A 60,291-nucleotide genomic window follows, 5' to 3' on the forward strand; every position below is an offset into this window, starting at 1 on the left:
TAAGAGTAGTGTGCTTCGGTGAAACCGGGAGATCTTCACGCACCGGGCTTCTCGCGGACAGGGCTTCGGCTCGAAAACTCTTTTCTTTTTGGGATCTTCGGTGCTTCGGGACTCGCTTCGGGTCTCGGGATGATACCGGGGCTTCGGGGGGGGGGGGGGGGGGGGTTAAAATAGGGCTTAGAGAGAGTATTGGGAGTGAGAGAGAAGATATTGAGCAACCAAACTCGGCTGCCCCTTGAATTCTATTTATAGGGCCAACATTCTGTACTCACGTCGTGAGTTTAAAGTGTTCACGTCGTGAGCACAGTAGGTCACTGTGTTCGTCATTCGTCCACTTGCTCTGGAGGACGTCCAGTCTGTTCTCACGTCGTGAGCACTGTGCTCACCTCGTGAGTTCTGACACAGCCTCGAATAATGTGTTCCGAACTTCAGAAATTCATATCTTTCGCATACGAACTCCGTTTTCGACGTTCTTTATATCCACACGTAGGTGAGATCATGCTCTACAACTTTCGTTTAGACTCCATCGCCTAATTTTGAATTTATTTTTATTATATTATTTTTAGTAGGCCGGGACAGGAAAACTCCGTTATAAATCCATAACTTCTTCATCCGACATCCGTTTTCGTCTGTCTTTTTAGCGTTGGACTACTATCGATGAGATCTTCAATTCTCATTTAGAAAGTTTTGGCTAAATATCACTCGATCTCAATCTCGAGTTTCGGGCTGCATACTGCTAAGCTGAAACTTAGAAAAATCATAACCTCCTCATACGAAGTCAGATTTGGGCATTCTTTTTATGCACGCTCTCGGTTTAACGTATTCTACGACTTTCGTGTAGATTACTAAGGCTAGATATCGCTCTATCTTAAATTCATATTTTACGTCATTCAGCGTCGTGCCGGTTCTGTCGCGAAACTTCGACAGGTCATAACTTCTTCGTTATAACTCGGATTTCGGCATTCTTTATATATTCGGAAACCTCGTCACGACCACTACGTCTTCATGTATCGATATCGGTTCTATATAACATTTTATTTTTACGCTTATCTTTATTATTAATTCAATTAAGTCACACAATTAAGCACAAAACACATAATACTCAAATAATACATTCTTATTATTTCAAAATGAGTTACAAAGGTTAACCTAGACTATTACATCAACATTAATGCCTAGCCCAGAAACACGGGCGTTACATATAGACTATGCGGCAACCTTCTTGCTTGTTTCTTGCTATGAACTTCTTGCATGCTATTTCTTGTGACAAACCCACAACCCCTTCAACCGAGCCTTGTGCTCTGATACCAAGTGTTGGAAATCAGCCCTTCCTTTAAACCCACATACAAACCCGCAACCATCGACTCTCATGTATTGCTCAACGTTATTTGGGTTTTCTTTATGTTTCTATTTACTTGCAAATAGAAATTGATTACATCTATTACAGAAAATATCATACACTATTTATAGACTAACCAATTAAGCTGCTACACCACTACCACTACGCCACATATTGTAAACAAATTAAAGAAAATAAACATTCAACTATTTCCTCCTTATTCTCCATAATACTAGGTCAATCACAAGACTTGGTAACACCTACTTTCTGAATACTTAGTCCAATATGGACTATTCAACTGTGATCCACTTCATGATTACTGACTCTTGGATTACCCACTGACCCGCAACTCACCAGTGACCCATAACCCATCAAGATTACCCAACATAGTGTAGTGGGAACAAATTAAGTTGCCGTCAAATCCCTCTTTCCTCCCCACACGCACTGTGAACCACTCCCATTGTGAACCATCTTCCAGTATAGTGTAGTAGGAAGAGCATAGCTAGGGATTTGTTCTGTCATTGGTGTCTCCTTTTCTAGTAGTGTGCTCCCTAATAAAAAGTTATCAACGATTATAGTGTAGTTATTATTATAATGTTTCTTTTTGTAAACAACACTAGTTTCATGAAACTCTAGTCAAGTAACATGATTGGGATTAACTACATCCTCAAATCCCTTTGGTTAGTTCATGTAGATCTCCCGGTCCAATTCTCCATGCAAGAAAGCATTCTTCACATCCGTCTACCATAACTTCCAATCTTTACTAGTTGCAAGAGCTAGCAACACCCGTAGAATAGTTATCTTCGCCACTAGACTAAATGTTTCATCATAGTCCAATCCATATTGATGTGAGAACCCTTGAGCTACCAAACAAGCCTTGTATCTTTCAATTGATCCATCTGGTCGACTCTTTATTTTATAAACCCACTTGCATGAAATGGATTTTATATCTCTTGGTCTTGGTACCAGTTCCTAAGTTTGATTCTGCTCTAAGATTGTAACTTTTTCTTCCATTGCCTTCTGCCAAGCTTTATTCTTAAATCCTTCTTCATATGCCTCCGACTCTTTAACACCGTGTTCTAAAATGGCTGAATTATCATACTCGGGATTTGGCTTTCGGATTCTTTCTATCCTTCGAAGTTGTGGAGGTGGCGTCTCCCTTTCACCAGCGTTACTTGTGTGAGTTACTTCTTGCTCAATGACATCAATGTCACTTGGATCTTCAAGTATATCAACACTTGACCAAATGTGTGAAGTTTGTTCTCCCATCTTTTGTTTTAGAACTTCTTCAATATTTTCCGAGTATGGTAATACTTTATTATTTGAGGACCACCATGAAGATGCTTTATCGAACACTACATCTCTTGAAGTGTAACATCTTCCACTTGTTGGATCACAACACATCCACCCTTTTCTTTGACTGACATATCCAACAAATATACACCTGACTGCTTTCTTGACAAACTTGCTACGTAAATGGCTAGACACAAATACGTAACAGACACAACCAAATACTCGGAAGTAGATAACAGTAGGTTTCATGTTCCATAGTGTCTCAAATGGTGAGATGAAACCTAACCTTGGTTGGGGAAGTTTATTGATCACATGGGCAGCAGTTCGCATTGCAAAATCTTCCTGGGATATTCTTCGCGTGTAGCATGCTTCAACAAATTTCTGCGAGATGACGATTCTTTCTCTCAGCTACACCATTTTGTTGAGGTATGTTGGCACATGAAGAAAACCAACACATATCTCGAATAATCATCGATGAATGTCACCATGTTGGACTAAGTATTCAGAAAGTGGGTATTACGAAGTCTTGTGATTCACCGAGTATTATGGAGAATAAGGAGGAAATGGTTGCATATTTATTTTCTTTCTTTTGTTTACAATACGTGGCATAGTGGTAGTGGTGTAGCAACTTAATTGTTTAGTCTATAAATAGTGTAAGATATTTTCTTTAATAGATGTAATCAGTTTCCATTTGCAAGTAAATATAAACATACAAAAAACCCAAATAACGTTGACCAATACGTGAGAGTCGATAGTTGCGGGTTTGCAGGTGGGTTTAAAGGAATGGCTTATTTCCAACACACTGTGGTTCATTTAATCTCTCAAACCCCTTCCCAAAAATTATTTATAAAACTTGCATTATAAATCATCTGTTGTTCAGCTTAATCATATCTTCATCAATTTATCATTGGTTTCTATCACTATGTCCAAGATTTAACCGGAGCTGCTTCTGTTTTCTGCCTATAGACGTGACTAACGGGATAGACTACGACGATCATAAAGGATTAACGACGGTGTGATTTTGATCAAATGGACTGCCACAATTCTTATTTTGCCACTGGTGATGAAAGGGTGAGTGGGGAGAGAGGGAGGGGGAATTAGTGTAACAGAATGCAACTACAAGTTAACAAAACATGAATATTGCTTATGGTTTGAAATTGAAAGTTGGACCGAAGTTTATAATCAACTTTAAAAAATTTATCTTAAAAACGTTATTGATTTCGGGAAATGATTTTTGTCATAAAATTGTTTTATTACTTGCTCGCTCATATCATAGAAACCTTAGGAAAAAAAAAAGTCAAGAATGTTTTTATATAATTTTTGTTGTGAGGATCACTTATATAGCAATTTTACAAGAAAATATGTTACATGAAATTGATAATTAACTTGTGATACATATTTGAAAGTTAGTCACTTCATCATATAATATGTTTTCTTAAGCATTTTAGTTATTAAACACATTAAATGAGGAAAAAGTTAATCGATCTTATCAAAAAATTTGTCGCCTACTTGTAACTTAATCACGTCAACTACGTGTTGCATGCTCATAAAGTCAATCCTGTCACAACTTATACAATCTCACTATAACATCTTTCTAATTACATCCAAAACACTAGCGATCCACTCTTGCTCATTTCAATTCTGATTTTTCATCATGTCTAAAGAAGTAATTTATCACACCGCACCCACAACCTACGCCGCAACAACCACTGTCGTGGAGGTGGGGCATGAGACCGTCGAGCAGTCAGATCGTGGAATGTTTTATATTTTCGGGAAGAAGGAAGAAGAGACAAAATTTGATGACGAACAGCAAGTTCTGAAGGTTAAATCGGAGAAGTTAAAGCAGGATTTGCTCGACTTTATACAGGGTCATACGAATTCCAGTGGTGTAAGTTTTCAGTCTCCATTACAGATTTAAATACCGTTGTAAGATGAATGTACGCGGGAGTATTTATGAATGAAGTACAACCAGTGATGATAGAGCCTTTGATCAATTATGTTCTTTAATTTTCCACATAATAACTATAACTTTTGAATCATTCAGTTCATTAAAATGGATTATTTGATCAAATGGTAAACTAGAATTGTTTGTTTCCTTTTTGACATAATCCGTGTGAATGTCTGATTATGATGATATAACTAAAAATATGTTTTCTTTGGTGAAATTTCTTTACAGTCAAATGTGATCCAGGACAAGACATCTGTACCAATCCAGAAATACAAAGAAGAAACTCATGTTGTCCAATCAATGGAGAAAAAAGGTTTCATCGAAAAGATCAAAAGTGATCACCAGGACAAGACGTCTGTACCAATCCAGAAAGGCGAAGAAACTCATGTTGTCCAATCAAAGGAGAAAAAGGGTATCATCGAAAAGATCAAAGACAAACTCCACGACAGCCCAATCGAAAAGATCAAGGAGAAACTCCCCGGCCACCACAAGAAGACGGAGGAGGTGCATGGTGCTCATCCACCAACACCTGCGGTGGTGGCACACGCCCATGAAGGTGAGCATAAGGAGAAAAAGGGTATTTTTGAGAAAATAAAAGATAAAATCCCAGGGCATCATCCAAAGAGTGAGGAAGAAAAGAAAGGAAAATGAAACGGAAGAGCATTTGTTACTTGATTGCGAGGTCGCGGCTCAGGTATGAGTGTGATTACTTATATCATATGCAAATGCAAATGGAAAAGGTTAAGCAAATGGGTTTGTGGGTTTATATAACGTTTTCTTTCTTTTGGCTTTTTGTTTGTTGTTTTTTTGGTGCTTCAAAATAAGTGTTGTTTCATGTAATTTTTAGTTTGGTGTTTATTTATTTGGGTTAATTATAGATGTGTATTGTATTATAGAATGTTATATAATGTACGTATCGGTGCTACATGATCTTTATATCTTTATATAAATACTAGTTTATAAGATGTGGGAACCACGAGTTATAAAATTAATTAAACTTTCATAATAAAAATTTATAATGGTTAATTAATTATTTTAAATAAGTCATTTTAAATAAATTATTAATTAAGACATATATCAAAATTTTAAAGTTATTATAACTTCAAATTTAAAATGTAATTAGAAAATATAAATTTGAATTTTGAAATGAGTTGCCTAATATATCTACATGACACATGACATAATATTAATGAAGAGTTGTATGAGAGTGACACTTGGCAAAAGGAGATTAAAACTATTCATTTATTAGAATAGGGATTATATAACGTATGTATCCGTGCTACATGATCTTTATATCTTTATATAGGTTGGGGTCTCATGTCATTTCTTATTAAAAACTTTTTTGAAAAAACAATATTAGATTCCACATATATCTTATATTACCCTTCAACTATCTGATTAAGTTAGAGTTTTTTTTAAACTTATCTTTGCATTGTGAAATAAGCATGAATCAAGCAAGAGGTGGGTACATATTTGCTTTTACTTAATTTTGGTAGTGAACCCCCTTTTTCGTGGACTCTAGTCTTCTACTTAAAAATAGAGAAAAAAATGATTTTGATGCGGAGGAATGAGAGTACGGAAGAAAGAAATAAAAGAATCTTATTAAACACAAGTAAACAGTACTGTGGACGCAGAACAAAATTTCAAGAGTAACACACATGATTTTAGGGACAACATACCGAAAAATTTACATTATGTCGGAAAATTTCTCAAAAAATTTACATTATGCTACAAAAATTAGATGGGTTGCACCGGTCACTCCGAGAACCCCCTAAATTTGTCCATGCGGGTAAGTCGCTTATTTAATGGTATTATCATAAAACTTTTACTTAATATTTTTATTTGTATACTAGAATGGATTTATTGTACCTCAACGGTATAGATGTAATGAGAATATTGTGTTTATTTTCCAAGTGGTAGAGGTTTAACTCTCGTTGTGGCCAAATATATAGATTTAAGAGTATGATTAGTAGATGTGAGTTAGTCGTTCTAAAAAAATTATATTATATATGATTCGTTTATTCGTATAAACATAATTATGAACAAGATAAGAACTTAGCGGTTAATGATCCATGTTGATGTGGTGCCATATAAAATTAGTTGATTCACCAAGATGATATGTTACTTATGTGTGTTCATCAAACCGCCCTTACCGCATAACACGTTTTAGAACTTTCATGGCGTGGTTTATAATTTTGTTAAACCGCACAATAAGGTACTGTTTGTGTGTGTTTTGATTACCAAGGACCTCACTCAATCCATCACTGATGACCCGACATGTTAACCTCCATACCCTTTTTCCATCAAGCAATACATGCAGACCGTCTAAAGAGTTCATTCGGGAGGTCGATGGTCCAAGCCTTTCCACCACTAGGCCACAAAGGTGATTGTTTTGTATGTTGCTTTTAGCTACAAAACCATAGTTTAAACCACACCAACATTAACTTTTAAAGACAATATACATTCATCCTTCATTGTACATTACACGTTAGACACAGAGTGATGCCATTCCAAGACATAATGGACAAATAAAGTCAAATGTATGTTGTTTGACAAGTTGTCTGTCACACCCCTAACCGGCGGCAGAAACGTTGGGTGGTGAGACGACATCATGAATCACAGTCATTTACATACACAGAACAAGCACAACAAATAACCTAATATCAGAAATATTATTACTGATAAAGGGTTTACATTGCTACTTTTCACAGTTACATCAACTGAAATACATAAGTAACCCTCCAATGGGAGGCTACTGTGACAACCTGAAATTTCTAACTTGTGTAAACATTCAAATTTATCTGTGTTAGACTCATTTTTGTTTCCAGTTATCACTGTTTGGAGCCTGTTTTGAGTATTCTAACCCTAGTGAAACAAAGGAATCAATATTTGGAAGTATCAGTTTAAGTTCTAAACTACCTAGCAACCGTAAACCTCCTCAAAAAGGAGTTTATGGTCGAGACCTTGAGTATACGGTCAGGGTAACCGTAAGCTCGCTTACGGTCAGGAGAAACCCCCCCCCCTTTGACCGAGAACTCTACCCTATATATAGGGTATTCAACCTTCATTTCACACTTTAAACACTTCAAAGGCTTTCTCTCTCTACTCTCTCTCTTCAATTTTCGAGTTTTGCTCAAGAGATCCTCAAGAACACGGTTGTGTTTTTGACCAAAACACCTTCTTTGCCTTCAAAAACCGTAAGCATCATCTTCCCCTTCATGAATCGAGTTAAAATCCTTCATTTTGGACTTAAGATCATCACTCTTTGCCTGAACAAAAGAATTTACGGTCCTATGAATCTTCATAGACCGTCAACCCTTATAAAGAGTGTTCTTTTAGCCTTTACCCTTCCTAAGGCTAAGCATGGTCCCTAGAATCCGATGCCTTTGAATGAAGCCCTTGAAAACCATCATTTGTACAAGATTGATGAGTTTACGGTCTAGTGTATCTCCTTAGACCGTACACCCTTTAGTGACCGTAAACTCATGGACCGTACACCCTTCAATGACCATGAACCCATGGAACCGTAAACCCATGGAACCGTGAACTCCATGACCGTAAGGTCATTGGACCGTAAACACAAGGACCGTGAACACTGGACCGTGAACTCCAATGGTCATACCTTTTTTACTGTAAACTCTATAGGGTGGCCATATACCCTAGTTATGCAATCATATGTGATTGTATCCAATAAATCTTAGAGTTTCCTAGCCTATAAGGGTGTTACCCTTCTTATTTAGTCGTCCATGCACTAAAATTCATACACATACTTGTCTACATGTGTCTGTTAGGATCATTGTGTGCTCAAGGTTACACCTGACACTCTGCACTTCCAACTGCACATCAGAACCACTCACAGAAGGTGAGTTCATACCCCTACATTTTTCATGTTTTTAATGTTTTCATGGGGAGAATAAAAGCTAAACTTAAATGCTTTCAATAATATAAAACTCATGAAATTCTCATACTTTAACCCCTTTTGTACTGTGTTGAGCATAAGGGACTTTTTCACTAAAATTGCATAGTTTTCCGGACTCGCTATTCACTACGTATTCATGCAAACTATAATCGGTATAGTTTGGGATTTTCTAAACATAACAAGTACAGAAACTTTCACTACTAAACATATAAACTAAGGCAGAAACAGTTTACAATTTATATCACTACTTCATCATGGTATTCATAACTGTAATTATCACTACATACGGTATACATACGGATTTTCACTATGGTAGAACGCTACTACACTACATGTAAACTAGTTTGTACGATACTGTGAGGCGCTACTTCAATGTTGTACCCTTAGGTGTACATGGATAAATCCTATCATAGTATAACCAGAGTCTCCTGGAGGGAGAGCGTGAGATTTGTGAATAGATCTATTCGGGACTGACAATCCCACACCTGAACTGCTAGCTACAGTTAGGCGGGCACGCCTGGGGTGTACAAATGTCATTTAACTTGATGCCTGAAGAACGTTGGAAAGGTATCTAGTCATATCAAGCATGGTTATACGACTCACATTATGTATAAATCACCTTTAGTTTACAACCTGGCACTCTTCAACAGTTTTATTTATACTAAATAGAACTAACGCACGCTACGTATACTAGCTAAAGCCAGGGTTTTCAAACATAACCGATTATGCAATGGTTTCACATACAAAATACTTATACTTCATGATTAGCCTTAGCTAGTAACATGAGGTAGTATTTTCGCATATCACTACAGTTTTCAGTAACGAACATTCATGGTTTTATTACAAAACTGATAACACTACATTCTCACTAAAGAAAATATCGGATTTTCTTGAAACTATACAAACACTTTTACAAGCTCATCAACAAGTTTTCATTACAAACTACTGCTTATGAACTCACCAGCTTTATGTTGATATTTTCAAACTGCTTGTATTCTCAGGAAATCAGTAGACAGGTACCTGCTGGATTTTTGAGGAGTTGGAGTAATAAGAGTTTATGCTTATATTCATGCAAACTATTGATGTAATTCAAACAAGCTTCAGACAATTACAAATTGATGTAAACATTTTTATCTAAGTATTCACTGTAATAGTTGTGTTACTATGATTGCTATTATACATTGGTTGTGATGCTACACATGACGTCCTCCACCTCAGAACGTTTCCGCCATCTCAGTTTTGGGGTGTGACAGCTACTAAAACTAATCTATAGAAGACTGTGACTCCATGACTTTATTCCATAATTGAAATCATCATGCTCTTATTTCATGAGAATACATGCATCCTGTCACACCCCCAAACCGGAACGGCGGAACCGTTCGGGGGCGGAGGACGTCATGTTTAGTATCACAACACATGCATCATAGTAATCAAAGTAACAACGACCTTTGTATAAATATTAAAGTGTTTACAATGTATTAGATTCACAAAAGACTGACTCCAAAGTAAATAACAAAACAAGACATGAAGCTATATGCTCCGTCTTCTGAATCCCAGTGCGCGTACCTGTCTACTAGTTTCCTGAGAATACAAGTTATTTTGAAAGAGTAGATCAGCATTTAAGCTGGTGAGTTCATAAGTATTTTAGTGATGAAAAGTAAACTGTAAGTTATTTTAGAAAAGTTTGCATGTTCCTCCAGAAAATCCTATATCTTCTGATGTGATGAAAGATAAGTAAAAATGACTCTAGAATTCCTTCTATGAGTACTAAATGGATACAAGTTATATACAACCCAGAGTAAATAGACAATCTATTGTGTGAATCTTACCTAAGCCCACAACCAAACAAGGAACATGAAATGAGGCGGAAGTCACACATCTCATTGTTTGTTAGATCTTCATTGTATATAACCCTGGCGTATTCATTTGGTACTTACGGAGTTAACTGTAATAGTTCTTTTATATTTGATGAAAACATTCTTTAAGAAAATAATATATTTCCTTTAGTAAAAATGGTAACCACAATAGTTCCTTCTATAATCACTTAGTTTATACTAGCTATATATAATCTAATATCGAACGAACAGTTAATTGTGTGAATCTACCCTAAGCCCACAACCAAACAAGGAACAGGAAATGAGGCGGAAAACACACATTCAACTGCCTATCGGATATTAATTATATATAACCCTGATGTATAAACTAAGGTATTATAGACTTAACCATTTAAGGTCCTTTTTAGTTATACTGGTTTAATAATGCGTATCAAACCTTTTATAGATAAGTTTCTAGTTACATCTACTTAATGTTCTATCTGAAAAGTATGTTTTTGTACTAGAAAGCGGTGTACTGAATTTGTATGTTATGACCTGACCCATACCTGTTACTCCCTATGATTACTTGGTGTATACAGGATATATATACATCAAGATCGAATGGATAGTAGGCTGTGTGTATCTGCTCTAAGCCCACAAACAAACAAGGAACAGGAAATAAGGCGGAAAGCACACATCCTACTGCCTGTCGGATCTGATTAATATATACCCCTAATGTATCCATCAAGGAATCATAGATTTAGCATTATAGGCCCCCTTTTAACTGAATGTTCATGTTACTAGTAAGTTATGTGGCGTTGTTCTATTGTTTAGGAAGACTACTAGAAGTAATGTAATCCTGTACTCTAAACGCCTCAGTCGATACTGCTGTGAGTTTTATATATCGCTATTTACTATTGTCCGGTACTTTGTAGATGTACCCTTTTTAAGTAAACTCTGGTACTTTGTAGATGTACCCCATATATCACTCGATACTTTGTAGATGTACCCCATATATATAACTTGGAACTTTGTAGATGCACCACATATATATAACCTTATACCATGTTTATTATCATATTTTGTTTAGAACAATAAGTTAATGATACGTTCCCTTCCTAGGTTACTGGGAGTGTAAAGTATAAGTATGTAAATCATGATTTGTTCTTTTGTTCTAGAATATAGTATGTTCCTTCCTGTTCTAGTTATAGTATGTTCCTCCATGTTCTAGTTATAGTATGTAGTAACCCTCTAAACTATACCTATTATAGTTTACTAGTATGTTATGTTTGAACTGTCACTGGCCTGTAGAAAAGACTCAACTAGCTACTGAGTTAAACATGTACTTTAAAATGGATTTTTATAAACAACAAACTAATATCTCTTAAAAAGAGTTTTTTGAATTGTTTTGATCACTTACAAAAGCATAAGAAATCTTTTAATGTGATGGTTATTATAGGTAAATATTTACACAATATTTATTGTGTTCAAATTGTATCCCCCCCCCCCCCTTAAAAGAATTTAAAAACATTTAAAAGATAGATTATAGGGGTATGAACTCACCTTATGTGGGTGATTCAATTGAAGATTCAAGTAAGGATGAGAAGTTCCACGAATGAAGTCTCGAATCACAAACGAGTCTTAACTGACATATATTGATACATATATGTATATTATTAGTGTTTAAAACAACTAACATGTAAGGGAAACAACCTTAGGAACTAGGAAACACTCTCAATGGAGTGTTAGAATCACATATGATTGATCACAAGGAGTTCACGGCCAAACTCTAGGAGTTCACGGCCTTGGGAGGGTTCACGGCCCAGGATCCTATGAAGGGTTTACGACCCTTATGAAGGGTTCACGACCGTGAACCCTTGAAGATCTTGAATATGGTGACAAAGAGTGGTGAATCAAGGGTAGAACAAAAGGTGTTCCTAAGCATGAACAAGTAAGGGATGAGTTGCTTACGTTTTGGAGTGAAAAGTGAGCCTTCACTTGATGATAGTTGAGAGAGAATGGGTAGTTCACGACCAATAGGAGAAGAAGTGAAGGAAAAATGGCAAAAATTCATCCTTATAGGAGGGGTTCACGGCCTAACAAGGGTTCACGGCCGTGAACATGGACCTTGGCCGTGAACCTCACTTGTTGAGGTTTTATGGCTCATTTGATGTTCTAGGCTCTTGGTTCTTACGTGGTTCACTTCCTAACGCACAATCCTTGAGTGCACTAGGCTTAAAACTCATTAAAATGACCCTTAACAAAGCTAAAAGGCAATAGAAACAAGTCTGACTTTTGGTTGATTGGATTGACTTACAAGATAGAAATTTACGAGTTGTCACACATCCTGAAAGAGTGTCAACTAAAAAGTTGGTGAGTTCACACGTTTGTAATAACTTAAACCAAAAGTACTTCTATACTAAAAGTTTGTCTACTGAACGTGTACTTTTATCGAAAAAGTATGTTTACTGAAAGTGTACTCTATATACAAATGGTATGTTGTTGAAAGTGTACTTTTCTACCAAAAAGTATGTTACTAAAAGTGTAATTTTCTACCAAAAGTATGATACTGAAAGTGCACCTTCTACCAAAAAGTATGTTACTGAAAGTGTACTTTTCTACCAAAAGTATGTTACTGAAAGTGTATTTTTATACCAAAAAGTATGTTACTGAAAGTGTAATTTTCTACCAAAAGGTATGTTACTGAAAGTGTAATTTTCTACCAAAAGGTATGTTACTAAAAGTTTACTTTTCTACCAAAAAGTATGTTATTGAAAGTTTACTTTTCTACCAAAACTTATGTTACCGAAAGTGTACTTTTCTACCAAAAAGTATGTTACTGCTAGTGTGAATTATTATTAGAAGTATGTCACTGAAAGTGTAGTTTCCCACCAAAAGTATGTTACTGAAAGTGTACTTTCCTACGAAAAGTATGTTACTAAAAGTGTACTTTTCTACCAAAAAGCGTGTTACTAAAAGTGTATTTTTCTACCAAAGAGTATGTCTGTTATAGCGTTGATAAATACTTTTCGAGGCCGAAAAGCATTATTTGCATATATAGATTGTTTTCTATCTTATATATAATGTATCTTTTTTATCCTGAGTTTTCATAACTGAGTTCCGGATAAAAATATAATCCTTGCATGTCTATAGGTTTTGCAAGTTTCCTATATATTTTATAATGTATATTTCTTACCCTAAGTTCCTGATAAAAAGATATTCCTTATATGTCTATAGGTTTTTCAAGTTTCATATATATATATATATATATATATATATATATATATATATATATATATATTATTCACTATGAGTGCCATAACCGAGCTATTTCAGATAGATATGTCTCTCTCGATGCTTCATTTGGGTGCCAATGTAGTAAAAGAAAATTATCACCCGGTGTCACTCGACCGTCAAAGTTGTAGCTAGCAACCACATATGGGGATGTCAACCCGTATAGATTTATATATATTTCTCCCGCTCTTAAGAATTAACGGTATAAGCCCAAGGTCTTTCTAAGTATAGTGATAATTAGTTTGATGAATAAGATGCTCACATGAATTTGAAACATATTAATAACCCTAACTTTAATAACAAGTTTTTGGTTGTTATTCACTCAGTAATACACAATATTTCAACATTCCTTAATTCGAAGTTCCACAGTTGTAACACTCCAAAAATCAAAGAAATTTTAAAATTTTAAAATCAAGCATCAACCAATCATTGTTTACAAAAAGAGTCATTGTTTCAAAAGTATTATTCAAAATCAGAGTTTTCCCAAGATCCAATAACACAAAACAGGAAGATGTGCACGATCGCACCTTCGTTTTCCCTCGATCATCAGAAATACCTGAAACAATAAACTGAAACTGTAATCCAAAGCTTAGTGTGTTCCCCCAAAGTACCATCACACAACATATCAAATACATAGATTAGCATGTTGGATTGCCATGCATACCCCATACTGGGTCCACAACCTCCCGGGTGGAATACCCTTGGCCCACAACCTCCCGGTTGGAATCCCCTAGCCACAACCTCCCGGTTGGAATCCCCCGGTCTATTGACTGACATCACAAAGCAGTAGTCTCAACCCCAACATAACATGTCGACATATAACAAGTAATATACATAATCAACAGACAGATAATTATACAGCCAGTAATCACAGGTAGTCCTACAGATCTACCAGTTTAATGCATATCAGTAACTACAGATAATCAAACATGTTTATCATATGCTCAACATATCATAACTCAGTATCTAATAGGATATCAATCTAGTGGGCCGGCTTTGGTGCCTTCGACCCGTAACTATAGTGACGGAAACTCACATCTTAGTCTGCAAAGATATCTGACAGAACACAGCTCTGAATGACAACTCAACCGGTCACCTAAACACCAAATAATGACAGATCTCAAGTACCACTCAATTTACCTAAAATACCCTTAGGTTAAAGTTGGTCGAAGGTCAAAGTCAACAAACCAGTCGAGTCAACCCAGCCGAGGCGGCCTGACTGAGTACGCTGGGAGTACTCATCTGTATGCGGGGCGTACGATGGTTGACACACGTACGCCCCACGTATGCTAGGTACACCCTGCGTATGTGAGCCCGCCACAACAATTACAAAAATGCCACTATACGCCATTTTGCAAGCTTTCTCATGCATAAGGGCTAAATTTTAATAACTCAACATAATTAGGGTTAAAATTAAAAATACCTCATCATTAGGATGTTACAATAATATTACTACTGAATTTTGTATTGAGATAGAGTTTCTACAATACAATTCTACTATATTAGTTTATTGATATTTAATCAATTTGATGGCTCTAATTTTATATTATAAGTTTTCGGACAAAATATCTACAATATTATTCACTATTATAATCCTTGTTTATTTAAATGTTGCAAACTGTTTTCTCTTAATTCTACCTGCAGTGATACTGATCCAACCACATGACTTGGAACGGATTCCCAAAATCGAGCTTCGGATACTTCAACAACATCTTCAAGGGACGCCACCAAGCAAAAAAAAACATGTCAAATGTTGTAATAGAAAGCCACTGCTTGTTTTGAAGAGTGGCATCACAAGCATAAAAACAGAACATGAAATTAATACCAAACACAAAACTCCAGCATTTTCAACCCTGAAAAACAAAAACATAAATGTATTACATACACAAAAGAGAATAAAATTTAAGTATTAGTTTGTTTATTATATAAAACTTACCCGATGCTCAATAGCCAAGATGCCAAAATCAAACCTGCACTAAAAAAAACAACAACAACAACAACACATAACCACCTTTAATAGAATTTATTGTTTTCCTAAATGAATTAAATTATGTTAATGTAAAAAAGATGAAACCAAACAAATATGCAATTATACCTACGAATGGATTCAACAACAACATGCAAGCAAACTGAGTGGTAGTTCATATTCTCTGCATTTCTATAAACTGAAAATCAGAAAGGTAAAATCAATTATATCATGCTTTCATATTTCTATAACTTATCATCACAAATATCCTAAAAGCAAAAGGAAAACTTACCAAGACTAACACGAGCATAACTCCTGAAGAACGAAATGCCAATGAGATTCACAAACAAGTTAGTTATTGCAGAAACGATCAAGTAATGTCTACATTTGACAATGGTAAAACTGTAAATAACAAAAAACCAATTGATTCAAATATCATACATATAAAAATATCAAGAACATGCTTCTTTAACCATGATTAAAAGTTCAATGTACTCATCTACAACTACTGTTTGTGGGATGGAGGAGTAAAAATCATCAACAACAAAATACACTCAAAACCCCCAAAAATATCGTTATTTTCTAAGATTAGTACATAACCTAGAACAGATTACAATAAATCAACCTTACTATCAACAAAAACCACGATATCACATGATCAATATATCTAACCACAAATCAGAAGCCTAAATCTATAATAAAAAAACATATAACAACTAGAAATCAAAAGTCTAGATTACCGAATATGAAGTATTGGATTTGAAATTAGGTCGTCGGTAGGAGGACGACGATCAACGGACTAAAGCAAGCGGCAGAGGGTGACTAAGAGACGTGAGAAGCACGATGGTTGACAGGGTCGTTCAACTGCTAGAGATAGGCACGATAGTCAAAGATCGCTAGGAGGGTGTGATGAAGATAAAGAAGCGAAGTGGCAAGCCAGAAGCATCAAGAACTGAAGACGAAGAGCCTCTGAAGATGAAGTCTCTCATTCTTTCTTTGTCGGCGCCTAAAGGAAAATGAAAGAAACAAACCTAAACATCAGATTATATGTCTATATATATTTATATATTAAATCTATATTTTTTATTATATATGCAAACGGGGCCCTCGTGGGAGTACGGGACGGAAATACCCACTCCCGGTCCCGATCCCGAAAATAAACGGGATTTAATCTTGCCCCCGCCCCCGCTCCCGCTCCCGAATTTTTAAAAAAATTAGTCCCGTACGGTATCGGGGTCCCACGGGAATGGGATCCCACGGGGGTTTTTGACATCCCTAGTCGTACAGCAACCCCCCTCCGCAATAGTTACGTTGTGTCGCATCGATCGGCTCACATTCCTCTCAATGAAGGAGTATCAAGTCAACTCAAGCAATACTTGGCTCATCGCACAACACCACGACTCTCGTGGGCGAGGTTTGGTCGTTCTCTTTATTATTTAATGCATTTGTGCTTTGTCTAGTCCGATCCGATTGTCAGCAATCCAATCACATCGGACTAGGGGACTTGACGACACACAATTTATATGACTAAGTCCAGTCCAATATCATTGGCCGCATACCAATAACATCAGACTGGGGGGACTTGATGATATACGGTCCATTAGCATGGCCTAGACAGCTTTGGCGCGCCAGCCTCACCTGGCGCTCCCTTCCCAGCCTTGCTGGGGACTCCCTTTCCAGCCTTGCCGAGGACTCTCCTACCGGCCCGGCTCGAGGCCCCCTTGTCCGCCTTTCCTGGTGTGGCCCCGTCATCCTTGCGTTGTACACGCTCGCCATCCTTGCCTGGTGCGCTTCCGCCAGCCTTTTCCTAGTGCGCGCCTGCCAGCCTTGCCTGGGGCGCGCCCGCCTGCCCCGCCTAGTGCCTCCGGGCGGCCTTACCCAGCTCCTTGCTAGTTGGGCCTGAATTGGGCTGGACCAAGGCCTGACCTAATTCCCCTTGACCTAATTGTCCACTATAAATAAATTAGTGCCTCCTCCATGAAGGGGAACTTTCCCCCTTGGGATCAGCCGCCACCCTAGACTTCCGCCAATGGCTCAGCCTCCACCCATATCTCTCCCCTTGGCTCAACCGCCACACTATACTCCTGCCGGGTGGCTTAGTCGCCACCCGCCACCGTCAGCCACCATACACCACCAGCACCAAGATGGATCTCTCCAGCTAAGGAGAACCATCTTAGATTTACCAGCTGATCTAACTTGATCGTCAGAGTCCGCTCCCGGGGCACAGTCCCTGGGGCGGTTCTATCGACCTTGTCTGTTGTGACCTCGCAGATCTTCTCCGGCGTAGAAGCGCACCCTCAGAGCAGATGTTCGGAGTTCCATGTCACATCACTAAGAAAAGTGTTTACAAAACCATTGTTTCCAAAATATTATTTAGAATAGAGTCTCCCAAGATCAACAGTGTAAAAATCAGGATGTGTACGGTCACGCCTTCGCCTTGCCACGATCCTCTAAAGTACCTGAAACCATAACAAAAAACTCTAAGCCAATGCTTAGTGAGTTTCCCCCACAGTACCACCACATAATGCACATATCATATACACACAAGCATGATGGGTCCAATCAGTCATCGGACTAGAATACACACAGGTCCACCACCATCGCTTTTGATTACTCCTGGCCCAATCAATCGTCGGACTGGAATACCAATATACAACAAGTTCACTCAGTCATCGGACTGGAATACCAATATACAATGGGCCCACTTAGTCATCATACTGGAATATCCTCAAGTCCACTCAGTCATCGGACTGGAATACCCTGGGTCTGTTGACTCACGCACAAAGTAGTAAACTCTCAACCTAACACAATATGCCAACGTATAACAGATAACAAACGAAATCAACATACAGATAATCATGCTGCCAGAAAGAAATCACAGGTAGTCCTACAGATCTACAGGTCTACGCATATCAACAACTATCATATAATCATATAGGTCTATCCCATACTTAGCATATCATAAATAATTGTATAACAGGATATCGGTCCAATGGGTCGTCCTTGGTGCCTTCGACACGTAAGTACAGTGAGGAAGATTCACATCTCAATATGAACAATAGCTGATGAGGTACCGACTCCGAATCTTAGCTCTAACCGTCATCTATCCATCCAAATGACCAATTCTCAAACACAGTCCGAAATACCTAAAATATCCTAAGTCAAATTTGGTCAAAATCAGGTAAAAGTCAAAATTCCAAAAAGTTAACCGAGTCAACCCAGCTGAGTGCGCCCAGCGTACACATTAGTTGACCAGGCACGTTCATGTTGACCACGTACACGCAACGTATGCCTTGTACGCCCAGTGTACGCAGCTGGTTGAAACCCAACTCATTAAGAGCATAATTCTTAAGCCCTTAAGTCTTTCTAGATCCAAGTCCAAAATAATGTTCTTGACCATAAAGTTTCCAACTTTATGGTCTTGCATGGCCATTAAGTGCCCAACACCAAAGATCCTAACCTTTTAATCCATTAAGACAACTTGGGCCATGCATGAGAAGAAACTAATGTCCAAGATTACATTTTTATGACTCAAGACGGTGTCTACTTCCTTCTTTTTTCTTCAAAGGCACAAAACACGCACACACACACAAGCTCAAAAATGCTCACAACGTAGATTAATGTTTGCAAAAACGTTTTGAGAGGATGGAGGCTGATGAAAGGAACCGGGTTTGAGAGTTAATGAAGAATAAATAGGGTCCAAACCCTAAATATTAGGGTTTGGGACTTCACCCTGTACGCCCAGCATACACAAACGTATGCCCAACGTACGTGGCTCCACTCCACAATTCCAAAAATGGAAATATTAGCCCCTACCATCCACAAATCTTACATTTTAAGGACCAAAATGTAATAAATCTTAATGTAAGGGTCAAAAGTGAAAGTACCTCAAAACAAGATGTTACAATTCTCCCCCGCTTGACCTAGAATTCTTCCTCGAAGTCTACTGCACTAAATAACTCCGGCTAATGCTCCTACAACTCAGCCTCGGGTTCCCAGGTCCACTCGGAGCCTCTCCGATGCTGCCACAGAACCTTTACCAAAGGTATCTCCTTGTTGCGCAGGTGCTTCATCTTTCTCTCCAATATAGCCACCAGCCTCTCAATATAATCCAGGCGTTCATCGATCTGATTATCATCCAAAGGAACCACTCCATCACCGTCCAACACACACTTCCGCAACCGAGAGAAATGGAAAGTGTTATGGATCTGACTAAGCTTACCCAACAAATCCAACCAGTAGGCCACCCTGCCTACTCTGGCTATCAGACGGAATGGTCCAATATACCGGGGACCCAATTTACCTCTTTTTCCTGAAGTGTATCATACCCTTCTAGGGTGAGACCTTCAGTAATACTATATCGCCGACCTGGAATTCCAACTCCGATCGACGCTAATCAGCATAACTCTTCTGCCGACTCTGAGCTGTCTACAGTCTCTGTCTAATCTGCTGAATAAGATCCATGGTCTGAAGGACTCCTTCGCTCCTTCCCATGACCCTGTAACCAACCTCTCCCCAATATACCGGGGTATAACATCTCCGACCATACAAGAGCTCAAAAGGCGGGGCATCAATGCTGGAGTGATAGTTGTTGTAAGAGAACTCCACAAGAGGTAGGTAGGAATCCCAATTCCCACCAAAATCTGTGACACGAGCCCGCAACATACCCTCAAGTGTCTGGATGGTCTGCTCACTCTGACCATCGGTCTGCAGACCCAGTTCCTCGTGGAACTTCTGCCAGAAACGGGAAGTGAACCAAACATCTCGGTCTGCAACAATGGAGACCGAGGCCCCATGACAAGCAACAATCTCCCGGACATACAGGTCGGCCTACTTTTCGACCGAAGAGCTCTCCCGGATGGCCAAAAAGTGGGCACTCTTGGTCAATCGATCCACGATGACCCATATATCATCGAAACCCTTGGCAGTCTTCGGCAACTTAGTGATAAAATCCACAGTGATTTGTTCCCACTTCCACATAGGAATCTCCAAAGGCTGCAGCTTTCCATGCGGCCTTTGATACTTGGTCTTGGCCATCCTACGGGTCAAACACCTCTCAACGTACCAGACTATCTCCCTCTTCATACACGGGCACCAGTGATTCAATCTCAAATCCTGATACATCTTGGTGGCTCCCGGGTGTATAGAAAAGCAAGATTTATGAGCCTCCTCCAACTATAGCTGCCATATCTTACCAGAAACTGGGACCCAAACCCGACCACACCGGGTCCATAATCCCCGACTATCGGTGACAAAACTGTCGATCTCGCCACTGATAATCTCCTGTTTCCAGTTCTTCTTACTAACTCCCTCTGCCTGTGCCTCTCTGATCAAACCTAAAAGTGGAGATTCAACGGATATTCTCATACAAATCTCTCCCACTAAAGATTCAACCGACTTGCGACTCAAGGCATCTGCTACCACATTCGCTTTACCTGGATGGTAAAGTATCATGCAGTCATAATCCTTGACCATCACTACAAGAAAAAATCGATATAGCTACGGAAAAATTCCATAACAAAAAGTTGAAATTCCGTAGTTAAACATGAATAGCTACGAAATTTGCTACGAAATTCGACAATTAGATTCTGTAGCAGATTTTCTCGTAGAAAACTTTTTATCTATGGAATTTTTACTTCCGTAGCAAGTTTGCTACGAAATTTGTTCCGTAGCATATACGTTCCGTAGCAAATTCCGTAGGCATATTCCATAACAAAATCTGTAGCGATATTTCCATAGAAAAATTTATAGTCGTACTTCCATAGGAAATTATGTAGTCATAGGTCAGTAGTAAATTCCGTAATCATATGTCTGTAGCAAATTCCATAGCCAAATTTTCGTAGCAAATTCCGTAGGCATATTTCCGTAGCTAATTCGGTAGGCATATTTTCGTAGCTAATTCCGTAGGCATAATTCTGTAACTAATTTCATAGGCAAAATTCCGTAGATAATTTTGTAGGCGTATTTCCATAGATAATTTCATAGGCATAGTTCCATAGCCAATTTTGTAGGCATATTTTAGTAGTGAATTCCGTAGCCATAGGCATATTTTCGTAGCTAATTATGTAGCTTCCTTCCATAGCAAATTTCACAGCATAATTTTCATAGCAGATTTAATGGGTACTTTTTCTAGCAAATTCTGTAACATTATTTAATAGAAATCTAATTACCAATAACATTGTACTAATAAATCAAAACAAAATTGATATAAAGCAAACGAAATTTATTATGTAAAAGAAAATAAATGATATTCTTCAATACATCAAAAAGTTAACCTAATTCAAATAAAAACTCATTAGAAAACAAATCAACAATATTAATGTAACAACGTAAATTTTTAAAACAATTTTTCATTTTTCATACATGATAAAACTCATATAATATTCTCAAGATCTCATGTGTCAAATGTTATTAAAATAAAACATATCCCAGAATCTCAAAACATAATTCTCTGCCAGTGTGTCCAAATCATGTCGGCGCCTTCCCGCGATCCTCGCTGGTACTTGAAACACATATCACATAACACGGTAAGCATAAACGCTTAGTGAGTTCCCCCAAAATACCACATACAACACATAAGCCACTCAAGGCTATAACTCGATATGACCCTCCGGTCAACGTGTCTCAGCGGGACCCTCTAGTCCCGTAGCTCGTTGGACCCTCCAGTCCGGTCTAGCTCGTTGGACCCTCCGGTCCGGTCTAAATCGTTGGACCCTCCGGTTCGGTCTATATAGCATACATATAACACAATGCACATAAACTCAAATATAAACATAACATATAAGACCCTCTGGTCTGTACATAGCTACCAGTCTAGGTAATGTATAGTGAGAAGACTCACCTCGGGTAATCTCGGAAAGTCTCGAACTCGAATATCGGATCTACCCTCCGCCTAATCACATAAAGTAATTATCTCTAATTAATACGGCTCTCAAAGGTTAAACTAATCCCTCCCTATATTCTCTCCGAAGGGAAAAAGACCATTTTACCCCTCCAATGATCCAAAGTCCAAATGTTAACCAAACCCTAAAAGTCAACCCCAATCAATGGTCCAACTTTGACCAGACTCGTCGAGTGCACTCGGGTGACTCGGCGAGTCCATACGTGTCCTCTGAATCCTCCTAAGGCCTCACTCGACTCGTCGAGTTAACCTTTTTCTCAACGGTTACCACTGATCACGATTCGTGGTGCAACACGACCCGACTCGTCGAGTCCGCTCATGGACTCGGCGAGTTTCGTCCATGAGATTACTCAAATGACCTTCTGAGGTCAGATCTGCTTCTCTAACCTATAGATTTGACATTCTAGTACCCAATAATTACGTAAAGGCCCAACCTTTTCGCTCATGCAACACTCCTAGGGCTTCTTTTGGTGAAATAGCTCCTAAAATGGCAACCAAGGTCCACAACTCTAAAGGGACTGCATAAAGCTGGAAGGTTGGGACTCTCTGGACCTCTTAAGGTCCAGATCTAATGCTTATTCCACAAAGGGACTTCAAATACTCCAAAATCCTTTGAAGACAAGGGTCAAGAAACCCTAGATTCATGAAATCTACACCATACAGAAAGAGAGGGCCGATTTGTTACCTCAAAGTGAAGCTCCTTGCTCCGAGATCTCAGAATGACAACCTCCTTTGGTCCTTCTTTCTGGAACCCTTCCTTTCCTTTGCAAAATCACACCAAAACGCACTCACAATCTCAAGTAAAGCTCAAGACTCTCTCACAAGCTCAAGGGCGTTTAGGTTTTCTTCTCAGAGAGGTGTGGTCGCAAATGAGGCTATAAGTGCCTTTAAATAGGTCCCAAACCCGGGGATCTAGGGTTTCCACTTACAGCCCCTACTCGGCGAGTCTACTCTTGGACTTGTCAAGTAGTTCATTAAACTTGTGTGGCCACCCCGCTTCTACTCGACGAGTCATAGCACCAACTCGTCGAGTAGATCAATGATCCTCAAAAATAAATAATTAAAAATAACATACTTGAAAATCCGGATGTTACAATTCTCCCCCACTAGAATCAGACTTCGCCCTCGAAGTCTTACTCTGCAAACAACTTTGGATGCTGCTCCCGCATCTCTGACTCCGGTTCCCAAGTCAGCTCGGACCCTCTCCGATGTTGCCACTGGACCTGCACCAGGGGCACCTCCTTGTTTCTCAGCACCTTGATCTTCCGATCCAAGATCGCGATCGGCCTCTCAATGTAATTCAAACTCGCGTCCACCAGAATATCCTCTAGCGGCACAACCGCCGTTTCATCAGCTATACACTTCCTCAACTGGGATACATGGAAGGTATCATGGATCTGATTCAACTCCTTCGGTAGCTCCAGACGGTATGCTACCTTACCTACCCTCGCGGTCACCCTGACCGGACCAATGTATCGGGGCCCCAACTTGCCCCTCTTCCTGAATCGGATCACTCCTTTCCAAGGAGATACCTTCAGGAGTACGAAATCTCCAACCTGGAACTCGAGCTCGGATCGCCGTCTATCCGCATAACTCTTCTGACGGCTCTGGGCTGTCAGTAACCTCTGTCTGACCTGCTGTATCTGCTCAGTCGTCTTAAGCACTATCTCAGTGCTACCCATCACTCGTTGCCCTACCTCTCCCCAACAGATGGGAGTTCGACACCTCCTCCCATACAAAAGCTCGAATGGAGGCATACCAATACCCGAATGGTGGCTGTTGTTGTAGGAAAACTCAGCCAAAGGTAGGTATGTATCCCAACTTCCACCGAAGTCCATAACACATGCTCGAAGCATATCCTCAAGTGTCTGAATCGTCCGCTCACTCTGTCCGTCCGTCTGGGGGTGGTAAGCAGTGCTGAAATGCAATCTCGTACCCAACTCCTCATGGAACTTCTTCAAGAATCTGGAAGTGAAACATACGTCTCGATCTGACACAATCGAGACCGGCACTCCGTGCCGCGACACCACCTCCCTCACATATTGTTGGATTAGGTGTCTAAGCCCATAACTATTATTGGTATGTATTCGACCCGAGAGTAGCATGGTCCATTTGGGTTGCATATCATCAGGACAATTTGTTAGGATGGACTTTTGAGAGAAGGTTATTTATGGTTTATTAATATATTATAAGTAATAATATATTAATATGAAATCATATGTTTTAATTAGTAGTGATCAAGAATTAATTTGGAATTAATTTAGTGGTCGAAAGAGACTAATTAAATCTATGGGGACTAATTATGATAATTAGTTATATTTATATGTGTTGGGCTTATGATCCATGTTTGACCAAGTTTATGTATGGATACATAAAGAGTTGGGCCACATGAACCATGGATCATAAAACCCATGGGTATGGATTTGGGTTATATCCATGACCCTAGAAATCCCACATATAAATAGATACTTCATTGCCCAAAATCGCCACTTGTATCTTTTTAGAGTTCATGGTGTCTTTTGTGTGCATGGAATTCTCTCTCAAGTTCATCCTTTGTCCATGGTGTGTTGTGATTCCATTTGAGGCTTCCACACTATTGGGGCTAAGCTCTTTAAGGCCAAATACACCAAGAATTCAAGCTCCATCAAAAGGTATGTCATGCTAACTAGTATATTATAATTTTATGTTAAATGCATGCTAGTTGTAAGATTAATACCTTGGAAACCATTTGCATGTATAATTAGTGAAAACATAGATCCAAGGTATTTAGGGTTGTATGTGCACCATAGGATGTTGTAGTATACCAAAACCCAACAGTGGTATCAGAGCCATGGGTTGTTTTCAATTATACTTGATGCAAGTTGCTGAAAAAAAAACTGAAAAAAATCGAATTTTTTGCTGTCGGGACAGCAGACTCGACGAGTCCAGTGATGGACTCGACGAGTCCATGAACAAATTCATCCAACTCGTCGAGTTGGTTCACGCACTCGTCGAGTTGGACCCCCTGACAACTTATCTTCGAGTTTTTTGGCCTGTTTTGGATTAGAATCATTACCGCAAAGTGTTTTTGTTCATAAAATTTGTTTTTTGATACTATGGTAATGTTTATTCTCATCCAAATAAAGGATAATAATCAAAGTTTCAAGTTTTATACATGTTTATATGATGCTTGAAAAATGTTGATTATGAATGTTCATGTTTATGAGTTTGTTTAGATTAATAGGAAAAATTATGAGATAGTTGTTTTCAATCCAAATTAATCTTGAAGTTGTTCATAATATGTGTTTTTGTAACTTGTCCTCAAGTTACATGAAAAGTCACATTTATGAATTTTAAAACCCATAAAAATTCCATAAGTTATGAAAAAATGAAGAGTCACATTTTTAATGCTTTTAAAGTCTTCCATAACTTGTCTACAAGTTATGGAACGTGAAGGGTTTTTTCCATTAAACCACTTTAAAATTCATAAGTTATGGAAACCATAAGTTTTTTGAATTGTTCAAAACTTGTCCTCAAGAATTTTAAAAGTTAAAGTTCAAACTTTATGGACTTCATTAAATTAATTAAAGTGTCTAATTAAAAGAGTTAATAATTCCATAAAGACATGGTTTAAGTTTAATTAAATTAAGAGTATAGTTTAATTAATAGATTAAACCACCAAGTATTTTAAATGTTTAAAATACACCCTTATACTATTATAATATTAATAGTTAATACTTATATATATATGTATAAGAACAAAGTCAGTCTTACCGTTAGTAGGCCTCATTCACGAAGCCGGTCTATAAGGGGGGTATAAGGTTACTGCCTATAAAATGGCAGTTTAATGGGTGTCCACTCTCACCCACCGCTTCCTTGACCGGTGGAGGGTCGTTAGCCGAACGGGTAGGACAAGGACTATAATTCTCCCTTCATTAAAAGTATTAATGATAAATACTAAGTAACTAAACCTTTTATAAATACCCAATCTTAGTTACTTAGGAAAAAGTGAATAAGATGCTAATCCATGAAATTACACTTTGCACTTTGTTTAAGTCGGTTAATGGAGCGTGTGTGGTTAACCGGCACACTAACTCGTATTTAACAAGGTAGGCAAAGGATAACCTAATGTTTATCATAGTATCGATGGAGCGTGTGTGGTTAACCGACACATCGATTGAGGGGTAAACACTTAAGGGTACCAAGTAATTTGCATGGTTATTTCACACCTTGTTTTGTGATCCTCGGCATCCCAATCACAAAACCTGAAGGGCACACTCGAGATTGAAACATGCCATTGAACAGTTCAATGAATCTCAAAGATCTAGGAGTTTCAAAACCAATTAAAACCTAATAAAATATATTTCATTTTCATGGTGGAAATTGGTGAATCGTCATTCGCCTACCTTCAAATATTTTATAGCTTGGATTACGGCATCCCTCTTCCAAGTTATAAAAGTATTGTGTTGGGTCCTAGCCTTAATATTTCATATTGGGTGTTATATTAAGGACTTTAAATCAACTATCTTGAGTATCTCCCAAAAGATGTCTGGTTTAGACATTTATGATCTTCCCAATGGAAATGGATCGGCCATAGTCAACTCGGTTGACCAAATGGTAAAGAGAAAAGCTAAGTCTGAGATAGTCCCATTTGTTGGGTTATGAGCATTCTAACACTCCTAAGTGTACATGCAACCCTAAATACCTTGGATCTATGTTTTCTCTATTATACATACAATTATGAACATCCAAGGTATTATCCTAATCTAGCATACAAAATAATAAATATAACAAGATAGAATACATACCTCTTTGATGTAGAATGTCTTCATGAAGCTTGAGTGCCTAGTGCCCCAAGTGTGACACCTCAAATGGTTCACACAACACCAAATACACTTGGAATAACTTGAGAGAAACTTGAACACTCCTTGAAATCGTCTAGCCCTCACACTCACACATTAGTGCACGATTTCTTGAGCCATGGGATTCTTTTATATGGTGGCTATTAGGGTTACACCATGTAACTCATAACTTTACCCATTCCTTATGCTCCATGGATTTTAACCTCCATGGAGTATCCATGGGTCACCCCATGGACTTAGTCCAACATAAGGAATCTTGGATCACAAGCCCACATATATAAGAATGAATGATTTACACAATCAACCCATATATTTAATTAGTCTCCTTTTGATCACTTAATTAATTCCAAATTAATTCTTGATCAATACTAATTAAATAACCTTATTAATATATTAGAACTTATAATATATTAACCAACCTTAAGTGTTATTTCTCTCATTATAGTCTATCCAAATGCATGATGCCATGCAACCCAAATGGACCATGCCGGGTCGGGTCAAGTCTTACCAATTATAGTTATGGACTTAGACATTAATCCAACATTCTCCCACTTGGATAAGTCTAAAACTATTATTGCGTATGACTTCAGGAACCGATCAGCAATCGTAGCTCTCAATAGCTTCTGTCGAACTCTGACCTTGTCGATGACTTGTCCATTAGATAAGGGATCATATATTCCTCCATTCTAGATATCATATGGACTGAGACATGGATTATCAATCATTCTCTCTGTCCATTTGTTGTTTCCCGATTTCCGATTCATGATGACTGACTGATTGAACAAATCAAATCAGTCCTGGCTTGGCCAAGCACTCACATGTATCATCTTTAAATCATCGAGGGGCCCACAGATATCGCTTTTATCCCGAAGGTAAAAGGAATGGATAAACTTCGACTCATATGGCTTGTTCTACTACTTGTTGAATCATACACAAAGGCACATTTTATAACATCGAGTTACCAATGCGTTTTCGTGCAATCAATGTATAACCAACTCATAGTAACAACTCATATCTCTAGGTTTGAAGAATATAAGATATTATCGTCTCATGATCACTCGTGATAAAATCCATGAAGTGATTCAAATGAGCGCGGGTTGAATCCAATACTCAGAACTTATGAGCACTCATGAGTGTTGTAGCACCACTTTGTCCACCAACTTGGACCTCTACAAACCAACCCATGACAGTCTTGATTCATATCTACTTCCAACATATGACCGACTGTGGATGGTTTGAATAACTTAATCATTCAGGAAGAGCGACTTAGTTATTCTGGAAGTCAAAACATGCAAAGTGAAACACAAGAATAAATGAATCAAATATGGTATCAAACCCTATGAATATAAATAAACACTTTTATTTATCACCATACTGATTACTCATTATTCATTGTTTCGGTTTTATCAACTTTATACTTGAATTTAAAACAATAGTTGTCTCATGCTCCAAGCATGTACACTATGTTTTCTAAACACTAGTCATGCCATACACCAAGTATGCATACTATGTTTGTCTATGATCTTTACTTTGTAAAATAGATCAATTGAACATCACTCCAATGATCCTCTTTTCACAGTCCCAAATCCTTACTGCAAATGCAAGAATTCCAAATTCATGCCATTTACTGAAATCTGTTAGATTCTAAACTTATATGCATTGATCCTCTTAATGATTATGCACGAAGTCAGAAAGACTTGACAACAATCATTACAGAGCATTCCAAAGGAGATCAGCTCCTTGGAAACATCCTTCTTTCATTAAGTTTCCCAATCTTACACAGATTGAATAATTTCTAACTTTGAAACATTTCCATATTCCATTTTGACTATCACTTCTGAACAAGAGTTGCCTCCTTACAGATTATGTCAATATGGTCCTTCCAGAATTAACATTATACTTCCAACTGTCCTTGAGCAACCAATCTTTGGTAAACCTTAGATTGTCCTCGACAATTGCTTAATCATTTTAGTCATATCCAATTCTAGACCTTTTCCCTTCATAATGCCCCAGGCATTTGGAAAATTTTAGAAAGGATGAATATAGCACATGTAATCGATCCTATATCCGAAGCATATGGGACACGATTCATGATGTCTCACATAAAGACTAAACCAGTCTTTTGCTATAATATTTCCATTTCAATTTGCCAAGTTCTCAAAATTCAGATTATGAAAAGGGATGTCGTAATCATAATCGAATTTTAGAACGCAAATAATGGACCCATATATAGAATTTCCTTATGTTGAGCCATTCCAACATGAAATTCATATATATATCCTTGATTAAATACGATTAAAATCTCAATCTAAGCTTTTAGAATTGAAATGAAGTATAATTTCCTCTCCCTTAATTATAGCAAAACAACTTTTTCAACCCCTGCAACCTCACGAATTGAAACTTTTGTTTTCTATAATTAACATTGCTAACTTGCAACCTTTGTCATAATTATCATGCTCCCACTAACATGATGATTATTAGCATAACACTTATGCTCCCACTAGCTTTGACATGTACTCAGAAATCAGTTGACTTTCTTACCAAAGTTCAGATTTCTGATACTAGATTGTTTTGATAAAACTTTATCAAAATCATACACCTCTCTTAGATAGCTCACATGTGTGTCTAAACAATTTTAGAACTATGAAAAGGGATGCCGTAATCATAGTCTCAATTGTTTAGACCTTTGCCACTTCTCACAAGTCCATGTTAGTGTGCCGGTAAACCACACACGCTCCACTAACGACTTTGAGAATGCAAATATCACAATTGCTATCTAGCTAAAATCTACTTAGTGAAAGTGTTTCCTCACCATCATTTTCATGAATCGGAGAGAAACCTTATGACACTTAGATTTAATAGTGTATGTGTTCTTATCCATGTGGATTTGTCAAAACCATAATCACAAGACAAGGTTAGTGACAAATCCAAGCTCATATTGATTAACCTTGTGCAATCTTAAATTCTTGCCATTTGGCAGCTCAGGTGCCTGCCATTGCTTCCAAGTAGTTGTGCAACCAATTGAGAACTCTCAGAACTCCTATGCAAAGCCAACTTGAATAGGCACAAAAATTTCAACACGATAGGTTATAAACCTCAAGTCGTGTGCTAGTGAAGGACTTTAGGTTTTATTCTTGATTAAGTCTTGAAACTTTCAAGAGCTTTAAGACTCCCACTGTCCTCTTGACATATAAGACTCCCTTGTCAAATATTCAAGAGATAGTGCGGATTCTTTATCAAGACTAACACTTTACACAATTGGCCTAAGTTGGTCTCTGTTTTATCTAAAACATCACAACTTACCAATTTCAAATGTACAAGAGTAGATAACCTTTTACTCTTACATTTGACTAGTGTTAACAAACCCTCTTTAAGATATGTCACTCAAGTTACAATCTTGGAGTATGACTCTAAGAATTGTTTTGGAACGAAGTATGACTCATCTTTTTGATTTAACCATTTCAACAATTCATGACTCCTCTTCTTAGTCATAAGAATGCACTAAGATGACTTTAGAGGACCAATTGTGATATGGTATCTTAATCATTAAGATGATCATAAACATGATACTAAAGTACTCTCCCATATTTTCAGATTTGAGAAACTTTTATCTTTCTGCCATTCTTTGATTCTTCTTATTCGTTCTGTCTCACATTGAAACTTCTCCAATGCTACAGACTTATACTTAAACTTATAAGTATAACCATATTTACTGAACTTAAGTAAATCATGACGAATAGTCTTCTTGATCTTTTGTGGTGGACTTGACCAGTGCACAAGAATGTGTACTCGATCCCTTAGTCCTTTCCTTATTCACATAAGGAATTAGTCTTAATTTTCCAAGCTGAAAATTCATCATACTATACAACTTGCATGATTCCAAGTTTCGGTCCAATTGAACCTTGGGTGATGAGAATCTTTCCTTATTTGGTAATATTAGACACTACCACAACCGAAAGAATCAAATCCATTTTTCCAATATTGCTATCAATGGAATCTTATAAGCAACAACTTTTCACAAATGCCATTGTAAGGATACTTAAAATAAATAAAATCAAAACCTTTTTCTTTTATTTTAAAACTTTGCGGAAAAACTTATCCTTACAATCCATATGAAAACCTTGTTGTTATCTATTCCTAAGCAATATAAATATCATAACTCTTAAGTGATAGCCCAAAATTCTGATCACCAAACCATGCGATTGAAATCTATCTTTGCGATCAGAATCAGCATGTACTTAATAGAGTTAGACAATGGACTTTACCTGAAGTAGAGCCAAACTTATTGACTTTAACATCCTTAGGTAAATTTGGCAGCTTCGTAACCAATGCCCCTTCCTTTGGCAATAGTTACCTATGGATCCTTGATAATGGGACTATCTCAGACTTCGCCTCTCTCTTTACCATTGGGTCAACCGAGTTGACTATGGCCGATCCCTTTCCATTGGGAAGAGAGAGCTTTACTGGATATCCAATGTCATCATTGTCAATGTCCATAACGTTTTAGGAAGTTGATCTTAGCAAATAGATAAGATCATTAAGGGTCTTGTCTTAGTCTGTTTCATAGGATTCCCAAAAGAACTCACTATGTGACTTAGAAAGTAGTTGAGCCACCAACTTTCTCAAGACTTTGACACCCAACTCTCCCGGCTTGTAAATATGTGACTACATCTCCAAGATGTGATCACACCTAGACCTTGCCTTGCCAATAGGGCTTGAGTGACCTTAAACTTTTTAGGAACTTGTGGGTTAGGGAGAATAACTGGAGGAGGTGAAAGAAGTATGATATCCATGGGACATCATCTTCATTTAGGAAAGCTTGTTTCAAGAGATTTGGGAAGATCATAAATGTCTAGACCAGACATCTTTTTTTTTTAATTTAATGAAGAGACTCTTGAACCTCCATAACTTGAGGACAAGTTATGGAGTCATAAAACCATTTAATTAGAACTAGACTCTTCATTTTGTAACCTTTGCCAACTTTTATGAGTTTTATGATTCTTAAATGTGACTTTTCATATAACTTGAGGACAAGTTACAAAAACACACTTTGGAATCAACTCTTAGATTAAAATGGATTGAAAACAACTATTTCACACAACTTTTCTATTAATCTAAGAACCTCATAAGAACAAGATAATTCAAATCATCAATCTTCAAGAAATTAGCGTGAACATACAAACTAATACAAATCTTGAAATTATGACAATTATCTTAGAAATTGGATTAGCATGAACATTACCACATCAAAAACAAGTTTATAAGTCCAAAAACATCTTAGGGTAATGTTCCTAGTCCAATTCCAGCCAAAACAATCGAATATATGCATCCAACTCGATTTTTCAGCTACTTTTGCAAGTATAACAAGAAAACAAGCCTAGGCTCTGATACCACTGTTGGGTTATGAGCATTCTAACACTCCTAAGTGTACATGCAACCCTAAATACCTTGGATCTATGTTTTCTCTATTATACATACAATTATGAACATCCAAGGTATTATCCTAATCTAGCATACAAAATAATAAATATAACATGATAGAATACATACCTCTTTGATGTAGAATGTCTTCATGAAGCTTGAGTGCCTAGTGCCCCAAGTGTGACACCTCAAATGGTTCATACAACACCAAATACACTTGGAATAACTTGAGAGAAACTTGAACACTCCTTGAAATCGTCTAGCCCTCACACTCACACATTAGTGCACGATTTCTTGAGCCATGTGATTCTTTTATATGGTGGCTATTAGGGTTACACCATGTAACTCATAACTTTACCTATTCCTTATGCTCCATGGATTTTAACCTCCATGGAGTATCCATGGGTCACCCCATGGACTTAGTCCAACATAAGGAATCTTGGATCACAAGCCCACATATATAAGAATGAATGATTTACATAATCAACCCATATATTTAATTAGTCTCCTTTTGATCACTTAATTAATTCCAAATTAATTCTTGATCAATACTAATTAAATAACCTTATTAATATATTAGAACTTATAATATATTAACCAACCTTAAGTGTTATTTCTCTCATTATAGTCTATCCAAATGCATGATGCCATGCAACCCAAATGGACCATGCCGGGTCGGGTCAAGTCTTACCAATTATAGTTATGGACTTAGACATTAATCCAACATTCTCCCACTTGGATAAGTCTAAAACTATTATTGCGTATGACTTCAGGAACCGATCAGCAATCGTAGCTCTCAAAAGCTTCTGTCGAACTCTGACCTTGTCGATGACTTGTCCATTAGATAATGGATCATATATTCCTCCATTCTAGATATCATATGGACTGAGACATGGATTATCAATCATTCTCTCTGTCCATTTGTTGTTTCCCGATTTCCGATTCATGATGACTGACTGATTGAACAAATCAAATCAGTCCTGGCTTGGCCAAGCACTCACATGTATCATCTTTAAATCATCGAGGGGCCCACAGATATCGCTTTTATCCCGAAGGTAAAAGGAATGGATAAACTTCGACTCATATGGCTTGTTCTACTACTTGTTGAATCATACACAAAGGCACATTTTATAACATCGAGTTACCAATGCGTTTTCGTGCAATCAATGTATAACCAACTCATAGTAACAACTCATATCTCTAGGTTTGAAGAATATAAGATAATATCGTCTCATGATCACTCGTGATAAAATCCATGAAGTGATTCAAATGAGCGCGGGTTGAATCCAATACTCAGAACTTATGAGCACTCATGAGTGTTGTAGCACCACTTTGTCCACCAAATTGGACCTCTACAAACCAACCCATGACAGTCTTGATTCATATCTACTTCCAACAAATGACCGACTGTGGATGGTTTGAATAACTTAATCATTCAGGAAGAGCGACTTAGTTATTCTGGAATTCAAAACATGCAAAGTGAAACACAAGAATAAATGAATCAAATATGGTATCAAACCCTATGAATATAAATAAACACTTTTATTTATCACCATACTGATTACTCATTATTCATTGTTTCGGTTTTATCAACTTTATACTTGAATTTAAAACAATAGTTGTCTCATGCTCCAAGCATGTACACTATGTTTTCTAAACACTAGTCATGCCATACACCAAGTATGCATACTATGTTTGTCTATGATCTTTACTTTGTAAAATAGATCAATTGAACATCACTCCAATGATCCTCTTTTCACAGTCCCAAATCCTTACTGCAAATGCAAGAATTCCAAATTCATGCCATTTACTGAAATCTGTTAGATTCTAAACTTATATGCATTGATCCTCTTAATGATTATGCACGAAGTCAGAAAGACTTGACAACAATCATTACAGAGCATTCCAAAGGAGATCAGCTCCTTGGAAACATCCTTCTTTCATTAAGTTTCCTAATCTTACACAGATTGAATAATTTCTAACTTTGAAACATTTCCATATTCCATTTTGACTATCACTTCTGAACAAGAGTTGCCTCCTTACAGATTATGTCAATATGGTCCTTCCAGAATTAACATTATACTTCCAACTGTCCTTGAGCAACCAATCTTTGGTAAACCTTAGATTGTCCTCGACAATTGCTTAATCATTTTAGTCATATCCAATTCTAGACCTTTTCCCTTCATAATGCCCCAGGCATTTGGAAAATTTTAGAAAGGATGAATATAGCACATGTAATCGATCCTATATCCGAAGCATATGGGACACGATTCATGATGTCTCACATAAAGACTAAACCAGTCTTTTGCTATAATATTTCCATTTCAATTTGCCAAGTTCTCAAAATTCAGATTATGAAAAGGGATGCCGTAATCATAATCGAATTTTAGAACGCAAATAATGGACCCATATATAGAATTTCCTTATGTTGAGCCATTCCAACATGAAATTCATATATATATCCTTGATTAAATACGATTAAAATCTCAATCTAAGCTTTTAGAATTGAAATGAAGTATAATTTCCTCTCCCTTAATTATAGCAAAACAACTTTTTCAACCCCTGCAACCTCACGAATTGAAACTTTTGTTTTCTATAATTAACATTGCTAACTTGCAACCTTTGTCATAATTATCATGCTCCCACTAACATGATGATTATTAGCATAACACTTATGCTCCCACTAGCTTTGACATGTACTCAGAAATCAGCTGACTTTCTTACCAAAGTTTAGATTTCTGATACTAGATTGTTTTGATAAAACTTTATCAAAATCATACACCTCTCTTAGATAGCTCACATGTGTGTCTAAACAATTTTAGAACTATGTAAAGGGATGCCGTAATCATAGTCTCAATTGTTTAGACCTTTGCCACTTCTCACAAGTCCATGTTAGTGTGCCGGTAAACCACACACGCTCCACTAACGACTTTGAGAATGCAAATATCACAATTGCTATCTAGCTAAAATCTACTTAGTGAAAGTGTTTCCTCGCCATTATTTTCATGAATCGGAGAGAAACCTTACGACACTTAGATTTAATAGTGTATGTGTTCTTATCCATGTGAATTTGTCAAAACCATAATCACAAGACAAGGTTAGTGACAAATCCAAACTCATATTGATTAAACTTGTGCAATCTTAAATTCTTGCCATTTGGCAGCTCAGGTGCCTACCATTGCTTCCAAGTAGTTGTGCAACCAATTGAGAACTCTCAGAACTCCTATGCAAAGCCAACTTGAATAGGCACAAAAATTTCAACACGATAGGTTATAAACCTCAAGTCGTGTGCTAGTGAAGGACTTTAGGTTTTATTCTTGATTAAGTCTTGAAACTTTCAAGAGCTTTAAGACTCCCACTGTCCTCTTGACATATAAGACTCCCTTGTCAAGTATTCAAGAGATAGTGCAGATTCTTTATCAAGACTAACACTTTACACAATTGGCCTAAGTTGGTCTCTGTTTTATCCAAAACATCACAACTTACCAATTTCAAATGTACAAGAGTAGATAACCTTTTACTCTTACATTTGACTAGTGTTAACAAACCCTCTTTAAGATATGTCACTCAAGTTACAATCTTGGAGTATGACTCTAAGAATTGTTTTGGAACGAAGTATGACTCATCTTTTTGATTTAACCATTTCAACAATTCATGACTCCTCTTCTTAGTCATAAGAATGCACTAAGATGACTTTAGAGGACCAATTGTGATATGGTATCTTAATCATTAAGATGATCATAAACATGATACTAAAGTACTCTCCCATCTTTTCAGATTTGAGAAACTTTTATCTTTCTGCCATACTTTGATTCTTCTTATTCGTTCTGTCTCACATTGAAACTTCTCCAATGCTACAGACTTATACTTAAACTTATAAGTATAACCATATTTACTGAACTTAAGTAAATCATGACGAATAGTCTTCTTGATCTTTTGTGGTGGACTTGACCAGTGCACAAGAATGTGTACTCGATCCCTTAGTCCTTTCCTTATTCACATAAGGAATTAGTCTTAATTTTCCAAGCTGAAAGTTCTCATTCATCATACTATACAACTTGCATGATTCCAAGTTTCGGTCCAATTGAACCTTGGGTGATGAGAATCTTTCCTTATTTGGTAATATTAGACACTACCACAACCGAAAGAATCAAATCCATTTTTCCAATATTGCTATCAATGGAATCTTATAAGCAACAACTTTTTACAAATGCCATTGTAAGGATACTTAAAATAAATAAAATCAAAACCTTTTTCTTTTATTTTAAAACTTTGCGGAAAAATTTATCCTTACAATCCATATGAAAACCTTGTTGTTATCTATTCCTAAGCAATATAAATATCATAACTCTTAAGTAATAGCCCAAAATTCTGATCACCGAACCATGCGATTGAAATCCATCTTCGCGATCAGAATCAGCATGTACTTAATAGAGTTAGACAATGGACTTTACCTGAAGTAGAGCCAAACTTATTGACTTTAACATCCTTAGGTAAATTTGGCAGCTTCGTAACCAATGCCCCTTCCTTTGGCAATAGTTACCTATGGACCCTTGATAATGGGACTATCTCAGACTTCGCCTCTCTCTTTACCATTGGGTCAACCGAGTTGACTATGGCCGATCCCTTTCCATTGGGAAGAGAGAGCTTTACTGGATATCCAATGTCATCATTGTCAATGTCCATAGCGTTTTAGGAAGTTGATCTTAGCAAATAGATAAGATCATTAAGGGTCTTGTCTTAGTCTGTTTCATAGGATTCCCAAAAGAACTCACTATGTGACTTAGAAAGTAGTTGAGCCACCAACTTTCTCAAGACTTTGACACCCAACTCTCCCGGCTTGTCAATATGTGACTACCTCTCCAAGATGTGATCACACCTAGACCTTGCCTTGCCAATAGGGCTTGAGTGACCTTAAACTTTTTAGGAACTTGTGGGTTAGGGAGAATAATTGGAGGAGGTGAAAGAAGTATGATATCCATGGGACATCATCTTCATTTAGGAAAGCTTGTTTCAAGAGATTTGGGAAGATCATAAATGTCTAGACCAGACATCTTTTTGGGAGATATTCAAGATAGTTGATTTAAAGTCCTTAATATGACACCCAATATGAAATATTAAGGCTAGGACCCAACAAACTATTTTATAACTTAGAAGAGGGATGCCGTAATCCAAGCTATAAAATATTTGAAGGTAGGTGAATGACGATTCACCAATTTCCACCATGAAAAACGAAATAATTTATTAGGTTTTAATTGGATTTGAAAGTCCTAGATCTTTGAGATTCATTGAACTGTTCAAAGGCATGTTTCAATCTCGAGTGTGCCCTTCAGGTTTTGTGACTGGGATGCCGAGGATCACAAAACAAGGTGTGAATAACCATGCAAATATACTTGGTACCCTTAATATTTACCCCTTAATCAGTGTGCCGGTTAACCACACACGCTCCACCGATACTATGATAAATATTAAGTTACCCTTTGCCTACCTTGTTAAGTCCAGGTTAGTGTGCCGGTTAACCACACACGCTCCACTAACGACTTAAGCAAAGTGCAAAGTGTAATTTCATGGGTTAGCACCAAATTCACATTTTCCTAAGTAACTAAGATTGGGTATTAATAAGAGTTTAGTTACTTAGTATTTATCATTAATACTTTTAATGAAAGGAGAATTATAGTCCTTGTCCTACCCGTTTGGCTAACGACCCTCCACCAGTCAAGGAAGCGGTGGGTGAGAGTGGACACCCATTAAACTGCCATTTTATAGGCAGTAACCTTATGCCATTTTTAGGAGTTATGATATTTTGCTTAGGAATAGATAACAACAAGTTTTCATATGGATTGTAAGGATAAGTTTTTCCGCAAAGTTTTAAAATAAAAGGTAAATCTTTTGATTTTATTTATTTTAAAATATCCTTACAATGGCATTTGTGAAAATCTGTGTTGCTTATAAGATTCCATTAAGAGCAAGAGTGGAAATATGAATTTGATTCTTTCATTTGTGGTAGTGTCTAAATTTACCAAATAAGGAAAGATTCTCATCACCCAAGTTTCAGTTGGATAGAAACTTGGAATCATGCAAGTTGTATAGCATGATGAATGAGAACTTTCGAGCATTGGAAAAATTAAGACTAACTACTTGTTCACATGGGTGTGTGAGTCAAGTGAAGGACTAAGGGATCGGGTACACATTCTTGTGCACTGGTCAGAGTCCACCACAAAAGATTGATAAGACTATTCATCATAATTTACTATAGCTCAGTAAATATGGTTATACTTACAAGCTTAAGTGTAATTCTGAGACATTGGAAAAGGTTCCAATGTATGGCAGAGCGAATAAGAAGAATCAATTTAGGCAGAAAGATAAAAGTTTCTCAAATCTGAAAAGATGGGAGAGTACTTTAGTATCATGTTTTAAGACCATCTTAATGATTTTGAGACCTTATCACAATTCATCCTCTAAGTGCATTCTGATAGTTAAGAAAAGGAGTTATGAATTATTGAAGTGGTTAAATCAAGAAGATGATTCATACTTCGTTCCAAAAACAATTCTTAGAGTTATACTCTAAGATTGTAACTTGAGTGACATGTCTTAAAGAAGGTTTAAAACACTTATCAAATGTAAGAGTAAAAGTTTTCTACTCTTGTACATTTGAAATTGGTAAGTTGTGATGTTTTGGATAAAACAAAGACCAACTAAGGCCAATTGTGTGAAGTGTTTGTCTTGATTAGAATCCACACTATCTCTTGAATATCTGACAAGAAAGTCTTATATGTCAAGAGGACAGTGGGAGTCTTAAAGGTCTTGAAAGTCTCAAGAACTAATCAAGAATAAAACCTGAAGTTCTTCACTAGCACACGACTTGAGGTTTATAACCTATCGTGTTGACATATTCTGTGCCCATTCCAGTTAAAGTTGGCTTTGCATATGAGTTCTTAGAGTTCTCAATTGGTTGCACAACAACTTGGAAGCAATGGCAGGCCCTTGAGCTGCCAGGTGGCAAGAAATTAAGATTGAGTTCAGTCCATATGAGTTTGGATTTGTAATTATCCTTGTCTTGTGACTATGGTTTTGACAATTCACATGGATAAGAACACATACACCATTAAATCTAAGGGTCATAAGGTTTCTCTCCGATTCATGAAAATGATGGTGAGGAAACACTTCCACCAAGTAGATTTGAAGTAGATAGCAATTGTGATATTTGCATTCTCAAAGTCGTTAGTGGAGCTGTGTGGTTAACCGGCACACTAACATGGACTTGTGAGAAGTGTTAAAGGTCTAAACAATTGAGACTATGATTACGGCATCCCTTTTCATAGTTCTGAAATTGTTTAGACACACCTGTGAGCTATCTAAGATAAGGTGTATGATATTGATAAAGTTTTATCAAAGCAATCTAGTATCAGAAATCTGAACTTTGGTAAGAAAGTCAATAAAGTATTGTTTTTTCTAGAAGTTCAACTGATTTCTGAGTACATGTCAAAGCTAGTGGGAGCATAAGTGTTATGCTAATAATCATCATGTTAGTGGGAGCATGATAATTATGATAAAGGTTGCAAGTTAGCGATGTTAATTATAGAAAACAAAAGGTTTCAATTGGGAAAAAGTTGTTTTGCTATAATTAAGGGAGAGGAAATTATACTTCATCTCAAATCTAAAAGCTTAGATTGAGGTTTTAATCGTATTTAGTCAAGTATATATATGAATGTTATGTTGGAATGGCTCAACATAAGAAAATTCTAATATAGGGTCCATTATTTGCGTTCTAAAATTCGATTATGATTACGACATCCCTTTTCATAATCTGAATTATGAGAACTTGGCAAATTGAAATGGAAATATTATAGCAAAAGACTGGTTTAGTCTTTATGTGATACATCATGAATCGTGTCCCATATGCTTCGGATATAGTATCGATTGCATGTGCTATATTCATCCTTTCTAAAATTTTCCAAATGCTTGGGGCATTAAGAAGGGAAAAGGTCTAGAATTGGATATGACTAAAAGGATTAAACAATTGTCGAGGACAATCTACGGTTTACCAAAGATTGGTTGCTCAAGGACAGTTGGAAGTATAATGATAATTCTGGAAGGACCATATTGACATAATCTGTAAGGAGGAAACTCTTGTTTAGAAGTGATAGTCAAAATGGAATATGGAAATGTTTCAAAGTTAGAAATTATTCAATCTGTGTAAGATTAGGAAACTTAATGCAAGAAGGATGTTTCCAAGGAGTTGATCTCCTTTGGAATGCTCTGTAATGTTTGTTGTCAAGTCTATCTGACTTTGTGCATAATCATTACAAGAGGATCAATGCATATAAGTTTAGAATCTAACAGATTTCAGTAAATGGCATGAATTTGGAATTCTTGCATTTGCAGTAAGGATTTGGGACTATGAAAAGAGGATCATTGGAGTTATGTTCAATTGATCTATTTCACAAAGTAAAGATCATAGACAAACATAGTATGCATACTTGGTGTATGGCATGACTAGTGTTTAGAAAACATAGTGTACATGCTTGGAGCATGGGACAACTATTGTTTTAAATTCAAGAATAAAGTTGATAGCTGAAACAGTATATAATGAATAATGTGTAATCATATGGTGATAAATAAAAGGTGTTTTATTTATGTTCATAGGTTTTGATACCATATTCGATTCAATTATTCTTGTGTTTCATTTTGCATGTTTTGACTTCCAGAATAAACTAGGTCATTGTTCTGGATGACTAAGTTATTCAAACCATCCACAGTCGGTCATATGTTGGAAGTAGATATGAATTAAGACTGTCATGGGTTGGCTTGTAGAGGTCTAAGATGTTGGACAAAGGGCTACAACACTCATGAGTGCTCATAAGTTCTGAGTATTGGATTCAACCCGCGCTCATTGGAATCACTTCATGGATTTTATCACGAGTGATCATGAGACGATAATATCTTATATTCTTCAAACCTAGAGATATGAGTTGTTACTATGAGTTGGTTATACATTGATTGCACGAAAACGCATTGGTAACTCGATGTTATAAAACGTGCCTTTGTGTATGATTCAACAAGTAGTAGAACAAGCCAAATGAGTCGAAGTTTATCCATTCCTTTTACCTTCGGGATAAAAGTGATATCTGTGGGCCCCTCGATGATTTGGTGATGACAAACGTAAGTGCTCGGCCGGGCCTGGACTGATTTGATTTGTTCAATTAGTCAGTCGTCATAAATCGGAAATCGGGAAACAACAAATGGACAGAGAGAATGATTATAATCCATGTCTCAGTCCATATGATATCTAGAATGGAGGAATATATGATCCCTTATCTAATGGACATGTCATTTGATTTGTTCAGAGTTTGACAGCGGCTTTAAGAGCTACGATTGCTATTCGGGATCTTGGAGTCATACTTGAATAATAGTTTTAGACTTATCCAAGTGGGAGACTGTTGGATTAGGTGTCTAAGCCCATAACTATTATTGGTATGTATTCGACCCGAGAGTAGCATGGTCCATTTGGGTTGCATATCATCAGGACAATTTGTTAGGATGGACTTTTGAGAGAAGGTTATTTATGGTTTATTAATATATTATAAGTAATAATATATTAATATGAAATCATATGTTTTAATTAGTAGTGATCAAGAATTAATTTGGAATTAATTTAGTGGTCGAAAGAGACTAATTAAATCTATGGGGACTAATTATGATAATTAGTTATATTTATATGTGTTGGGCTTATGATCCATGTTGGACCAAGTTTATGTATGGATACATAAAGAGTTGGGCCACATGAACCATGGATCATAAAACCCATGGGTATGGCTTTGGGTTATATCCATGACCCTAGAAATCCCACATATAAATAGATACTTCATTTCCCAAAATCGCCACTTGTATCTTTTTAGAGTTCATGGTGTCTTTTGTGTGCATGGAATTCTCTCTCAAGTTCATCCTTTGTCCATGGTGTGTTGTGATTCCATTTGAGGCTTCCACACTATTGGGGCTAAGCTCTTTAAGGCCAAATACACCAAGAATTCAAGCTCCATCAAAAGGTATGTCATGCTAACTAGTATATTATAATTTTATGTTAAATGCATGCTAGTTGTAAGATTAATACCTTGGAAACCATTTGCATGTATAATTAGTGAAAAGATAGATCCAAGGTATTTAGGGTTGTATGTGCACCATAGGATGTTGTAGTATACCAAAACCCAACATATATATCTCTGCCAGCCTCTCCGCAGAAGAGCTCTCACTGATAGCAAGGAAGTGAGCGCTCTTCGTTAGCCAGTCCACAATCACCCAAATTGCATCAACAGCCCTCACTGTTCTCGGCAATTTGGTGATAAAATCCATAGAAATCTGTTCCCACTTCCACTGGGGAACCTCCAGCGGCTGCAACTTGCCATTCGGGCGCTGGTGTTCGGCCTTGACTCGATGACAGGTCAAGCACCTTTCTACTATCCATGCAACATCCCTCTTCATACAGGGCCACCAGTAGTCTCTCTTCAGGTCCAAATACATCTTCGTGGCCTCGGGGTGGATTGAGAATATCGATCTATGCGCCTCCTCCATCAAGGTGCTACGTGCCCTGCCCGAATACGACACCCAAATCCGACCACGAAAGGTCATGAGCCCTCGACTATCCATCACAAACTCGGACACCTGTCCAATCACCCGCTCCCTTTTGCGATTCTCCGGTCTCACAGCCTCTGCCTGGGCCTCTCGGATGGTATCCAACACAGGAGTCATCACCGTCATCCTCATATAAATATCGCGTATCGGAGCACTCTCCGCCCTACGGCTCAGGGCATCGGCTACAACGTTAGCCTTGCCAGGACGGTACAGGATCTCGCAGTCATAATCCTTTACCACATCCAACCATCTCCTCTGGCGCATGTTCAGGTTGGGCTGATCCATCAATTACTTCAAACTCTTGTGGTTCGTGTATATGATACACCGAACCCCATACAAAAAATGACGCCATATCTTGAGGGCAAACACCACGACCCCCAACTCCAAATCGTGGGTGTGATACCTCACCCCGTAAGGCTTCAGCTGCCTCGATGCGTACGCTACCACGTGCCCTCTCTGCATAAGCACCGCACCCAACCCCGATATCGATGCGTCACAATACACCATGAAATCCTCCATTCCCTCTGGAAGGGCTAACACCGGGGCTTCGCACAGCTTCTGGCGAAGAGTCTCAAACGAGGTTTGCTGCTCTGGACCCCACGTAAAAGCAACGCCCTTCCGGGTCAACCTGGTGAGTGGCATGGCAATCTTGGAGAAATCCTTGATAAATCTCCGATAGTAGCCGGCCAACCCCAGAAAACTCCTGATCTCGGTGGGGGACCTCGGCACCTCCCAACTCATCACTGCCTTAATCTTGGCCGGATCGACCAATATCTCATTCTGATTAACGAGATGCCCCAAGAACTGGACCTCTCGTAACCAAAAATCACACCTGGAGAATTTGGCATAAAGCCTCTCCGATCTCAAAACCCCGAGGATCTCCCTCAAATGCTCCTCATGCTGCTCTCGGGATCTCGAATACACCAGGATATCGTCGATGAACACGATCACCGATCGATCCAACATCGGCCTGCACACCCTGTTTATGAGATCCATGAACGCTGTCAGTGCATTGGTAAGTCCAAAAGGCATCACCACAAACTCGTAATGCCCATAACGAGTCCTGAACGCCGTCTTCTGGATATCCTCATCTCGCACTCTCATCTGATGATATCCAGACCTCAAATCTATCTTGGAGAACCAAGACGCTCCCTGTAATTGATCGAATAGATCATCGATCCTTGGTAAGGGGTAACGGTTCTTGACCGTCAACTTGTTCAACTCCCGGTAATCAATGCACATCAGGTGTGAACCATCCTTTTTCTTGACAAAAAGGATCGGCGCTCCCCACGGCGAGCTACTCGATCGAATAAACCCCTTCCCCAGCAGCTCCTGAAGCTGCGAGGATAACTCCTGCATCTCTGGCGGCGTAAGGCGATAAGGCGCCTTGGCGATAGGCGCTGCCCTCGGAACCAAATCGATACGGAACTCCACCTGCCTCTTGGGAGGCACACCCGGAAACTCCTCGGGAAAACCATCCGGGAACTCACGCACTATCGGAACATCATCAACCGAACTCGGCCTCTCTGCGGCCACTCGTGTATCCATCACATAAGCTACAAACCCGCTGCAGCCCTGCTGTAAACTCTGTCTCGCTCTGGCAGCCGAACAAAATGCTGACCCACATCGGGTACCCTCGCCATATACAGTCAGTACTCCCCCACTAGGGTCTCGTATCGACACCGTCTGCCGCTCGCAGTTTATAATCGCCCCAAATCGGCTCAACCAATCCATACCCACTATAACGCAAACGTCCCCCATCGCAATCGGGACTAGATCTATCGGGAACTCAACACCGAAGATCTCGAGCACACATCCTCGAATCACATCAGTAGCATATACCGCTTGCTCGTCAGCTATAGAAACTCGTAGAAGTCGACTCAACGCCTTTCGTCGAGTACTGATGTGCTGGCTAAACGCTAATGACACGAAAGATTGACTCGCACCCAAGTCAAATAACACCAAAGCAGGTACAGAACTCACAAGAAAAGTACCTAAGTATACCACAGAATAAGCACAATATCTCAAACTCAGTATAAATAAATAAAAGAATACATACCAGCCACGAGATCGGGCGCTGTACGGACCTCCTCCGCTGTCAACTGAAAGGCTCTCCCGTGAGCCTTCGGTGCCTCGGTCTTTGCTGGCCGAACCTCGGTAGCTCTAGCAGCAGGTGCAGATCCCTGCACTGATCCCTGCAGTAGCTGCGGGCACTCGGCCTTCCGATGGCCTGTCTGGTTGCAATGAAAGCAAACCGAAAATCCCTTGGGGCAATCCCTCGCGATATTCCCCTCCTTCCCACACTTGTAGCACACACCCGCTCTGCACACCCCATCATGGCTCTTGCCGCACTTCCCGCAAGTGCGGCCCTTCGGACCTCCAGATCTCGAATCAGCGAGATTTGCCCGCTTGGCTGCCGGCTGAGACTGCACCGGCCGCCTATCCCTCCTCTGAGACTCGGCCTCCTCCCTGGCCTGAGTCTCTAGCTCAATCTCCCTCTTCCGGGCATTCGCCTGGAGCTCGGCAAATGTCCGATATGTCGAGTTCGCCACGAACTCACGAATGTCCCTCCTCAGTATGCTCAGATATCGGCTCATACGTGCCTACTTGGTAGGCACGTGCTCAGGGCAAAACAACGCCCTCTCATGAAACATCCGTGTAATCACAGTCACGGACTCCGTCCCCTGCTTGAGGGACAAGAACTCCTGCGCCAACCGTTCCCTCTCCACCGGGGAACATACTCATCTCGGAACATGGTGGTGAACCTCTCCCAGGTCACCGCTGTAATCTCTGCAGGAGTGAAGTCTGCCGTAACAAAATTCCACCAGTCCTTCGCTCCCAAGCGAAGCTGGTTCAGCGCGAACCGTACTCTCAGATGCTCCGGACAAGAACAGGTGTAGAAACATCCCTCAATGTCAGAGATCCACCTCATCGCGGAAATCAGATCCTGAGTCCCATCAAACTCTGGTGGCTTCGTGTTGCTGAACTCTCGGTACAGCAACGAGTCACCCCCCTGTGGCCTGGCAGCGGCGACGGCTGCGGTGGCTGTGGCAACAGCAGCCTCGGCAAGAGAAGCATACCGCTCATCAAACGTCTCAATCAAAGTGGTCTTGATAGACCCAAACATCTCAGGAATCTCAGCTCGAATGGCTGCGGACACCTCCTCGTGAATCAACCTACGGATCTCCTCATCACTGGTACCACTGGTACCACTGCCTCCTGGGTGGTAGCGCGTCCCAACCATGATGTCTCTGAAATACAACACAAAAGAAGTCAGAGACTCGCTCGAGTATACTCACACTCGATACTCAACCCTACTTGTTCTTTAGTCCCCTAAGGATTCTTACTTGGACTGCTCACCGATCCGGTGTTTCCAGTAGTACGGGCCCTTATATTACCTTCCACAACGCATCGGTATTCACCCAAAGTCTTCCTCCTAGGATCCCAGATCACAAGTACTCTATATCTCACTAAACTCAGGCTACTCTCCAGTAGACCACTCATAGGCTCCTCGCTGCTACCTACTCACTCACGAAGTATCTCATAGCAGTAGTAACTCCTAGGCTAAGGCATCACAAATCAGGCCCACTCTAGTCCTAACTATGAATACCTAGTCTACTCTAGCACGCATAGCATATCACATAATATCTCATAACACATAATGTAAGGGTATTTTGGGAAATCACCGTTCGGGCGCTGGCTACTTGTACACATTGCTTCGTTTTGCGTTTCTCAAAAATCTTTTTCTCTTTTAGAAAATTGTTTCTTTTATGCAAAAGTTCTCAAATCCTCAGTTTGAGTTTAGATACGCCCGCAGGTGCATCCGAATCTCTCAAACCAAGGCTCTGATACCAACTTGTAACAACGTAAATTTTTAAAACAATTTTTCATTTTTCATACATGATAAAACTCATATAATATTCTCAAGATCTCATGTGTCAAATGTTATCATAATAAAACATATCCCAGAATCTCAAAACATAATTCTCTGCCAGTGTGTACAAATCATGCCGGCGCCTTCCCGCGATCCTCGCTGGTACCTGAAACACATATCGCATAACACGGTAAGCATAAACGCTTAGTGAGTTCCCCCAAAATACCACATACAACACATAAGCCACTCGAGGCTATAACTCGATATGACCCTCCGGTCAATGTGTCTCAGCGGGACCCTCTAGTCCCGTAGCTCGTTGGACCCTCCAGTCCGGTCTAGCTCGTTGGACCCTCCGGTCCGGTCTAAATCGTTGGACCCTTCGGTCCAGTCTGAATCGTTGGACCCTCCGGTCCGGTCTATATAGCATACATATAACACAATGCACATAAACTCAAAGAGAAAGAGAGGGCCGATTTGTTACCTCAAAGTGAAGCTCCTTGCTCCAAGATCTCAGAATGACAACCTCCTTTGGTCCTTCTTGCTGGAACCCTTGTTTTCCTTTGCAAAATCAAACCAAAACGCACTCACAATCTCAAGTAAAGCTCAAGACTCTCTCACAAGCTCAAGGGCGTTTAGGGTTTCTTCTCAGAGAGGTGTGGTCGCAAATGAGGCTATAAGTGCCTTTAAATAGGACCCAAACCCGGGGATCTAGGGTTTCCACTTACAGCGCCTACTCGGCGAGTCTACTCTTGGACTCGTCGAGTAGTTCATTAAACTTGTGTGGCCACCCCGCTTCTACTCGACGAGTCATAGCACCAACTCGTCGAGTAGATCAGTGATCCTCAAAAATAAATAATTAAAAATAACATACCTGAAAATCCGTATGTTACAATTAATATTCAATATATAATACTCTATCACTGACTAGTAAAAGTTTTGGCTTGGTCGGTCAAAGCATTAATCACAGTGTCATTGCCTGTGCAAGTTGTTGTTCAAGTTTCCCACATTTTGCATCACTTTTTTCACATTGCGTCTCAACTAACTCCTTCAACTTTTCGATCTCACCTTTCGTCTCAACACTCTCTTTATCGGCATTATAATCCGACGAATAACACGATTCACTACAGCCCTTACTCGAAGGAATCGCCTTGCCATATAAGTCAAATCCATATAATCTTCTTTTACGATCATGTCCTCCAACAACATCACAAAAGAGTTAGTCTTCATCAATTTGCTCTCCTATTGCTTCCAACTCATCACGATGTTCCATACAGAAGCACCTTTTTTCCCTTGGATTTGTCACCAAATGCTCCACTTAATTGAAATTGGGAAATCTTTCCTAAATATAGCAAAAAAAAAACAGATTAATCAATACAACACCATTTGACCTTTCTTAGAACATGTAAACAGTTAAATAAAAAACAACCACGATAATGGTTCCAGCGTTTCATGAGCAAATAGAGACAAAACAAAATTGAAATAGTGCTTGTGTTGCAAGAAAATAATAAATATTATTTAGTTAACATATAATCATGCGAAAATAGAGACAAAAGAAAATTTCCAAGAAGATATGTTTAATGCCTTATTTAATGAGCTGGACAGAATACACAAGTGTAAATAAAATAGAAATCAACATAAAAATCATGAGGGAAAAAAGGCAAGAGAGAAAGAAAACAAAACCAAAAAGCAACGAAAATTTTCTACAACAAGAAACTGTAAATTAAAAGTACCCTAAATAACAAAAAACTTCATGCACGCATCAGTTCCAAGGGGAAAAGCCAACCAAGGTTGGGTTGTTGGGGTTAACTGCAAAAGGGCAAATTTGTCAATAACAGGAAAAGTAGATGCAGTGTAATGAGGCAACCAAGCAGTAGAAAAAACAAGCCATTAGCTAACTTCACCATGCATGTTGGTCAAAACACAAGGCCTATCAGGATATATCTTATGGAAATGCTTGTTCACAATGAGCATAAAGAAAACAAAATTAGTATTCGAATTTACCTGTTCCAGATTCTAGACTGTGATGACCCGAATTACAATCCACGTTCCCAACAGTATACGATGGGCAATTCTCAATCAGAAATGAAATATCGTCATCGCATAAGGGTTTGGGAATTTTGGCAATTGTATTGGTCTCCAGAGGGAAATTGGAAAAGGCAGTATATATTTATGTGTTTAATTTTGTAATTTTTTCTTTTTATTCTTATAGCTTATATTGAGTATCTAAATCTTAAAATATTTAAAATAAAAACAAATATTTGTAAAGTGAGTATTTTGAAGCCCGTTTGGACTAAAATTATGTTCATTTTAAAAAATGTGAATTTAAGAATCTAAAAAAATTAATAATGCAAGCATTAAGGAACAAAATCAATATTTCAAATTTCAATTCCATAACAACTTCCGATATTGACAAAGTATTATAATTTTCTTTATATAAATTTAATAACCGTTTTTAGAAAAAAAATACTTAAATCATAACTTATCCTTAATTGACTTTTATTTTATAAGGTTTAATTGACTTTCCTTATTGAATGGTATTAGCATAAATAATTTGTACATAATGCTTTAAAATTTGATTCTCCTTTAAGATTCTTCACATCGTCAATAATGCCCAACAAAGTAGCTACAACATTTTGTTCTATAGCAATTTTCGTAACTAAATAGCTACATATTTTTTCACGGTAGCAAAATAGTTACAAAATACAGTTCAGTAGCAAAATTTCGTAGCGGAATAGCTATGGAATTTAATTTCGTAGCAAAATAGCAATGGAATTAACTTCCGTAATCAAATTTCATAGCATAATAGCTACTGAATATTATTCTGTAACAGAATAACTACGAAATTTAGTTTCGTAGTAATTTTCGTAGCAAAATAGCTACGTAATTTTATTCCGTAACCAATTCGGTAGCAGATTAACTACGGATTACAATTTCGTAACAATTTTCCGTAACTAGTTGGGGGTTTGCTACAAACGTTTATTTCGTAGTGAATTTTGTAACAAAAAGCTACGAAAAGTCATTTTGTAGCATATTCCATAGCAAAATAGCTACGAAATTTTATTCCATAGCACCTTTTCGTAGCTATTGAGGAATTTTCTTGTAGTGCATGTCCAGCCACCTGTGCTGCCTCATGTTCAAGTTCGACTGGTCCATAAGATATCGCAAACTCTTATGATCCGTGTAAACAGTATAACAGACCAAATAAAGATAATGTCTACAAATCTTGAGGGCAAACACCAGTGCCCCCCAACTCCAGGCCATAAGTAGGATATCGCGCCTCATGCGGCTTCCGCTGCCGAGAAGCATAAGCAATCATTTATCCCCTCTGCATAAAGACCATCCCCACACCAATGATTGATGCATCACAAAATACCACAAAATCCTCAACACCCTCTGGAAGGGTCAACACTGGGGCCTCACATAACCTCTGTCGTAGCGTCTCAAAAGCAACTTGGTGCTCAGGGCCCCCATCGGAAATCCACTCCCTTCCTCGGCAGATGAGTGATGGGTACTACGATCTTGGAGAAGTCCCAAATAAATCTCTGATAGTATCCTGCAAAAACCCAAGACACTCCTGATCTCTGAGGGAGATTTCGGAACCTCCCACTGCATCACGGCCTCGATCTTGGCCGGATCAACCAAAATCCCGTCTTGGTTAACGAGATGTCCCAGGAACTGGACCTCTCGTAACCAAAACTCACACTTCGAGAACTTGGCATACAGTCATTCCCACCTCAATACTCCCAAAAGCTCTCGAAGGTTCTCCTCATGCTGCTCTCTAGTCTTGGAATACACTAAGATATCATCAATGAACACAATAACAGATCGGTCGAGCATCGGCCTGCACACTCGATTCATCAAATCCATAAACACTGCAGGCACACTAGTGATCCCAAATGGCATCACCACGAACTCGTAATGTCCATAATGAGTCTGGAACGCGGTTTTCTCGACATCCTCCTCTCTCACCCTCACCTGATGATACCCTAACCTCAAGTCGATCTTGGAGAACCAAGACGCACCTTGTAGCTGATCAAAGAGGTCATCAATCCGCAGAAGGGGATAACGCTTCTTTACTGTTAACTAGTTCAACTCCTGGTAATCAATCATTCGACGCTCCCCACGGCGAACTCCTCAGTCTGATGAACTGCTTGCCTAACAACTCCTGAAGCTGAGAGGAGAACTCATGCATCTCGGCCGGTGCCAAGCGGTACGGTGCCATGGTAATCGGAGCCGCACCTGGCACTAGATCAATCATGAACTCAACCTGCCTCTTAGGAGGCACATCGGGTAACTCCTCCGGGTATACATCGGTAAACTCCCTAAAAACTAGCACATCTAAAAACGATACCTGCTCCGCCACCCGAGTATCAACCACACAGGCAAGATAACCCACACACCCATGCTGAATATATTGTCGAGCCCTGGCTGCCGAACAAAACCCTGAACCAACCCTGGTACCCTCTCCATAGATATCCAGTTCTCCCCACTTGGGGTTTGAACTACTACTCGTTGGCCCTCGCAATCGATCATGTCACCAAACCTGCTCAGCCAATCCATCCCCACTATCACACATACATCCCCCATGGGCATAGGGATCAGATAAATCAGATAAGGCACCCCGAAGATCTCCAATACACAACCCTGATACACTCTGGATGCAGAAACCATGTGTTCGTTGGCGATAGAAACCCGCAACGGAGACTCTAACTCTCCAATAGGCATATCAAACTCCCTACTAAATGTCTGGGATACAAAAGACCGACTCGCACCCCAGTCAAAAAGATAGCAGACAAAGATTTCACTAGGAAGGTACCTAACATAATCATAAATATAAGCTTACCATAAAATAATCGACAGAACAGTAAATAGAAACATACCCGTCACGACGTATGACACCGCCCTGGCCTCCTCCACCATGAGCTGAAAAGTGCAACCTTGAGCCCCTGGGGCTCCACCCTGCCCTGTCTCCCATTAGTAACCCTCAGAGTAGCCGGCGTTGGAGCCTGTGCCGGTCTAGCAGCAAGCAAGGGACAGTTGGCCATCACATGACCAACCTGGTCGTTGTGATAGAAAATCTCGGTGCTGGGTACTGGAGGCTGCTGACGGAAGTCCCTCGCAATGTGGCACTGTCTGCCACATTTTTAGCATCCAGAAGTGATGGGTTTTAGGTAAAACAAATAAACTAGAAAACAATTCCTAAGTTCACATGCAACCTACTTTGGATCTATGTTTTAACTATTGAACATATAACTTTGAATTGCAAAACAAGAACCCTAGAGGAGAGAGGTTAATTTCGAAATTAACAAACTAGGGTTTAGGAGTTACATACCTTTCAATTGTTATAGCAAACAATTGATAATCCTCTTGATCTTGATCTTGATCTTCTTGGAAGCTTAGCACCACAAATGTAATGCCTCTAATGGAATCACACCCAAGAACTAGCAAGAAGGAAACTTGGAGGAGAGAGGATGGAGAGAGTATGTAATTTCAGCCTTACGGTTTCTTCCAAAGAAATCAGTGACCTCAAATGTAAGCCAGGAGGCTCCTTAAATAGCTGAGGGATCTAGGGTTTAGGGAAAACCCTAGTTATCCTTTGCTTAGGGCCTAAGCAAGATCCAAAGGCCTTATTTGGACCCCTTGGACGAAATCTCTAGGGTTTCCCCTAAGAATTTCGTCCACCTCCTTCCAAGGGGGTTCTGGAACCTTCCACTCAACTATTAGTTAATTGCAAACTAGTCCCTGCACTTTATAATTAATTCTTTTAACCCCAAAATTAATTCTGATTAATTTCTGGCTAACTATTAATTAAACATAATGATTTCTAATTAATATATTAATCTTTTAACATATTAATAAATCATTTATATTAATTCATTAATCTTATAAATTAATATCTCTCCTTTCATAATTTCCTTGTCCAGTTGCTAGATTGAGGACAACCCAAAAGGACTGTGCTGCTATCAATTCAAGTACATACCAATTATAGTTATGGGCTTAGACACCTAATCCAACAGTCTCCCACTTGGATAAGTCTGTAACTATAATTGCTAGTATGCCTTCTAAATTTGACCAGCAAATTGTAGCTTCCAAAAAGCTGCTGCCGAACTCTGACCCAGTCAGTTACGTGTGCTAAGATAAGTGATCATATAATCCTTCGTTCTGCCAGATATCCCTAGACAAAAGACATGGGATGTAATCAATCTCTTTGTCCAGAATCTATGTTTCCCGATTTCTGATTTGTGATGATGTAGGACTTCTAATCGAACACATCAATCTAGTCCTGGCTGGGCCCAGCACATAAGTCAACACCAAATCATCGAGGGGCCCACAGATATCGCTTTTCCTATTAGGGCAAAAGGAACGAATAAACGTTGACTCATATGCTTGTATCTTTTACTCATCAAATTATACATGACAATACGTTTTATAACACCAAGTTACTGATGCGTTTTCGTATCACCAATGCATGACCGACTACTTCAAACTTTTCTTGACGAGCTCGCTTATGGTACTTTTCCATAAGGTCCTTGTTCATCTCGAAAGGCCAGTAGTCCTCATAGTACCTCTGCAGTTCTTGGGACATGGTTGCCACCATGATGCATGCCACTTTGGTAGCATCATCGTAATGTTTCTTGTAGGCAGCTAGATCTTCAGGAGTAGCTACAGACTCATCAAGCTCTTTGAGCTCCTTTTCAAGAACATATTCTTTGTTCTCAAAACGAAGAGCCATCCTGATGTTGCGCATCCAATCGTTATAGTTAGAGCCATCCATAACGACTTTAGAGCAGATATTGAGCAAAGAGAAGTTTTGGTTGGAGGAGGATGAAGCAGAAGTGTTTCCAGGAGTAGACATCTGAAAAGAAAGAAAGTTTTAGTTAGATTTCAAGATACCTCAATATAATAACCCAAAGATAAAATATCAAGGTTAGGATCCAACTATGAAGATTCACAACTTAGAAATGGGATGCCGAGATCCATGTGTAAATTTCATAAAGGTAGGTGAATGACGATTCACCAATTCCACCATTAGACGAAACAAACGAAGTGAAATTCCTAATTCTTTTGAGATACATTGAAACTATTCAATGGCATGTTTTAATCTCAGATTATGCTCTTCTATTTGTGACTGGGATGCCGAGGATCACAAACAAGATGTGAATAACCATGCAAATGTGCTTGGTAACCTCATTGTCTTTATCATTAACTATTGATGTGCTGGTAAACCACACACGCTCCATCAAAATGACAATTATGAGATACCCATTACTACTCTTTATTAGTACCCTTTAGTGTGCTGGTTAACCACACACGCTCCACTAACGACCAATAAAGCATAATGTGCAATTTCATGGATTAGCATACTTTTCACATTTTTCCTAAAGTAACTAGAGTTGGGATTTTTAAAAATAATGTTCTAGTACTTTCTTTAATGTCATTATACTTTTAATGAGAAGTAGTTGTCCTATCAAATCCGTTCTGCTAACGACCCTCCACTAATCAAGGAAGCGGTGGGTGAGAGTGGACACCCATTCAACTACCATTTTATAGGCAGTTTCCTTATACCCCCCTTATAGATTAGCTTCGTGAATGAGGCATACTAGCGATTTGACTGACCATATTCTTATACATATATAATATTAAACTTTTAATCATAATACATATATAGGGTGTGTTTTAAAACATTTTAAAACTTCAAGGGTTTATATAAATTTCGAAATTCAAACTATTAAATTTAAATTTAAATAAACCAATTAACTAGATTTAATATTTATTTTTTAATTAACTATTAATCAAATTATTAAATCTTGTAAAGATTATCTAATTAAATTAATCAATTAATTTAATCCTAATCCTTATCCCTCTAAATTTCGAAAAATAGGGTAAGGATAATTATCCAATTAATCTAATTAAGTAACAATTATCCAAAACAAGAAACCCTAAAACTTCTAGCAATTTCGAAATTTACAAGGGAGGAGGCTAGGGTTTTCAAAACCCTAACCCTAATTTCGATTAGGGTTCTTTGGAGGCTAGGGTTTTCGAAAAAACCCTTTTATCCAAAACCCTAGAAATCGAAAATTTGGACCCTAATTTGCAATTCAACAATTATAGCAATTCAATTTAAAACAAACAATGGCTCTGATACCAGTGATGGGTTTTAGGTAAAACAAATAAACTAGAAAACAATTCCTAAGTTCACATGCAACCTACTTTGGATCTATGTTTTAACTATTGAACATATAACTTTGAATTGCAAAACAAGAACCCTAGAGGAGAGAGGCTAATTTCGAAATTAACAAACTAGGGTTTAGGAGTTACATACCTTTCAATTGTTATAGCAAACAATTGATAATCCTCTTGATCTTGATCTTGATATTGATCTTGATCTTCTTGGAAGCTTAGCACCACAAATGTAATGCCTCTAATGGAATCACACCCAAGAACTAGCAAGAAGGAAACTTGGAGGAGAGAGGATGGAGAGAGTATGCAATTTCAGCCTTAGGGTTTCTTCCAAAGAAATCAGTGACCTCAAATGTAAGCCAGGAGGCTCCTTAAATAGCTGAGGGATCTAGGGTTTAGGGAAAACCCTAGTTATCCTTTGCTTAGGGCCTAAGCAAGATCCAAAGGCCTTATTTGGACCCCTTGGACGAAATCTCTAGGGTTTCCCCTAAGAATTTCGTCCACCTCCTTCCAAGGGGGTTCTGGAACCTTCCACTCAACTATTAGTTAATTGCAAACTAGTCCCTGCACTTTATAATTAATTCTATTAACCCCAAAATTAATTCTGATTAATTTCTGGCTAACTATTAATTAAACATAATGATTTCTAATTAATATATTAATCTTTTAACATATTAATAAATCATTTATATTAATTCATTAATCTTATAAATTAATATCTCTCCTTTCATAATTTCCTTGTCGAGTTGCTAGGTTGAGGGCAACCCAAAAGGACTGTGCTGCTATCAATTCAAGTACATACCAATTATAGTTATGGGCTTAGACACCTAATCCAACAAGAAGAAGATTGGAAAGCACCATCAGGAACCTTGTCGCACTTCCCACAAGTGCAACCCTTCTGACTCCCAGATCTCACATCAGCGGCCTTGAATCGCTTGCTCATGTTGCGACTACGTTGGAGCCTGCCTCTGCTCCCTCGTTTGGAGCTCCATCTCGATCTCCCAATGCCTGGTGGCCTCCTGCAACTCCACCAATGAACCATAGCGTTGTGTAGACATAAACTGGCGGATGTCCGTCTTGATCACGCTCAATTATCGGGTCATCTGAGCTTGCTCAGAAGCAACAAACTCAGGGAAAAACATTGCTCTCTCTATAAACATCTTGGTGATCTCTATCACCGACTCGGTACACTGTCTCATATCCAAGTACTCCAAAGCCAGCCTCTCCCACTCCACCAATGGAACATATCTCGAGCGGAACATCTCAGAGAACTGCTCCCATGATACTGCAGCCCTTTGCTCTGGAGTGTATGAACTAGTAATCAGTCTCCACCAATCCTTCGCCTCGGATCTAAGAAGGTTCAGAGCACACTTCATCCTTTGGTCAGATAGTCAAGAGCAAGTAAAGAAATATCCCACAACATCTGACAACCACCTCATAGCAATGATTGGATCTTGAACCCCGTCAAACACCGGGGGCTTCATATTATCGAAGTCCTGGTACTGGAAAGCTCTCCCAACGCCAATCCATGTCGCAGCGACGGCAGCAGCAGCAGCAGCCTCTGAAAGTGCAACATATCATTCATCAAAGAACTCCATCATGACGGTCTTGATAGATCCAAACAACTCCGCTATCTGCCCCCGGACAATAGAAACAACCTCCTCATGAATTATCTCCCTAACCCGGTCCTCAGTCAATCCTGGCCCATCTTGGCCACCTACTCCGGCTCCTGAATCAAATCGCCTCGTAACCACCATACTGAAAATAAACCAGAGAGAGATATCAGATAAAACACATATCATACCATATGAACCATTCCCCCAACAAAACCCTAGGGGCTTGTGACTTCCCTGTTATGCGTACGGGTCATGTGCTTCCAGTAGTACAGGCTCATACTACCTTCCACACCTACCTATATTTGTCTCAGAAGATCATCACAAAAATCCTAACCGCACTCATTTGAATACGCATACACCCTATTCTCACTTCCTAGAGAAAGGGTAGACATCCCTCAACGGGTCGGCTGACTCCACATAACTCATCCATGAAACTTACACCAACCCTGCAACACTCGTGTATGCTAATCATACATAACAACGGATCCCATAGACAATCAAATATTTAATTCTACCCTAAGCCCACAATCAAAAAAGGAACATGAAATAAAGCTAAATCAAACATTCTCAGGCTATAAAATCTTAGTAATGCACAATTTTGATGTATACACTAAGCACTACAGTAATAATGTCAATTTCATATAAGGAAGAACCCTAGGCTATCATGCATCATATAATCAGACAATTCTATCATGCAATTCCTGAAGATCCCTAGCCTATCATTAGCATGTTGTTCTAACATATCATAATATCAAATAACAGTGTGGTAATTTGAAGTCATCGGACTGGAATGCTATACAACAGGTCTACTCAGTCATCGGACTGGAATACCCCCGGTCTGTTGACTCACATACAAAGAAGTAGAGTCTCAACCCAACACAATATGCCGATATATAACAGATAACAAACAAAATCAACATATAGATAATTATGTAGCCAGAAATCACAAGTAGTCCTACAGATCTACCGGCCTAAGCATATCAACAACTATCATATAATCATATAGGTCTATCCCATACTTAGCATATCATAAATCAATGTATAATAGGATATCAATCCAATGGGCCGGCCTTTGCGCCTTCGACCCGTAAGTATAGTGAGGAAGACTCACCTCTTAATCTGAACAATAACTTGAGGTCCCGACTCCGAATCTCAGCTCTAACCGTCACATATCCATCTAAATGACCAATTCTCAAACACAATCCGAAATACCCAAAATACCCCTAGGTCAAACTTGGTCAAAATAAGGTAAAAGTCAAAATTCCACAAAGTCAACCGAGTCAACCCAGCTGAGTACGCCCAGCGTACTCAGCTGTACGCCCAACGTACACATTGGTTGACCAGGAATAGGCCTGTTAACCACATACGCGCAACGTACGCCTTATACGCCCAGTGTACGCAGCTGGCTGCCAACCCAACTCATTAAGAACTTAATCCTTAAGCCCTTAAGTCCATTTTTCAGATCCAAGTCCAAAATGATGTCCTTAACCATAAAGTTTCCAACTTTATGGTCTATAGTTTCCAACTCTATGGTCTTGCATGGCCATTAAGTGCCCAACACCAAAGATCCTAACCTCTTAATCCATTAAGACAACTTAGGTCATGCATGAGAAGAAACTAGTGTCCAAGATTACATTTTGATGACTCAAGAGTCTCCAAAACCTCTGAAAGGACAACTCAAATGGATTAGATTAACCCCCACTCAGAATATCAAGCTTATGGGACCAAAAGAACATAAGATCAAGCCCAAAACAATATCAAAGTATAACTTCACCAAGTTCGAAACTTTATACCTCTAAGTGATGTCAAATGATGATGTGATTATGGATCTAAGGTGTTTCACTCCTCCAAGATGGTCTCTACTTCCTTCTTTCTTCTTCAAAGGCACAAAACACATACACACACACAAGCTCAAGAATGCTCACAATGTAGATTAGGGTTTGCAAAAACATTTTGAGAGCATGGAGGCTAATGAAAGGAACCATGTTTGAGAGTTAATGAAGAATAAATGGGGTCCAAACCCTAAATATTAGGGTTTGGGACTTCATCCCGTATGCCCAACGTACGTGGCGCCATCCCACTATTCCAAAAACGACAATATTATCCCCTCCCAGCCACAAATCTTACATTTTAAGGACCAAAATGTAATAAATCCCAATATAAGGGTCAAAAGTGAAAGTACCTCAAAACAAGATGTTATAATGATACACATACAAATACATATATACATACACAAAATATATATTATACATATAAAAATAAAAAAAATGGATTATGTATGACCTATGGTGGTGTAATCCGATAGAGAAGGGTGGTGGTGGCGGTTTCCAACAGTAGGACAGATTTTTCGACAGTAAGCTAGACATTCCGGCAATGTACAAGAAACAAACAAGATAGACGATTTTCGTCAGTGGGGAGAAGAGAAAAGGAAAAGAAAAAGAGAAAAAAAACGGAGGAGAATGTCAGATTTCCACCTGTCGCCGGAAGTGTGGTGGACACCGGTGATGAGCTATCTCGTCGCCAGTCGTGGGTTGGAAATCTCGGCAGAGTACAACAAACCGACAAAATATATGAGTTTCGCTGGTGGGGAGAAGAGAAAACTAAAAGAAAAAGAGAAAAAAATGGAGGAGAAAAATTCACCTGTCTTCGGAATTGTGGTGTTCGCTGGTGATGAGCTACATCGTCGTTAGTAGTGGAGGTGGTTGATTATGGCCTTTGTCGGTGAAAATCCGAAGAAATTGACGATAGAGATTAATGGTCGTCGGAGTTTGTTAGAGAGAAAAGGAAACGCAAAAGACGGAAAGAATGAGGAGGTAAGGGTATGATCTGCGACGACCATCGGTGGCACCTGGTGTTCAATTGCGACGATGGCTTTTCGAGGGAATTGTTGGCGGTATTTTTTTTTCAAGTATTAGTGGCGACACTTGTCGTTGGTATTGGTGTCGTAATATCGTGTTCCAGCCTGTCGGGTTCCAGCCGTTGGATTAGGCACAAAATCGACGGTTAGGTGTAAAATCAGGGTTTCACGTGGATTGGGGTCAACGGTAGCGGCTGGGTGTCACCGCCAATGGTGTCGCCGTTAAATCCCGTTAATCTTGCAATGATTTATATAGGGCTTTAATGAAACAGAATGTGTATGACACACAAACAATGCGTGTCATAAAATGTTTTTTTTTTCTAGTAGCGTTAACATGTTTCTAAATAAATATATAGTAACAAATTAAAAAAAAAAAAAAAAAAAAAAAAAAAAAAAAA

The 60,291-nt window shown here is 38.7% G+C and overlaps 1 protein-coding gene and 1 pseudogene across 1 annotated transcript; one reads left to right on the forward strand and one right to left on the reverse strand.

Moving 5' to 3' along the window:
• Window positions 1-4,191: 4,191 nt before the first annotated feature.
• Window positions 4,192-5,543, forward strand: LOC145134107 (uncharacterized). The gene is made up of 2 exons (XM_079069016.1): window positions 4,192-4,520; window positions 4,809-5,543. Exons 1-2 carry the CDS (start codon window positions 4,287-4,289, stop codon window positions 5,229-5,231), a joined length of 657 nt encoding a protein of 218 aa, XP_078925142.1. The 5' UTR covers window positions 4,192-4,286; the 3' UTR covers window positions 5,232-5,543.
• Window positions 5,544-15,194: 9,651 nt separating this feature from the next.
• Window positions 15,195-52,159, reverse strand: LOC145130293 (metal tolerance protein C2-like; annotated as a pseudogene).
• Between the last annotated feature and the right edge of the window lie 8,132 nt (window positions 52,160-60,291).

The sequence above is a fragment of the Lactuca virosa genome, chromosome 8 (assembly GCF_052849685.1).
Source record: "Lactuca virosa cultivar CGN04683 chromosome 8, Lactuca_virosa_CGN04683_v6, whole genome shotgun sequence".
Taxonomy (NCBI): Eukaryota; Viridiplantae; Streptophyta; class Magnoliopsida; order Asterales; family Asteraceae; genus Lactuca; species Lactuca virosa.

Excerpts from the sequence above, each read along its gene's own strand:
- LOC145134107 (XM_079069016.1), top strand. The coding sequence starts at position 4,287 with ATGTCTAAAGAAGTAATTTATCACACCGCACCCACAACCTACGCCGCA. Across the intron at positions 4,521-4,808 it reads GTCATACGAATTCCAGTGGT|TCAAATGTGATCCAGGACAA; the intron begins GTAAGTTTTCAG and ends ATTTCTTTACAG.